At 34.6% G+C, this 72,089-nt stretch overlaps 1 protein-coding gene across 1 annotated transcript; it reads right to left on the bottom strand.

The window, feature by feature from the left end:
- Positions 1-15,392: 15,392 nt before the first annotated feature.
- On the bottom strand, positions 15,393-43,940 carry LOC125498200 (transcription factor PIL1-like). Its single transcript, XM_048645908.2, has 4 exons — positions 43,611-43,940; positions 42,499-42,591; positions 17,949-18,014; positions 15,393-15,844 (listed from the first exon to the last, which is right to left on the bottom strand). Exons 1-4 carry the CDS (start codon positions 43,854-43,856, stop codon positions 15,674-15,676), a joined length of 576 nt encoding a protein of 191 aa, XP_048501865.1. The 5' UTR covers positions 43,857-43,940; the 3' UTR covers positions 15,393-15,673.
- Positions 43,941-72,089: the final 28,149 nt, after the last annotated feature.

Below are 72,089 nucleotides of genomic sequence, written 5' to 3'. Positions count from 1 at the left end.
TGTCAGCAACAGCTAGTGAACTAGTGTGGATTCAAGGTTTACTTGCTGATCTTCAGATTTCAGTTCCTTTGCCTATTACTCTCTATTGTGACAACACCTCAGCAGAACACTTGGCTAAAAATCCAATGTTCCATGAAAAGACTAAGCACCTAAAGAGATATATGCACTATATTCGTGAGCAAGTTGCTGCTGGCTTCATTTAAACAGCTCATGTATCAAGTGCCAATTAACTCGCTAACATTCTCACTAAGTCTCTCAATTCTTTTCAGCATCATGTTCTATCTGCCAAGCTTGGACTCATCTCTAAGGTCCAGCTTGAAGGGGGAGTATAGGATTTATTTAAATATAAATTATATTGCTTGTAATAAAGAAAGTGGAAGTTAGTTACAAAGTTAGTTACAAGTTGTTTTCTCTTGTTACATCTTGTATATAAGCTGGTGTTTAGCTCATCTTGTCATTAAGAGTGAATAATACAATCTCTGATTTTCTTCTTCTCTCTGAAATCAGTATGATTACTATTGATTTCTTCACACATTCTGTATTTAATGACAGGATCTGTATTTGTCTCCCTAATGACATAATCTGTATAATGACAGAATCTGTATTCAATCATTGTTCATCACTAAATTTTTTTTTCCTTTCAGTGGCTTTACAAAGTGAATCAAGATCTGTATAATGACAGAATCTATAATGACATGATTGGAATGAATCAAGATCTCATTTGTGAATTTGTTCAAGCTTTACAAAGTGTGTTTTGTGAGACTTTGCAACTTTTGTGCTCTTGTTAACTTGAGAGTCGAGACTTGTAAAATTGTAATTTATTATGTATTGTGGATTTAGTTGTTTAATTTATGATGTTTGTAGTGTATTAACTTTGAATGTTTGTTGTGAAAATGGCATTTAGGCCCATTTAACTTGTAATACTTTCTAGTTAGTAGGCCTTTAGGTCCTTTTTTTTTTTAATTTTATAGTTCAATTGGCCCATTTTAGTATATTGTTAAATTACAACTGAGTACCCAGTTCTGGAACTGGTACCCAACGGTTCCGGGTCTGGGTCCAAAAATTTAGGACCCTGTTAGACCAATTCCAGAAAATTTAGGTTCCCAGTCCATGAAATTCTACCGGGTACCCGGTTGTGCTCACCCCTAGTCACCATGATATGGAAATAGTAAATATTTTTTTTTTTCTTGACTAATTTCTTTAAACATGTGATAGATGGGTTATTATGATATAACACATGGTCACTATGATATTTTCTCATAGTTTTGGAGGCTTATTTGCTCCATGTCGTTTTCTTGATTCTCTTGGTAACCTACGGATGAGATTCATTCTCACATAAAGAAGTGTTCTCACATAGAGACCTATTCTCACCGGATCCCAACCCTATATATATATATATATATATATATATATGTATATATATTATATATATATATGTATATATATATATATATGTGTGTATATATATATATATGTGTGTATATATATATATATGTGTATATTATATATATATGTGTGTATATATATATATATATATATATATATATATATATATATATATATGTGTGTGTTTATATATATATATATATATATATATATATATATATATATATATATATATATATATATATGTATATGTATGTATATGTATATGTATATGTATATGTATATATGTGTGTATATATATGTGTATGTATATGTATATGTATATATGTGTGTATATATATATGTGTATGTATATATATATCTGTGTGTGTGTGTGTGTGTGTGTGTGTGTGTGTGTGTGTGTGTGTGTGTGTGTGTGTGTGTGTGTGTGTGTGTGTATATATATATATATTATATTGTCTTGGTGATTAGTCCAATTTTTCTTAAGAACCACAACGAAATTAGGGTTCAACACATGACCTTGCATCTAAACTAGAAGTATGTACATCCGCGTGCAATGAGGAGGGATCATTGATCACAACTTCTCTTTATTAATTTGTTATATATGCTTGTGGGATGCCTCAAGCGGATATACAAAGAATAACAACAACTTCAGGTTTTACACAACAAACCCTTCCATTAAGGTACTTAGGAGTACCAATATGTGCTAAGAGAATTACTACTACACAATGTGGGGTGCTTATAGAAAAATCACAGCTAGGATCAGGGTATGGATCGGAGTTTAAGGAATTTGTCCTACACTATAAGAGTTCAGCTTATTAACTTAGTCTTATTGAGTTTGCATATATACTGGGCTCAGGTATTCATCCTTCCTAAGTCAGTATTGATTGACATAGGTAAGATTTGCAGAGCTTTCTTGTGGAGTGGCTATCATTTTATAAATAAGTCTGGTGATGTTTCCTGAGAATAAGTGTGTACTCATAAAGCAGCAGGGGGAATTGGTTTCAGGAATATCTTTTTGTGGAATGTGGCTAGTTTGGCTAAATATGTATGGGTAATAGAACCTAAACAAGATATTCTTTGGATAAAATGGGTGGATGCAGTGTATTTGAGAGGGGCTGATTGGTGGACTTATGCTCCTAAGGCTACTTCAAGCTAGTATTGGAGGAGAATTTGTGCTATTAAAGAACAGATTAAGCAAGTGTATACACAGTGTGAATTTAGTAGCATGAGTAGATATTCTATTAAAACTATTTATAACAATCTCATGGGAGAACCAAACAAGGTCACATGGGACAAAGTTGTTTGGAACAAATTAAATGTTCAAAAGCATCGCTTTATACTTTGATTAGCTACAAGCTAAGCTTCAAACTATAGCCAGGTTAGCTCAGTATGGAATAAGTTAAACAGATTTATGCTTAATTTGTGACAGCAGCAGATCGGATCACATACATCTCTTCTTTGAATGTCAATTCAGCAAACAATGTTTGTAGCAGTTTAAGGATTGGTTGCATATCAGGATAGCTACAGATGATCTTAGTCAACTAATCATAAGAATTCAGGGAGGAAATAGATCAAAGTTTCAGAAACAGCCTATATTAGCTAGTATAGCTGCACTAGTTTATTTAGTTTGGCACAGTAGGAATTTAGTGTATTGGGAACAACATGTTCCGAGCATCAGTAGAGTTGTTATACAAGTCAAGAGTCCGTTTAAGGCTAGAATATATGATGTGTTGCCTAAGAAGATAGTTGTGAGAGGTTGATGCTTGGTTTTTAAATCTGTAAGAGATGGAACGTAATTAGTTCCACGTTGGCTCATTTACCTACCTAAAGGTGAGGGGGTCCAACCTAGTTGGTTTGTCTCCCTTTAGGTTTGGTTAGGTTGTGTAGGCGTGTTTTTATTTTGCCTACGTGGTGTGAGCACGTATTAGATTTGACTACCCCGCTGTAAAGGTTTTATTGAAAATTGTTTTGAAAGAAGTCGCCAACTTCTTTTTAGGAAGAATCATAAACCTAATTGAATATGGGAAAACCGTAGGGACAAATTATCCAATAATGTGGATTTCTCCATCATTACTCCATAGATGGTCAAAATGAACCAGAGATCGAGTTCGGGGGTGAGCATACAATACAGTCCGGAACCATATTGTCCATTGATGGCCTCTACTAAATATCGATTCATTACACATTATAGGGAACCTAACAGGTTGTTCAAATTTATCTGATTAATGTTAGAATAGTTCTTTAGGTCTTTGATTAGCAAAAATAACATGTGGGTGATAAAGGCAATAAAGCAGGACAATCATATAATATGCATAATTAGGAAAACACTAATAATATATAAAAAGAAGAAAAAGGTTTAGAATATATACAGTAGAACGATTTTACATTAAAGATCTATTTCCTCTGTTTTTTTATGGTTCTCACTTAGAATCTTGACACTATTCATATTTAGAGAGAATCTTCTAAATTTTTTTTCAATTTATAAGAAAAAATATAGTCATGTGGAGTCTTGTTTGATTCGTCTCAATTAGTATACATTATTACTATTCAATCGTTATAATTTTTACTGATATATAATGAAAGATATTTAAGTTCAAAGATAGTTTTACGTTAGTTTGAACCATAAACACCTCAAATATGATATATATACTTAGTTTAATGTGTTAGATTGTATTTTTGATTGAAATTACCAAATATAGGCAAGTTAGAACCAAATGTAGGTCATTTAGCTCATTTTAGGCCATATTTCTTGAAAATGCATGAATACGAGTAGTTTTAAGTTAGTGAAATCACAAACACTTCAATTATGATATATATACTTAGTATAATGTGTTAGATTGTAGTTTATATTGAAATTACAAAATATAGGCAAGTTAGAACAAAATGTAGGTCATTTAGCTCATTTTACGCTATATTTCTTAAAAATGCATGAATACGAGTAGTTTTAAGTTAGTTTGAATCACAAACACTTCAAATATGATATACTAGTCTTTTGTGCACGCGATGCGTGCGAATATTTTTAGGCCTAATACTATTTAAGTTCCATGTTCTTCCATGTTGGTATTTAAGTTCACCTCCTTTTTATGAATAAGATTATTTCATGTTCTTTTTATGTTGTTTTTCATTTTTGTGATTTTGAATAGTTTTTTGTTTCTCAAGTCTTACATGCGCATGTTCTTTTATAATCAGTATAATGTTCTTTACTAAATATCGTCATATTCTTTTTTTTGGTTTTATTCATTTTTGTAATTTATAATATATAGTTTTTAATATGGATTTCAGTAATTTCTCTATGATCCCAAAATTGTAACCGAAAAGTATAATACAATTTAAGTTTTTTTTTCCTTGTCTAACTTCTAAATTCTGATTTCACAAATTGATATTTAAGAATTCTCATCATTTTAATTTTTCTCCTTTGCTAAATGTTCACACTTTGAGTTTCAATTATATTTGAAAGAAATTTTTAGTTTTTCATACACAATCCGATTTCGCATGAAATGGTCATTTTTAATTTTTCTCCTTTTCTAAATTTGAACACTTTGAGTTTCAATTATAGGTGAAATGAAATTTCAAAATTTTCATACACAATATGATTTCGCAAATTTATGTAATTTTTTTAACTTTGAAAATGGATTTTTGCAAAAGTTGTTCGCAAAAAAGTTTGATATTGTTTTTTTTTCAAAATTTATTTCTGAACATGGATATTCTGCAAAAGTTTTGGGCAAAAAATTTATATTGGAATTAAAAAAAAAAGAACTAAATTTATAACTTTTTTCATCAGTGTCATAAATGAATCAAATTTCATTCACATCTTGTTTTCTGATTTTATATGAAAATGAATCAATTTAAGTTTAATAATATAAAAGCCCTTTTCAACTAATTGTTATTATCTCCGTTTTTTCAACTACATAACAGTCGACTAATGTGAAATAACTTTGAAGATTAAAAGAATTATGTAACTATTTGAAAGTTCCCAAATTGTCGATGGACGAATGTGTGATATCACTATCAAAATCTTATGTTTTTCTCAAATTTGTGTTTATAGGTAATTATTGTGAGTATATCACTGTCAAAATCTTATGTTTTTCTCAAATTTGTGTTTATAGGTAATTTTTGTGAGTATATCATTGTCAAAATCTTATGTTTTTCTCAAATTTGTGTTTATAGGTAATTTTTGTGAGTATGTAATTGTGAATGTTTATTAATAAAAATGATTTGTAAGTGAATTTTGTGAATGTTTTTGTTTGTATTGACGTCCTAGTATATTAGTTTTAGTTTGTAAGTTAATTTTTAGTTTTTGTAAAGTATCCTGATCATTATTTGAGTGGTTTGCGTGATTTTTATAACGTGATTTTCTCAGTTCTATGAGTGGTTTGTAAAGTTTCCTCATATAAGTGATTTCTGAGTGATTGTTGAAAATTAATTTCCGGTGGCTTTGTTTGACCCCCATTTTGCTATTGAGATTCCTTTTGTAATTTAGAAAGGGAAGGGGGCAAAATAGTCAGTTCAAAAGAGGACATCGTTGCTCCCTCTTCCCTTATGTAATAGAGATATACTTAGTATAATGTGTTAGATTGTAGTTTAGATTGAAATTATAAAATATAGGAAAGTTAGAACCAAATGTAGGTCATTTAGCTCATTTTAGGCTATAATTCTTGAAAATGCATGAATACGAGTAGTTTTAAGTTAGTTTGAACCATAGTTACCTCAAATATGATATATATACTTAGTTTAATGTGTTAGATTGTAGTTTATATTGAAATTACCAAATATAGGCAAGTTAGAACCAAATGTAGGTCATTTAGATCATTTTAGGCCATATTTCTTGAAAATGCATGAATACGAGTAGTTTTAAGTTAGTTTGAATCACAAACACTTCAAATATGATATATATACTTAGTATAATGTTTTAGATTGTAGTTTATATTAAAATTACAAAATATAGGCAAGTTAGAACAAAATGTAGGTCATTTAGCTCATTTTACGCTATATTTCTTGAAAATGCATGAATACGAGTAGTTTTAAGTTAGTTTGAATCAAAAACACTTCAAATATGATATATATACTTAGTATAATGTGTTAGATTGTAGTTTAGATTGAAATTACAAAATATAGGCAAGTTAGAACCAAATGTAGGTCATTTAGCTCATTTTAGGCTATATTTCTTGAAAATGCATGAATATGAGTAGTTTTAAGTTAGTTTGAATCATAAACACCTCAAATATGATATATATACTTAGTTTAATGTGTTAGATTGTAGTTTTGATTGAAATTACCAAATATAGGCAAGTTAGAACGAAATATAGGTCATTTAGCTCGTTTTAGGCCATATTTCTTGAAAATGCATGAATATGAGTAATTTTAAGTTAGTTTGAGTTATAAACAACTCAAACATCCTATATATGCTTAGTTGAATGTGTTAGATTGTATTTTTGATAGAAATTATAAAATATAGCCAAGTTAGAACCAAATATAGGTCATTTAGCTCGTTTTTAGGCCATATTGCTTTAAAATGCGTGAATATGAGTACATTATTTAACCAAATGCGGGAGACATACAACAAGAAGGTGGATGATTGTACCACTCAGGGGTCACAGCTGAACCCGGATTTGTTGTATTGGGAGACAGTTGGTGGGAGGTACAGAGGTAAAGTGCAGGGGTTGGGTCAGGGAGATCATTTGTACTACAACTCTGCATCGGGGCGAGGAGATGGCTCTTCACAACCATATGAGCCGTCCATTTTTTCTCAGCTTGAGGCGCAAGTGGAGGCAAAGGTCGCTGCACGGATGGAAGAAGTGGAGGCAAGGTTCGCAGCACGGCTGGAAGAGTCAAATCGGGCCCTCGTGCAGGAAATGATGCGGAACATGTCTAATTTCGGCCACTTGTTCTCAGGTTGCAACACAGGACCCTCTCCACAACGAAGACCAGACGATGACCCACGATCTGGTGGTGGCACTGGTGCTACAGAGACATTCGCGACAGTGTACTTTATTTGGTTTTGACAACTAGATTACTAACTTATAGTTTCTACATACTTATTCTAATTATATATATGCATTTAGTGTCTATATTTATTGGCATATATCTAACTTTGATTTTAGATGTGTTGGTATATTTTTTTGGAACTCGACTTTGACTTGATCTCTCGACACCGGGATCTATTTTGCTTACATATAACTAATCTACGTAGTTTGTCTATTTATAGACATTTACAACTTATTCCCCGACATCGGGATGTATTTTGTGTACATAAATCTAATCGATTTCATATTTAAATTGCATATTTTTTTAGTTTAACGTATAGAATGCGAAGGAGGCGATGCGGGCCCAGGTTTAATGTAGTATATTTCGGGGCTGCCGTCCAGCAGGTACAGGTTTAATTATAATATGTAATATTATAATACTATTAAACGTAATAAAAAACAATAACGACGGCCAAACTTCAGACAACGACGGCTAAACGGTCGTTGGACAAAGAAAGTACTGATGATGGCTAAACATACAACAACGACAGCTTAAACTTTTAGCTACGGGTCGAAGCCATCGCTGAATCACCGTCTATATTGAGCTGTCGTTGATTTAACGACGGCTTTCCACCGTCGTTAAACCAGCGACGACTTGCAACCGTCGGTGTTCCTAGTGCAACGACAGCTTAAAGAAGCCGACGGTAAATTGGTCAAGCACAGTCGTTGATAGAGCACCGACGGCCAGGCCGTCGTTAATTTCCAAAATACCGACAATATCTGCAACGTCCGGTTATCAACGACGGTTGGCCGTCGTTGATCATTTTACCGACCGCTTGTTTCTGATCAGCGACTGCTTAATGCCGTCGTTAATAACGTTTATTCTTGTAGTGGATGTGCATAGGAAAGTGAGAAAGATAAAAAAACAAAGGGAGTACATCGGGAAAGAAAAAAGTTAGTAATAACTTCAATATAAAAATAGAGAATTTATTTTAGGGATCCTTAGGATAATACCATGGCTTGGGTCCGCGAGATTGACAACCTTCGGGATGAGCAATCGTGAAGCCTGAAAATCTGACTGTTTGAAAGTGTAGATTTGAAAGTGTTTCAAAATAAGAGCTTTTTGTCGGGAGATTGTATAAATCGTAGAAAGGTTCGTAATATGTTCGTCGAGTTCAAAGTGTGTTAATCTGAAAATTTGTTTTTCAATTTGTATAAAAATCGATCCTATTTCTAGGGAAAACGACATTGCACCGCATGATGGTGTGTCAAGCGCATGACACGACATGCCCAGTTAAAAGCGTACACGTGGCACGTCATGTTCCTCACCACTCTCCTTGAATTAAGGAGTCAGTCAGCAAGTTAGTGGGAAAATACTAAAAGAAATCGTGAGCAGAAATTGTAAGAAGGAGGTAATGAGTTTCTCTCTCTAGACTTCCTCTCAACACAATAGTGTTGTGGCCATGGCAAGGAAAAATGGCGGGAAAACTCAGAATCAAATAGCTGGAAAATCAATGGCGAAACCTCGTGGACCTTCATCTGATTCACAGGCATTGAAAACGAGATCGATGGATGAATTGCTTGGAATAGAAGCTCTTGATTTTGGATTAGGAACTGTTCTTACTCCAAAATCATCAATCCAAAATTTGCAGCAACAGTCAGAGATTAGACACACTTTTAATGAGTGGCTCCAATCTATTCACTCAAAATCTTCAAAGAAGAATGAAGGTATGAATTCAATCCCCATCTTGCAACAATTTAATGAAGTTGCTGATGAAAATGAGAAGGAAATGGAGGTTGATATGGATCGATGTAATCTTGAACTGGATAAACAACATATTAATCTGGAACATAATCAAGAACCTGATCCTATTAGAATTGAATTAGAGGATATTGAGGATGAGATCAATTACTGGAATTCGTCAATCATTTGCTACGTAGTTGGTGCGAATCCACCAATACATGTAATGGAAGGATTTGTGAGGCGAATTTGGAAGAACTATAAGATTGATAAGGTTGCGGCTGTGAAAAAGGGGATATTCTTGGTGAGATTTGCTGCAATGGATTCTAGGGATCAGGTGATGACTGGACATTATTTTTTTGACAGTAAGCCTGTAATTGTGAAGAAATGGCATGCTGAAATGGATTTTGAACGGGAGGAGCTTAAAACTATACCAATCTGGGTACAGTTAAAGCTTGGTTTGAAGTATTGGGGTGAGAAATCTCTTCACAAGATAGTTGCTCAATTGGGAGACCCTATTAAAAGAGATGAAGCCACAAGGAATCGTGATAAGTTGCAATATGCAAGGGTTTTGATAGAAGTAAAGATGAATCAGAACCTACCTGATAATATTGATTTTGTGAATGAGCATGGAGAACTCACTACAGTCCCTGTGCACTATGAATGGAGGCCATTGCATTGCATTAATTGTAATGGTATGGGTCATGCTGCATCAGACTGTAGATTCAATAAACCTCAGAAGAAATGGGTTAAGAAACCAATACAGCAACAAAAGGAGATTGTGCAGGAAGTTGAGAAGGATCAAGTTGAGCTTCAACCTGTGGGGGGAACAAGCTGTACAGAGGAGACCTATAGAGCTTGATCCAGAAGGTTTTCAGAAGACTTTGAGACCTATCAAAGTTAGAGTCCAGAAGACAAAGGAGACTAGTGTAACTAATTCCTTTAGTCTATTGCCTGAAGGAGACATTGGTGAGGCAGAATTGTCTCAGGAGGAAATGAATGAGGCTACAGTAGTAATTGAGAGAGGGGACTCTCTCCATCCTAATGGATAGGATCCTATGTTGGAATATAAGGGGAATTAACATGGCAAAGAAGCAAGAGGATGTTAGATCATATATTAACAAAGTCTCTGCTGGCCTTGTTAGTCTCCTGTAGACTAAGGTGAAGGTTCCCAATCTAGGAAATCTTTACCAAAGAATGTTTTCTGGCTGGTGCTTTACCACAAATTCAGCACATCATGCTAATGGCAGAATAATCATAGCATGGAAGGCAGGTAGCTTTCATATAAACATAGTATCTGCATCTAGTCAATATATACACTGTTTTGTTCAACCTGTGAGTGGTAGAACAGGGTTTTATTGTACATTTATCTATGCTTTTAATGAAAGTAAAAGCAGGGAGATATTATGGGATGATTTAAGGAACTTGTACACTCAGGAGCCTTGGATTATATGTGGTGACTTGAATTGTGTGATGAATCCAGAGGAGAGGATTGGGTCTTTGATCAGAGACACTGAGATAAGGGATATCAGAATATGTATGAATGCTTGTGAATTGTCTGATATAAAGAGTGTGGGCAACATGTACACTTGGAATAATAAGCAAGAAGGCAACAGGAGAGTCTTTTCCAAACTGGATAGAGTAATGGCTAATTCCAGATGGCAAGAAATTTATGATTCAGCTGAAGCTTGCTTTCAAAATGAGGGTGAATTTGATCATTCACCTGCTTTAATAACAGTGTATCCAAGAGATAACACTAGAGTGAAGCCTTTTAGGTATTTCACAATGTGGAAGAGTTCTCCATTATTCATAGATATTGTGAAGAGAGGTTGGAGCTTGAGTGTTCATGGCACTAAGATGTATGTAGTTTTGCAGAAATTAAAAGAAGTGAAAAAAGGATTAAAAGAGTTGAACAAGACAGGGTTTGTAGAAATTCAGGTAGCAGAGGTTGCAGCTTATCATAGGATGATGGATGCTCAAAAATTGATGCACCAACATCCTGGAAATACAAGGTATGATGATGCTGAACTTATAGCAGTGAAAGAATATATTTGTAAACATAAAACATATATTGAATTTTTGAAACAAAAAGCTAAGATAGAATGGATTAAGAGTGGGGATGAGAATACCACCCTTTTCCATCAAAGTATCAAAGCTAGAAAAATTCAAAACCATGTTTACAGTATATATGATGCTGATGGGAGATGGGTGGATGATGCTAAGGAGGTCACAAAAGCTTTCTTGGCTTATTATAAGGATCTTCTTGGTACAACAGAACCTAGAAATTCAGTATCACCCATGGTTATGGAATGTGGTCCTGTACTCACTGATGCTCACAAGGATTTATTAGAAGCTCCTTATACAATTGAAGAAGTAAAACATGCCCTATTATCAATACCAGGGAGTAAAGCTCCTGGTCCTGATGGCTTCAGCTCATCCTTTTATAGGGATTCATGGGATGTTGTGGGTGAAGAAGTGGTCCTGGCTGTTCTTGATGTCTTACAAAGTGGAAAATTATTGAAGGAACTCAATACTACCACTATCACTCTCATACCTAAGGTCAAGTGCCCTAAGAGTGTGAAAGAATTCAGGCCCATCTCCTGTTGCAACACAATATACAAATGTGTTACAAAGGTTCTATGTGGGAGGCTGAGACAGATTTTACCTGATATAATAATGGAGAATCAGGGGGGCTTTGTACATGGAAGATACATAACTCATAACATCATGGTGGTACAGGATTTAGTGAAAAGTTATGGGAGGAAGAAGGCTTCACCAAGCTGCATCTTAAAGATAGACATCCAGAAAGCCTATGATACAGTGAATTGGGAGTTTTTGAAAGAAATTCTTATTCATCTGCAATTCCCAGCTAGATTTATTCAACTAGTAATGCAATGCATAAGTACACCTATGTTTTCTCTGATGATTAATGGTTCTATGGAGGGATTTTTCAAATCATCAAGGGGGTTGAGACAAGGAGATCCATTGTTCCCTACTCTTTGTGATTTGCATGGAATACTATCAAGGGTATTATGCAAATGAGCAGAATAGATAAGTTTCAGTATCATCCTAAGTGCAAAGCAATGAGGTTGACTCACTTGTGTTTGCAGATGATCTTATACTTTGCTGAAAGGTGATTATCCTTCATTGTATCTGTTATTGGGGGCATTTAAATTGTTATCTAACACATCTGGGTTGAGAGCAAATGTACAAAAATCTGCTATGTATACATGTGGAATGAAGGAACAGGAAGTCCAAAGGATCATAGATGCATCAGGATTTGAAAGGAGTTCATTACCTTTCAAATATCTTGGAGTCCCCATCTGCTCTAAGAAAATCACTACTGCATAGTGTGAAGTTTTGACAGCTAAGATAACCACAAGAATAAGAGTGTGGAGCTCCAGGCACCTTTCTTATATGGCTAGATGTCAACTGATCAATTCAGTTCTGCTCAGTATTCATGTTTACTGGGCACAGGTATTCCATCTCCCACAGAGAACACTTAATGATGTTATTAAAGCTTGCAGAGCCTTTCTTTGGAGTGGGCAGTATTTCAGTAGCAAACCTGGGCTAATAGCATGGGAACAGCTTTGTACCAAGAAGGAAGCAGGTGGCTTAGGCTTCAAAGATGTGAAGTTATGGAATATAGCTTGTTTGGGAAAGTATGTATGGGCAATTTCTACCAAACAAGACAACCTATGGATAAAATGGGTTAATGCTGTGTATATTAAAGATGATGATTGGTGGGATTATGTCCCAGGACCTACAACTAGCTGGTACTGGAGATCTATTTGTGGAATCAAGGAAAAATTGAAAAGATTCTACACTCAAGCTGATTTACAAGCCATGATGCAATACTCAGTTAAAGAAGTGTATGGAAAAATGAAAGGGGAACAACAAAAGCAAGTGTGGGCTAAGAGTATCTGGAATAGACTTAGCATTCCTAAACATCGATTCATATATTTGTTGGCAATTCAGCAGAAGTTAAATACTACAGCAAAACTGGCTCAAATAGGCATCAGTGGATCAGCATTATGCCTATTATGTGGTACTCAAGATGAAACTCATCATCATCTCTTCTTTCAATGTGTATATAGCAAGACATGCTTGATTCAGCTCAAGCAATGGATGGGGATTAAATGTGATACACAGGATCTGTTGCACTTATGCAGATGGACCAGAAGAAGCAGATTGTCTATGTTTAAGAAACAAGTGTTTAATGCTGGAATTGCAGCTATATTGTATCAGATATGGAAGAGTAGGAACTCCAGCTACTGGAATCATTGTATACCTATAATTAGTAGCACCATGAAAATTGTAAAAGCTGAACTGAAAATGCGTATTACTAATGTTATACCTAGTAAAGTGTCTAGAGCAGATCAAACTTGGTTTAGGAGTTTAAATTAGATTGTACTTGGTGATGTAATATGGCTTTCCCCTTGGGTAAAGGGTCCAACCTAGTTGGTTTGTTTGCCCTTGGGGAAATTGGGTGTTTGGTTTGAAAATCAATAATATTACCTTAATTAGCAAAAAAAAAAAGTACACGTGGCACGTCGTTATGAAAAAGAAAAGAAACTCTTCACGCAGGACTATGAATAAGTCACAAATCCACGTGTCAGGTGTAGATTAGTGCACCTAGAACAGGTGGACAGAGCTACGACATGCGCAAGTCCCTGAGCTACGCGCAAGTTGGTATGCTAGGCGCACCAGCCTGGCTTTAGAGGTGCCTTTGCCAGCTTTATTTTTAACGCTTTTTAAAAGATATCTTTTATCCTTAATTACGAATATCTGATTTTACAGGATAAAATCTGTTTTTAACTATAAAAAATACATTTTGAAAATATTTATTTGTTAAAATAAATCAATTCAATATTGAATTAATTGGACTTTTTAAGGAATTACACTCAAAATACAATTAATTATCATGAATAATTATTTGGGCTTTAAAATAGGACTTTAACACCTTTCAGAATGGTTTTGAATGACTTTTTAGACTGGTGTTCCCTTCGGTCGGACCAATTAAGACCACGGTATGTTTCATCATCGGATCCTTAAATGAAGAGACACGATTATGTGATTATAGGTTGTAAAATGTGGTTTGTGTTAATCTAATTTACTTACTTAGCAAAAAAAGGGAGGGGGAGCACACAAATTTTCTGAAAGAGGGTATGAAGTAATTATTAGGAAATTTCCATTAAAAAACACGTAACAATGATAAATGAATGAAGAAAGTACAAGTCAATAACTTGAATTGGCACTTGTTAATGGGTAACCCATTTAGAGGTGATCGGGTAAGGGAAAGCTTCATCTTGATGTGTCCCTTGAAGAATTGAGGTTTGTTTTCACACATTTGAGGTTATGATGATCGAGATACAAACATTAACAGTAGACCAAACTACTTTGTCATACATAGTATAATGTACATCTTCCATCATTCACAAATAAGTGTAAGATTGTTGTTTTATAGTTACTATTATCAATTACGTATTTACTTTTAATATTTTTAACAATGTCAAAGTTAAAATCATGAAAATTTTGAGTACTTGAAATACACGTCGAACAAATTCATTAATATCCTACATAACCCTTTAATACATCTGCTTTTTCTCTAATCGCTATATTTTGACTTTTTTACTATACATTTGAGACCTTTCACCAATAATTTTAAACTAATATATGTACTTCCTTCTAAATACATCCTAGACTTTTTTACTATACTTCCTTCTAAATACATACAATATTTTCTGTTTATATGTTATCTAATTCACTACTTTGTTCATTAATATCTTTAATTATGTATAAATAAAAATTATAGAAAGTTGATTCTATGAAAGTACGCATTCAATCGAACAAGTAAGACAACACTTAACTATATTATTTCTTATACATTTGTAAGAGAATATAGGATAAGTCGTTGAAGGATGGATAACGAATACTATACAAATGTTGCAAGTATCAAGAAACGGAAAAAGTAAGCAGCAGGTGATAGCCTATTGGTGTTGGCATCACCTCCGATTACAGAAATCATGAGACCGAGTCTCACCCCTTACAAGGAAAGGATCTCCAATTATCTGTCCTCCTTGCAAGGGACTTCATCTTACCTTAAAAAAATTAGGAAACGGAGGAAGTCCAACAAAAGTTAACGTATAAGATGCTTGATTCATCACAATGCAAGGGATTTCATCTTACCTTAAAAATAATAATTAAGAAACGGAGGAAGTACAACAAAAGTTAACGTATAAGATGTTTGATTCATCACAATAAATATTATCATAACATAACCTTTTTATAAAAATATATTAAGTGAAAATTAGATATATTAATAATAAAAAATGTGCATTAGCAATCGGAAAAGACTAGCGAACTAGCGATTAAAAAAAGGCAAAGTGTATAGAGCATGAAATGAAATAACGAAAATACAAACATGGGACTGCCCCGCGCGCAGCACGGAGTGTATCACTTTAGCTACACAATCCATTATTCATCTTCGTAGTGTTTCAAAACTTGTCCGCGATACTACGAATTCGCTTCTTATCCTTCCAAACTCACCCGCATGTTGCACTTGCACTCAATATCATTGTCAGATGTGAAAATTGTTGGTTACTTGAGGGTTTGATTGAACTCCACCAAATACATTAATATTCATTGCACCTACGTACATCATATCAGGCCTCATCATAACGGGTATATATGTTGGAGTTACGTATGGAGCCTGCTGGGGTTGGCTTTGTCCATTCCATCTTGACATCATCTGTCGTATATATTTTCAAGGATAGAAGGATTTAATTAACATACGTAATTATTTCGCTCGTTAAGAGTCATGAATACTTATGTATGTCTTGACATCATCTGATCTAGATTGCATTTTTATCTATCAAGTTTCATCGCGGCTCATTACCTCCTCTAGATAGGTAAAACACTAAACATGAACAATACAAATTTATGAAGAAACACACAGATTAGGTGTCTATTTCTATCAACTTAATTTTGCTAAACTTTAATCGATCAGTTTTTTTGAATTTACTTGTTTAATTGAATTAGACTTACTTTTGCTTAACTAGTATATTTTGATATAAAAAGTGTAACTCAAATATTGTGTGTTAAAATGCATATAACTTCCTCTCCATCTTGTAATATAAAAAAATACCATGAGCATGGCTGTAAACAAATATTAATAGATGTGTTCACCCTCTTGTTTTGATTTTTGCTAAAGTTATGAAGGTTGACTATTTTCCTAGACGTAACATGATTATTCTTATTAAACTTATTCTGAAAAGTTGAGGACCGAGGAGAATATATACTCTTAAGAGTACTTTAAGATAGAGTTGCATAATAATCATGAATGTTTTGCAAAAATACATGGTACTTGCTCTAGCTATTAAAGCTATTTAGTGTGATTGTAGCAACATCATGCTGCATGCATGAGAGAAGTAATGAAAAGTTGGTAAGTTTAGCTTTTTGGGTAGTGGAGAGAGAATAAATACGTAAAAAGACGTTTAATCGGCAAATTGTTAATTGATTAAATACTCCCTCCGTCCCATAATATAGTGCTTATTTCATTTTTGGTGGTCAAATTTTAAAATCTTTGACCGAATATTCTCATTTGTATATATAAAAAAACATATTCATGTAGGATCTAGTTAGATTCGTCTCAATGTGTAGTTTCATAATATCAACTTTTTATATTTTTTATTAATAAGGAATTGAAGATATTAAAGGTCAAAGTTACGTTTTGGAGACCGTGAAAAAAGAAACAAGCACTATATTATGGGACGGAGGGAGTAAAACGAAATAAGATTTTACAAAGAATTGGTAAATTTTGAATTATTGTTGTCATACAATAGTTTAAAAGTTAGACTTGTAACTTAAAAAATACTCAAAAATTAAGAGAAAAGTACATAAAATATTAAGTGATTTGAGAAAAAATTGTTTAAAAAGATTAATTAGTATAATAAATGAACCAAGCGCTTTCAAAGTAGGGGAAGAGAAGAAAAAAGAGAGGTCTACCAATTATGAGATAAAATAATGTAAAGCATAGCTTTTTTATTTTCAGGGAAAAATAGATTAAAAAATAAGAGAGTTCATTACCATACGACTACTTGATGGCCACTGGTGCGGGCTGGGCGAGCCGGACCGTGGGCCGTAGTGAGCTGGGCTAAGATTTCATGGCCCAGGACCAGATCGTGAAATTCATGGGTTGGGCGGGCTCCGCGGGATGAAAAATCTTGGCCCACACCGGTGTATTACCGGTTTTCACGGTTCGTAGGTCTGGTAAGCTGGACTGGGCTAACGGGCCGGCATGAGAATTTTTTTCAAAATTATTTAATCATTTATTATTGTTACATAAAATCTTTAAAATGAACTAAAAATATATACAAATATTAATATTAATGAATAATTTCATTATTTTTAAATTTGATTGAATTATAATATATGCAATTTGATTAAAATATATACAATCTAATTAAAATATACACAATTTTCTTCAATATTTACTTGGATTGGGTTGGTTTGGCTCATGGGTCGGATTGGACCGATTTCATAGTCCGGGCTGGGAGATTTTAGTAGTGGGCTGGGCTCAAAAAATCTGGCCCATGGCCCACCCACCAATTTCACAGTTCGAACTGGGTTGAACCGGACTTTTTGCTAGCCCGATCCACACAACCCATAAGGGGGGCTGGGCTGATTAAGCCCACACTGTTAGCCATCTCTACCACTACTCACTTAAAGCATACAACCCTAGTCGGTAGAGAAACTCTCCTATGCTGAAAAATGAAAGTGCCAACACAGAATCAAGGAATTTGGAGTTTGTAAAATGTATAGATTATCTTTTCGTTTTTTCACTTATAACTTACCTCAATTTGAAGCTGTAAGGATTTAATGTACTTGGCCGTGTCATCAAGGATCGCGACATCGTCTTTCTGCAAGATGTAGTACACAAACAATACGATTTAAACGGGGTTATTAAACGCAACTCTATTTTACTAATGCAACCCAAAAAATTCTCATTATCATATTCTTCTTAAAAAAACACTTTCCTCTCTTAAAATATACTCTCCTCCTTTTTACTTCATCCTACTTGAATGAAACAATAACAACCATTTCATCCAATTTATATGAAACATAAGGAAGTATTTCATCACGGTTACATGAAATAGGACCAATTATTTTGTTCAATATACATGGAATAGTGATTGCTATTTCATTTAATTTATATGAAATTCTAACAAACCAAATAACACCAAACTAATTCCCAGACCCCTAAATGAAAGAGCCTCTTGAGTCTTGACACCCTTCTTTGAAACAATGTGAGTTCATTAAGATTTTTCAGTTGAGAATCAATTCTTCCCAAATTTTGAAAGGCAAGCACTGCAATTGAATTTGTGCGTATCTTCAAAAACACAACTGAATGAAGGAGACTCAATATTATGGTATACCACTATGGCCAAAAATCAAATGCACTGCTTCCTCTCTACCAACTTGAAATTACACTTGAAATCAAACAAGTCAACGCAAACAACATAACATACCACACTTGTTTAATGCATCGTATTGTAAGCAGTACCATTGAAAGTACATACATTTTTGCCAAGAAAAGTAAAAAAAAAATCTTAATTGCAACAATTTCACATAAACAAAGCAATTTCGCAGAATAAAGCACGAATTTGGGACCATTTATCACCGATTTCGCAACAAAGGAGAACCCAAATATGGAATTTCGCAGTTTCTTTCAAAATCGTAACTCGCAATTTGCATCAATAACTGAGCAATTGATTTCGACCACCCGCAAGTTTCATCCTTTTGAAAATGGAGAAAGGAGGAACATGAAGAGGGAGAAATCACGAAAATTGAGAAAGGCGGAAGATGAAAATGGAGAAATCACTTAATTTATTGTTTGTTATGAAAAAATCACGCTGAAAATGGAGATATTGATAGAAATTTATTAGATATTAATCTAGAAAATTCTCCATAGTATTAGAATGATCCTGTAATTATAATATCTAGAGTAATCTAGGAAAATATCCATGAAAATATCTATGTTAGAAAAATCTAGATATCTTTCTAGAATGATGTATAATAATATCTAGCCTAGGGAAAATCCTAGAAAAGTCCTAAGAAACATCTAGATGTAAAAATCCTAGAAAATCTAGAAGATGCACAAGTTTTCTTACCAAACCTATAAATAGGTGATGGTGTAAGCATTGAGGATGTCTGAAAAACAACATCACAAAGTTAATGAAAAAGTCTACCATTTTCCACAAACAATCTCTCCCTTTACCATCAAACAACAACATTCCTTGATCAAAAACATCTATTAAACATAAAAGTTAACTACTACTTTTGCTAAACATTTCCAACATTTGGTATCAAGAGCCACTATAATCCAAAGCCTTCAACAATTAAACACAAAATAATCCAACTCCCTTAAAAAAAAAAAAACACCACATAAATTAAAATGACTTCCCCAAACACTTCAACCTCAAACACATTTAACTACCCTCAAGTTAATTGGGTACCCACATTTAAGGGAGAAAAATATCAACAATGGTCTATCCAAATGAAATCCATATTTATCTCACAAGATTTGTGGGAGTTAGTACAAAATGGTTATGATCAACCAAATGACTTTACCCAAGAAGCTACTTGGGATGAAGCACGTCGCAAGCAATATAAACAAAATCGGATAAGGGATAATTATGCCCCATCCTTGATCTATCGGGGAGTACATGAAACTATTCTCCCTAGCATCATGGCTGCTACAACGGCCAAGGAGGCTTGGAGTATCCTGGAGACAAAATATAGGGGCTCCGAAAAGGTAATACTCTTCAAACTCTAATCTTTATGGAGAGACTTTGATAATTTATTAATGGTGGAAAATGAAACAATTCAAGAATTTTTTAGTCGAGTAACAAATATTATAAATCAAATCCGAACTAATGGAGATAAAATTGAAGATGTCCAAGTTGTTCGGAAAATATTAAGAAGTCTCCAATAAAGATTTATCTAAATTAAGTTTAACTGAATTAATGGGCTCCCTTCTAGCACATGAAGATAGAATGCGGAGATTTATAGAGCAGCCACTAGAACAAGCTTTTCAAGCAAAATTAAAATTCTCTAATAATGGAGAAAATAAAAGTAGAAATGGCTACGGTAAAGGAGGTACTTCATATAACCGTAGCAGGGGGAGAGGAAGTTATAAAAATCAAGGAATCGAGAAAATAATCAATCTGGCTCCTATTGCAATTTATGTAAGAAAAATGGCCATAATACACAAGATTGTCGGTATAAGTGTAAAAGATGCAAAAAGCACACTCATTTTGAAAAAGATTGTTGGTTCCGGCAAAAGGAGGAGGCCAATTTTACGGAAAATAAGGAGCCTAGAGATCAATTATTTTATACATGTTTAAATGCTCACCAAGAGTCAAATGATATATGGTATATTGATAGTGGTTGTTCAAACCACATGACTAGCAATAAAATTCATTTGTCAGTCTGGACGAAAACATAAAAACACAAATTACTCTTGGTGATGGAAGCAACCAAGAGGTTGCAGGCAATGGGACAATAGCCGTTAGAACAAAAAACGGCTCGTCTAAATTTATTTATGATGTTTTCTATGTCCCCGGACTTGCACAAAATTTATTAAGTGTAGGCCAACTAATTCAAAGAGGCTATATGGTGAAATTTGATGCTAATAAATGCCTCATATTTGATAAGAAAAAGGCAATTAATTACCATTACTCAAATGGCTCCTAATAAAATATTTCCATTAAGAATGCAATTGGAGCATGATGTTGCCCTAAGTTCTATGGTGGATGAGTCCACATTGTGGCATTTGAGATTCGGGCATCTAAATTTTAACAGTTTAAAACTGTTAAAACAAAAAGAAATGGTGATTGGGCTTCCACCTATAACTAATGAAAGAAAAATATGTGAGGGCTGTATATATGGCAAAATGCATAGATTGCCATTCCCTACTTCATCCTGGAGGGCCAGAGCTCCATTAGAGCTTGTTCATGCAGATATATGGGCCCTACCAGAAATCCGTCTCTTGGCGGAAAAAGATATTTTCTATTATTTGTCGATGATTTCACTCGCATGATGTGGGTTTATATCTTGGAGAAAAAGTCGGAAGCATTTTCCCACTTCATGCAATTTAAAGCCCTCACAGAAAAACAAAGTGGGCATTCAATAAAAATTCTAAGAACAGATCGAGGGGGAGAATTTACAAGTAAAGAATTCAACAGCTTCTGTAAGGAGCATGGTATAAAAGAGAATTAACTGTCAGACGCACACCTCAGCAAAATGGTGTTGCGGAGAGAAGAAATCGGACCATTGCTGAGATGGCCCGAAGCATGATGTAAGGCAAAAACTTGCCCAAATGTTTTTGGGCCGAAGCCGTACATACGACTATCTACATTCTCAATCGATCTCCCACGAAGGTCGTCATGGGTATGACACCCTATGAAGCTTGGCATAAAAGAAAGCCAAGAGTGGAGCACCTCAAATTATTCGGGTGCATCGCATATGCCCACATCCCGAAAGAAAATCAGGAAAAACTCGATGGAAAAGGAGAAAAATGTATCTTCATTGGATACAGTGACCAATCTAAAGGATATCGTCTCTATCAACCCGAATCTAAGAGCCTAATAATCTCAAGAGATGTCATATTCGATGAAGGAGCTCATTGGACGTGGATGGAGAATGAATCTCAACCACGTGAAGGAGATTTTCTTCCACCAAGCCCAAGAGAGGATGAAGGCCCAAATCATCCAGCAACACAATCATCCTCCAGTCCATCATCACCGAGATCTCCAACAACATTCTCGAGATCGGTGAGTCCAACATCAGATCAAGCTCTCAAAGCTCAGCTCCAGTAGTACGGACGTTCACAAAGAGAGCGGCGACCACCAAGCTACTTGGAGGATTTCATGCAATCAAGCTATCATGGCTCTCTTCGCTAGCGAACCACAAAGCTTTCAAAAAGCATCACGAGAAGAGAAATGGATCGAGGCCATGAATGAAGAAACCAAGGTGATTGAGAAAAACAACACATGGGAGCTTGTTGAGAAACTTGGAGACAAAGAAGTCATCGGTCTCAAATGGGTCTACAAGGTCAAGTATAACGAAGATGGCTCCATCCAGAAATACAAGGCTTGTCTCGTCGCAAAAGGTTACTCCCAACAACCAGGGATTGACTTTAACGAGACATATGCTCCTGTTGTCCGCATGGAGACTATCAGGCCAGTCCTTGCTCTTGCTGCTCAACTTAAATTACCAGTCTTTCAATCAGATGTCAAGTCGGCATTTCTAAACGGTGAGTTCGAAGAAGAAGTAAATGTTGAGCAACCGCAAGGATATCTCATCGAAGGCAAAGAAGACATAGTATACCGCCTTCGTAAAGCTCTTTATGGGCTTAAACAAGCACCCAGGGCCTGGAATAGCAAAATAGATGGCTACCTACTTCAAAATGGGTTTATAAAAAGCCCAAGTGAGCCATCACTATATATCAAGACCCTAGGATCACAAGATTTTCTCATATTGTGCCTTTATGTAGATGATCTAATCTACACAGGCACTAATCCGAAAATGATCAAAGAATTTAAGAAGACAATGATGTCGAAATATGAAATGACCGAACTTGGAGCCATGAAGTACTTCCTTGGCATGCAAGTCAAGCAAAGCCCATGAAGAATATTTCTCTCACAGGAGAAATATGCAGACGACCTACTTAAAAAGTTCAACATGAGTGAATGCAAGCCATTGGCTACACCAATGGCACTTAATGAAAAGCTATCCAAGAATGATGGCAAAGAGAAGGTCGATGCATCAATATATCGAAGTCTGGTCGGCTCTCTCATATATCTCACACACACGAGACCAGACATAGTACATTCTGTAAGCATTGTGTCAAGGTTCATGAGTGAGCCAAGTAAAGCTCACCTGGCAGCAGCAAAAAGGATTCTAAGGTATGTCAAGGGAACAAAAAGTTATGGAATTCTGTACGAGACAGAGGAAAATCACAAGCTTACAGGATATAAGACAGCGATTGGGCCGGAAGCATTGACGATCGGAAGAGTACAAGTGGCTACGTCTTCCAGCTGGGAACCAAGGCTATTTCTTGGTCAACAAAGAAACAAGCTACAGTAGCTCTGTCATCAGCAGAAGCAGAGTACGTAGCAGCAACAAGTGCAGCATGTGAAGCAGTATGGCTTAGAAGAATTCTCGATGATCTACAACAGACATCAGAAGAACCAACAACTATCTACTGCGACAACATGTCTGCAATAGCCATGACAAAGAATCCAGTCTTTCACAGTCGCACGAAGCACATCGAGATACGATATCATTTCATCCGAAAGTTGGTCGACAAATAAGAGATCGAGGTTCAATTCTGCAAAACAGGGGAGCAGCTTGCAGACATATTCACAAAAGCAATTCCAACTGAGAAGTTTATCCAATTCAGAAGACAACTAGGAGTACAAGAATTTTCAGATTAAGGGGGAGTATTAGATATTAATCTAGAAAATTCTCCATAGTAGAATGATCATGTAATTATAATATCTAGAGTAATCTAGGAAAATATCCATGAAAATATCTATGTTAGAAAAATCTAGATATCTTTCTAGAATGATGTATAATAATATCTAGCCTAGAAAAAATCCTAGAAAAGTCCTAAGAAACATCTAGATGTAAAAATCCTAGAAAAGTCCTAAGAAACATCTAGATGTAAAAATCCTAGAAAAATCTAGAAGATGCACAAGTTTTCTTACCACACCTATAAATAGGTGATGATGTAAGCATTGAGGATGTATGAAAAACAACATCACAAAGTTAATGAAAAAGCCTACCATTTTCCACAAACAATCTCTCCATTTACCATCAAACAACAACACTCCTTGATCAAAAACATCTCTTAAACATAAAAGTTCACTACTACTTTCGCTAAACATTTTCAACAAAATTATGGTGGTATAGTCCTAACAAAACCCCCCAGATCAGAAATGGTAGAGGGAGAAAGTAGAGAGAAACTGGTAGATAGTGAAGTGGTGAATGGAGTTGTGATGGGTATTTCGGATATTTTACTGGGTTGTATAAAGTAAAGTGAGGTTGCATTTAGCAACCATGTTTAAACGACGGCTGAAAGTTATTGAGATAGATAAAATCCAAAATCCAATCCAATCCATCCGAATTAGTAATTCGGATCAGATTCGAACTGGATTCGGATTGAGATTTTTTGAAAAATTGGATTTTTCGGATCGGATTGGATTGAGGGTAATTTGATCCGAAAATCCAATATAATCGAATAGTAATATGCCTTGTATTATGTATTTGGATTGGTCTCAAGTGCTTAACTAATTTTTTTTATCAAAAAAACTTACTCCATAGCCCAATACACATAGCACTTTAATCCTTCCTCTAAAACAATAATTGCGCTTAATTCCTCATTTCCAAAATATACTAGGTTGTTGTTGTGCTAAACTTATTTCATCGAAAAACTAGAATTAAAAAAAAAAAAACGAATTTTCGGATCGGATCCAATCTAGAGTATGAAAATTCGGATTGGATCGGATCGGATTCAAACACTAATGGTTTGGATTCGGATTGAAAATTTGAAATCCTAATTTTATTCGGATCGGATTGGATTCGGCCCTAATCCAAACCGCACACTGAACTTTCACCCCTAGAAACGGGATTACCAAACTATCAACTTTTTTTTTTGGTAAACTATATCATTCGACAATTATTGGCTATGTACGATATTCATATTATATCGCAAAAGTATATATTTCCTATATTGCTAACATCTCATACACTCACCAAGCAAGACTTGGTCTAGCGATAAACGTTTGGCCTCATGACTTTAAGGTCGTGGGATCAAATCCCACTAGGGACACTTTGGAGTGAGGTTTCCTTTACCATCGATCACCCCTCCCTCCAAAGAGTCTGACTTGCAAACCTGGCTAATTATACCTTTGCGAGGTGCCAAGTCAGTAGGGTCCTTCTTCTTACCAACTTTTAAAAAAAATCGCACACCCAACAACATACAATATATATTAATAATTTGCTAATAACTACCAACTATTTGTTAATTGTCAAACACGATCATTGATTAGTCTAAAGGTTGTATCCATGAAATAAAACATTCACTAGTATTTAGGCCTTGTGTGATGTCCCGGGTCAGTTATAATTATCAAATGTATCATTATTCATAAATTTCGTAATTGATACTATTAGCTTTTCATAATATTTTGTTTAGTGCGAGATTAGAAAATAGACGTTATGGCATGATAAGTTATTTAAAAAAAAAAACTTCTGTCGGAATTGGGGGATAAAAATACTAATTTCAATGAAATTTAGATAAGAGAAAGTTATTACTTAATAAAAGGGCTAAAGTTCAAACGATTCGTTCACATGTTTTTAAAATTACATATAGTTATAAAACTTTATCATGTTTTACTTTGAAACATTATTAAGCATTGATATTGTAGTGGATTAGTTGTTAAACTCTCACATTTCATTTCAACGGTATTGTGTATGAATCCTAGTAACTAAGTATTATTTATTTATTCAGATTATAAACATATTTATTAGAAGTTTGACAAGAGTGTCATACATCGTTCCTCTAATAGGAACGTCTTTTAATATATTTTTATAGATGTTCCACAAAGGCACCGACCACCGGTCAAGATCTTGATCTATCTTGCTAGGATAGATTTAGGTATTTCCTAAATCTATCTAGAAGAGTTTACTTAGATGAATTAGGAATAAAAGAGAGAACATTTGGGAAGTATTATATTAATTTAAGCCTTTAAGGAATGTCTCCTTATCTCCTAATGCTAGTCTAGTTAGGTTTATTGGTTTTACTATAGATATTTTCTCACCATCAATAATCTTTTATAGCCTCAATTCAATCTTAATGTGGTTCAGATCAGAGCTATCCAAAATTTTGGACTAATCCAAAAGCTTCCTACTATTACGATCGGTGGTGGGTATTCATGTAAACCCAATGGCCGTAATTACATATCGATTTCTAAATACATAATTTTTTTTCTCCCGATGCATTGCGATCCATTGCTGCTTCTAGGTGTAAACTGCTTCTATGTTGGCTTCTTGGCTCACTGCTGCATAGTTCCGTTGCTGGTTATAAGCTCGTGTTTGTCTGTTTGTGCGGGTTACATACCAATACAAGATCATTATAGCAATACGTCTTCGGCAAACGATTTGGTTGACATGGGTTTTATCCGGTTAACCAATAGTAGTATAACTTAAATTATGTTATTTAAAGACAAAGATTGCAAGGGGGTGTACTGTTAGAATAGTTTGGTGTTGGTCCAAATTTGAAAGTTGTTAAACTTCTTTGTTGTTGTCCCACATTTGTGATGAAGGAAGTTGTACCTCAATATATATAGAAGTGTTTTCTATTACATTAAACATGTTATAGAGGAGATAGTGGACAATCTCTTGCACGTCGCCATCGCTTCCCTTTAGCCGTAGTACACGCCCAGCGCCCCGCCTGGCATGGTATGTGTGTGTAATTGCTATCTTTGGGGCCCAGTTGGTTTAATTTTTGTTCCACTTCAAATCTCTTGGTTGTTACACTTTTGTAACGATTTTATTAATCGTCATTATTTGCTGACTTAATCCTTTATGAGTGTTGGAGATTCTCTCATTAGTTCATCGGTTATATTTGTCCATTTCTGCTCTTATAAATAGCTCATTTTCTTTTCAGAAAATATACAACTTAAAATCTTCTTTCTCTCTTCTCACGAAATACATATTCCATCATATTCCTTCAGTTCAAATTCGATTCCCACTCCATCTACCAGATTGTGTTTATTCGTGGAGGAGACGTTAATCGTGGTCACTAGAGTCGGTGTTTGCTATCCAATCGCGCCTATAGTGGAGGTCTATCGACTTAGAGTAGTGATCGATTTTTCCTATACTAGTACCAACAATCTAAGTCGATATTATGTTTAGTTCTAGTATATTAATCCGAAAATATTTCTATTGCTCAACCTAATAATACTCTTATTACCATGTCCCAAAAGATTGTCCTTGATCTGTCCAAATCTGAACCTTTGGATGGAAATAACTTCAAATGTTGGTCTGAAAAAATATCCTTCTTTTCCAACGGTATGATATTGATTATGTGTTACATGAAGAAATTGTTCTTGATAAATCTACCACCAATTATGGTATTAAGATTTGTAAGGACAATCGTTCTGTTAGAGCAATTATGTTGCATTACATGGATAACTTTAGGTTTAATATTTATTGTGAATGCAACAGTGCTAAAAAAATGAACTGCTCTTGATAATGCTAAGTATGGTTACTAAGAAATATGTTGCTAAGTCGCTTAAGTTTGAGATCGTAGATGACAATTCCATTATGGAACAAATTCATGAATATGAAAGTCTTGTTTCTTTAATCATTATTAAAGGCATGTCAATCTGTGATTACTTTCAAGCCAATGCACTCATCGAGAAGTTACCTTTTCTTGGAGAGAAAGAATATAAGAAGAACCTGAGGCATAAGAAAAATGATATGAAGTTGCAAGAATTGGTTACTCATATCAAAATTGAGGATGTTAACAGGAGCCAGGAACCTATTAAGACTAATGCTTCCAACTCTATTGTTATTGCTGAATATAAGAATGCATGTACATACAAGAGTGGTGACCAGGACAACAAGTGCAAAAGGTTTGATGGAGAATGATTCTACTGCCACAAGAAAGTTCATTGTCATGCTAGGATTATAATTGAGAAGAATGGAAACAAAGGCAACCAGAAAAGTTACAACAAAAACTACAAGGCTCATAAAAACAATTCTAGTCAAGGAAAGCCTCAAGCCAATAGGATGTTGTTGTTGTTGTTGTTCTATCTGAAGTCAACTTGGCTAATTATCAAGTTGAGTGGATCGTTGATACTCGACTACACGTTACATCAGTGCCAATAAGGATTTCTTAAGGAGCTCAAAGATTCTAGTGATGGTGAGAAAGTATAAATGGGAAACTCCAGCAAAGCTCGGGTCCACAACAAAGGAAAGGTCACTCTGAAACTCACTTCTAAAAAGACTTTAGCTCTTGAAAATGTGTTATATGTCCCTGATGTGCGTAGGAACATTATTTCTGGGTCTTTACTTAATAATGTTAGTGTTAAGCTTTCTTTTGATTCTGGTAAATTAGTGCTGTTTAAGTTTGGTCAGTTTGTTGGCAAAGGATTTTGTAATGGTCGTATGTTTGTTTTGGACGTTAAAACGAATGCATCATATTCTTCTGCTTATATTGTTGAATTTGTTGATACTTGGCATTCTAGACTTTAACATGTTAATGTTAGGTCCATTAAGCGCATGCATAGCTTGAATTTAATTCCAAAGATGTCCATGTCTAAAGTGCGAAAGTGTCAAGTGCGTGTTGAGGCCAAGCACCATAAGAAACCTTTTAAAGAAGTAACCAAGAGGCAAAATCAGTTGTTAGGGTTGATCCATTTTTATCTTGCGGCTATAAGAATGTTGTGAGCAAATCTGGCCATAAGTAAAAATATAAGTTTTATTGATAATTGTTCAAGGTTCATTAGAATTTATTTGTTATTTGCTCAAAAGCAAAGATGATGACGGGGGCATGTTTTTTATTAATGAAATCGAGGTTGAAAACTAGCTAGATAGAAAAAATCAAGAGACTTAGGTTTTATTGTGGTGGTGAATATGATTCTGACTTTCTTGCTGATTTTTGTCAAAAGAACTGCTATTGGTAATGAGATTTTTTCCCTTATACTCCTCAACAGAATGGGATAGTTGAGAGGAAAAATAGAACTTTAAAAGACATGATGAATGCAATGTTGATTTCCTCGAGTTTATCTGACTTTTATGTGAGGGGAAGCCATTTTATCTGCTTCTTATTTTTTAAATAGAGTACCTCCTAGGAAAGTAGACCAAACCCCTTGTGAATTGTGGAAAGTTTATCATCCCAACCTAAATTTTGTGAAGGTTTAGGGGTGCTGACTAAGATTCAAGAGGGATAAAATTATACCTAAGACGATACTATTTTTGTTGGTTATGCCTTGAATAGTGCAGCTTATCGATTCATGGCTAAGGATGCCAAATCTGGTTTTTATGGTCATATTTTTGTGTCTAGAGAAGCTGAATTTTTTGAAGATATATTTCTTTTGAAGTCTTTTAGACCTGTTGATGTTTCTTTGGAGTCTTTACCTTCTTCATCTTCTCCACCTGATGATGGCTTGATGTTCCTGAAATTGTTGTTGAAGCCTCTTTTGAACCTAGGAGAAGCAAGAGACCTAGAGTTGAGACCAGTTTTGGGCCTGATTTTATTACTACTTTTATGATAGAGTATGGTAATGATTTAGATGAGTCTTTTCTACCTGCTTTTATTGTTGGGGATGATCCTAAGACCTATGATGAAGCCATGAGATATGTTAATGTTGTGTTATAGAAGAAAGCCATTGATAGCGAAATCGAGTTTATTATGTCTCACTAGTAGAATAAATGCTATTTGCTGCGGTGATATTGCTGCGGTTTTACCCATACGCAGCAATATATCACGTTAAAAAAAAGAAAAAATATAAAAAACTATATTGTTGCGGTTTCTATCGAAAACCGCAGCAATATGGTTTCAACGAAATTTTTTTGAAATTTTTTGACTATTGGACCAAATATATTGTTGCGGTCTCTGGCCAAAACCGCAGCAATATATTACAATAATATAAAAAATTATTATTTCAACCTATTGCTGCGGTTCCTAAAATAAACCGCAGCAATAGACTTTTTTAAATAAAAAATACGCGCGGCCCATTAGGGTTTTGTTCCTTCTCCTCAACCGTTTAACAAAAAATTTCTCTCTCTCTCTCATTTCCTCCTCATCAGCCGTTTAGGGCAAACTCTCTCTTCTCTCTCTCTCCTCTCTCCTCTCTCTCCTCTCTCCTCTCTCTCCTCTCTTTCCTCTCTCTCTCCTCCTTCATTTCCGGCTCTCTCCTCCTTCATTTCTGGCTTTCTTCGCTTATTCAGTATACATACGCTTACCATACGCTTACCATAAATAAGCGAACGATTTAGCCCTTAGAGCCTCTCAACAACAAAGTCGTTTCTCTTCATCTCCTCTCTCTCCCATCCTTGTTCGCCGGCGTTCATTCGTCACCAACAACGTCGTTCGCCCCTTCGTCGCCCTTAACGTCTCGAGTTCGTTAGTTTGTTCGTCATTGGTTCGTTAGTTCTTCGCTCTGTCGCCGGTCGCCGTTGTACCCACCACCGTTTTTGCTCCCAGTCGGTCGCCGTCGTTCGTCTCCACCACCGTTTTTGCTCCCAGTCGGTCGCCATCGACCGTCATGTTCGTCATTGGTTCGTCGAGCTCGTTCGCTGTCCGCGCCAAGTGTCTCTAATGTTTAGGGTTTCAAGATCTAATCAATTTTCCTTTAATCTTATTGATTCAATGTATATCTTGTATTCTTTATTAATTCCATTTTCGTATCTTAGAATCCTTCTGTATCTCAATTTTTTTTTTCTTTTTCGTTGTTTTAAATTTTTGCTTATTCCTTTAATTTTTAATATTCTTTATTAATTCAATGTAAATTTTGTATTTTGTTAATTCCATTTTCTTATCTCAGAAGTATTATGTATCTCTTATTTTTTTTCTTTTTCGTTTTTTTAAATTTTTGCTTATTAGTTCTGTTTTATTTTTTTATATATATTTTTGTAATTAGGGTTTGTTAAATATTATTTTTATTGAATATGTAGTGATTTGGTTTAGTTACTTTTGTGGTATGGTACTTCAGTGCTAGTCTCTTGAAGGAATGATATTCTTTGAAATTTAATTGCAATATGCAAAAAAATTAATTGCAAAAAAAAAAAAAATTTTTGCACGTGTTAGGACCTATTGTTGCGGTTTTTACCAAAAATCGCAGCAATAGATCAAGATATTGCTGCGGTTTCTAGCCAAAACCGCAGCAATACGTTGTATTTTTTTAATAAGAAACAAACATATTGTTGCGGTTTGGCCTAAAAAACCGCAGCAATATTGGTATATATTGCTGCGGTTTAAAACCGCAGCAATATTATTAATACCTATTGCTACCCCCTTAATTGTTGCGCGCCCAAAACCGCAGCAATAGGGCACTTTTTAACCGCAGCAAGTAGCGTTTATTCTACTAGTGCCTAACTATACTTGGGAGGTTGTGGATCTACCTAACTTAAGTCTGATGGATCCATTCATAAGTTTAAGGCTAGACTCGTTGCTAAGGGTTTTACTCAAAAGAAAGATTTTGATTACTTTGATACCTATTTCCCGATTACTAAGATTGCATGTATTAGGGTGTTGTTTGCTATTGCTTCCATTTATGGTCTTTATGTGCATCAAATGGATGTGAAAACTGCAATTATGAATGGTGATTTAATGAGGAAATTTATATAGAGCAACCTCATAGTTTTAGAGGATTGTTGGTCAAGAACATAAGGTATGTAGAACTATAAAGTCTTTGTATGGCCTAAAACAAGCTCCTAAGCAGTAACATGATAAGTTTGATAGTGTTGTTTTATCTCTTGATTTCAGAACTTGTGATACTGATTCATAGATTTATGTGAGATATGATTCTTTTGATTATGTGATTATTGCTCTCTATGTGATGATATGCTCAATTTTGGTACTATTATGTGCGTTGTTAACTCAACCAAGTCCTTGCTCATATCTTCCTTCGACATGAAAGATATGGGTGAGGAAGATGTGATTTCAGGAGTAACATTAAGAAGACTACTTCTGGTTCCAAACTTAGTCAAGTTCACTATGTTGAAAAGGTTCATAAAAAAATTGGTTATTTTGATTTGGAGCCTGTTCGAGCTCCCTATGATGCTAGTATGTCTTTGAAGAAGAATACTTCGTTCAGGTTAAGTATGCTAAGATTATTAAAAGTCTTATGTTTTTGAAGAATTATTATCATCCCAGTATAGCTAATGCAATGAGCATATTGAGCAGGTATACTCATAACTCCAGTCATAATCATTGGAATGGTCTGGTTCATAACTTCGTATGTTCAAGTATCTTAAAGGGTTTGTGAGTCTTGAATTGTGTTATAGTGGTCATCCTCTTATTTTGGAGGGATATTATGATGTTAACTGGATCTCGGAGAGTGATGACATACACTCTACCAATGATTTTTTGTTTACTTTAGCAGGAGAAGTATTATCTTGGAAATCCTCCAAACAGACATGCATTGCAAAATCTACAATAGGATTTGAGTTTATTGCTTTGAAGATGGCTGGTCGGGAAGCAAAGTGGTTGAGAAATCTCGTGGCTGATTTTCCTTTGTAAGAAAAGTCAGTGCCATCTATTTTACTTCATTGTAACTCACAAGCGGTCATTCATATTGCCAAGAATAAGGCATACAATGGCAAGAGTAGGCATATACGCCTAAAACATCATGTTGTTTGTAGTTTGATCAAATTTGGTGCAATCTCTCTTAAGTATACAAGATTAGAGATAAATTTAGCGGATCCATTAGCTAAAGGCCTAGACAGGAAACTAGTTTCAGAAACTGCTAAAGGAATGGGATTGAACACGCCTATGTAGTAGCCCATGATGGATGCACAATCTGGTTTACCAGATTCAATGTGGTCTAACGAAATTGTGGAGCTATTGCTTGTAATCATGTTGATAATAAAAACCTTGAGGTATTATTCAAGTATCGTTGTATGTTGTACCCTTTAGTATGTTTATACAGCATGGTTGAAGATGATCATATTCATACTTCATAGCCCTTGTTGGGGTGTGCGAGCAGTTTACACTTGATGAACTCACCTACGTGATTGTGGGGACTAGTTAGACGCGGGCTATTCTCTAAAGCAATCATGAGACATAGTTGTTATGGCATAATGTATATGCGGGAACTGGTACTCGAAATCGGTTAGTTGGAGAGTTCAAGATTTTCTTCACCTAGCAATGTTTTTCCTGATCTTCTTTTTCCTTGAAATTGGCACAAGTTTGAACCAAGTGGGAGATTGTTAGAATAGTTGGTGTTGATCCTTGGAAGTTGTTAAATTTCTTTATTGTTGTCCCACAGTGATGGTGAAGGAAGTTGTAACTTAATATATATAGAAGTGTTTTATAATGTGTGAAATATGTTATGGAGGAGATAGTGGACAATCTCCCGCACGCTGACGTCGTTCGTCAATTGTTGCACACGCGCCGGCCTGCCCGGCTCGGTACACGCATGTGTGTAACTGTTATTCTTAAGGCCCACTTGGTTTAATTTTTATCCTTTTTAAATTTCTTGGTTGTTACACTTTTGTAACAGTTTTATTAATTTCCATTATTTACTGAGTTAATTCTTATGAATGTTGGAGATTCTCTCATTAATTCACCAGTTACATTTGTCCATTTTCTCTCCCATAAATAGCTCATTTTTTCTCTTCGAAAAATACACAATTTAAAATCTTCTTTCTATCTGCTCACAGAATACATATTCCATTACATTCCTTTTGTTCGAGTTCAGTTCCCATTCCATCTACCATAAACTCCCTCCATCAATTAAAGAACCTAGCTTACTTGGTTCCTCAATTATAAACTCCTTCCACCAATCAATAACCTAACTTACGTGGTTTTTCACCATAAACCCCCTCCACCAATTAAGAACTTAACTATATATGGTTCTTCAACCAAAAATTCCCTCACTCAAAAGTTTGGGCTCCTCCTGTGTCATGACTAGAGGTGTCAATTCAGTTCAACAGTTCAGTTATGGTTATAACCAAACAGTTCAGTTGATATCAGTTCAGTTTGTATCAGTTGAAATAATTAACAGTTCAGTTCAGTTAACAAACTTTTCAGTTCAGTTTAATTCAGTTTTTTCCTTTCCATTTTCAGTTCAGTTCAGTTGCAGTTTAAATCAGTTTTAACCAAACAGTTAAACAAACCAACGGTTGAATCCATAGCAGTTAAAATTTGTTGCGGTTATTTTCAGTTTCGTTTCGGTTTATTTCAATTATTGACGAAAATCACATAACTTCGACGATAATCGCATCGGTTCGGGTAGAAGTTAATCACACTCTTGTATTTGTTCGGGAAAAATTGAGCTTCATGTCGATTTTGGCCAAGTGTTTTTTCGGGTCCGGTTAAAAATTAATGCAACAAATAAGTGTTGTCGATACTTCCACAATTGCCTCAAAAAAACAGTTGTACTTCATAAAAACGTGAATGAAAGTGACATCGGTAAAAGTGTACTTTATTACTAATATATATGATTTGGAATAAGACAAATTTATGTAAGTCTATTCAAACTTTTAGTTGTATGCAAATCATATCATATTTGGTTTAAAAAGGACGTCTCATATCAATATAAATTATTATAAACTTTCTCAAAAGACGATTATACGTTTTAAAAAAGTTGTTATATTAATGTCTTACTCTTAGTGTATTAGTTCAATGGATTAATATATCTATATTAGTCATTAAGCTCTATGCATTTGAAAATTGAAAGCCTATAATCGACGTAAAATAAGTTGATTATGGATTAGCTCAAGTATCTATGTGAATCGATAAGTGAAATCAAGATAACAATACTCCATTTAAGTTAATCGTTAACGAGTTATATTCAATTTGAAACTCACGTATCTTAGCCAAACTAAAAGAAATTACAATTGATATTAGATTAGATGAATGTATCAACGTAAGTCGATAAAGTAATTGAAACTCAAAACGTTCACTTAAATTGAAACTGTTGTTATTGGAATGAGTGTATCAATGTAAGTCGATAAACTAATTCAATAATAACAATACTCTACTTAAGTTAATTATCTTTAAGTTGAGTTCATTTTGGAACGAAAGCATCTAATTCAGTTGCAACAAATGTAGAATGAGTAACTCAGTAGATTGGTTAATATAACATACTCCATTTAAGTTAATCTTCATACGTTAAATTCATATTGAAACTCAAAACATCTATTTAAACAGTACCCTAAGTTTATTTCAAGATAATAATAGTATTCTACTTAAATTAATCATCTTTAAGTTGAATTCATTTCGGAACCGAAAGCATCTAATTCAAGCAGATGTAGAACAGTATAACTCAATAGATTGGTTCAATATAACAATGCTTCATTTAAGTTAATCGTCTCTAAGTTAAATTCATATCGAAACTCAAAACATCTAATTTGAATTGAAACAAGTTAATATTGGATTAGATCGATGTATCGATGTAAGTCGATTAGCTAATTCAAGATGGCGTAAGTTCGTTTAAGATAATGGTATTGGATAATATCAACAAATGTATCAATGTAAGTTAATTAATTAACTTAATAGAAGTAACAATATCTTAAGGTAATCGTCTTTAAGTTAAGTTCATTTGAAACCCAAATCATCTAATTGAATTGAAACAAGTAGTTAATTATTGTTACTATGTCGTAGTAAACCTTATGCTTTTAGTAAGATATGAATGAAAAGGAAAATTCTATATGTAGTATACTATAAGCTAAGGTCTAGTACTGATTAAGGCTTGTTATAACGTACATAAGTTCACTTAACTGAATACAACCAAATTATAGCTGAGTAATAATAAATAATTGTATAATTAAGGTTATAAGAAATATACCTTAATAACCTTGGATTAATATAAGTTTATAACCAATAACTTAAGTATTAATGTAAGACCTATACAGGTAGTAGTAGTAGGTTAACTGTTATTATGTTACATCTTACATGTTAGTATTAAATTAATCCTAATCACCGCATGTAACATGTTCACATATTTCTAATTTATAAATTTAGAAAATAATTTCTTAAAAATCAATAATGCTAATTTAATTTTGAAAGTTTATAATTTCTATTAAGTTATAATAACATTACTAATTTTTAAAGTTACTAAACTAATAATATTAGAATTAGAAATTTACAATACTCAAATTAAAATAATCTCTATTCTATATGGGAAGAGAGGTAGGACACCAAAATATTAGAAATCTCATTTTACCCTCATTACATCTCTATTCTAAGTACTTACTTTAATTAAAAAAATTAAAATAAAAAAAGAATCTACCTAATTAATTTAAAAAATAAAAAAAAGACATTACAAAAAGAAAACCATCAACAATTGAAACATCCCTAATTTATTAGATATAATTAATAATTAATTTAATTTTCTACATCTTCTAAAAAAAAAAAATTTCTACGTATTTTCACACGCATCGCGTGCATATAAAAACTAGTATCAAAATACAATAATAGTTTATTAGTAGTTTAGGCCATTAATTTTAGAAAGATGAAAATCCAACCATTGATTAAGTTAGCAATCCATGTAATTGGACATTCTCAATTCTCATTGGTCAAAAAAAAATGTCATGGATTATGAACTAAGACCATTGATTTGAAAAAGATCAAAATCCAACCATTGGATCCCTCCCTATCCCAAAACCCTCCCTCTTTTGTCTTTTCTCTCATACTAGTTCCTCACAGCCTCCCTCTTCATCTTCCTCATTCCTCTCCCATCTTCACGTACACCATTGAATCTCAGCATTCTCTTACGCGTCGTTGTCCGCTGCTGGTCTTCGCAGTTTCACCGGCGCCGTTCGAGTGGAAAGCAGAGGAAAACGAAAGAGTGAGTTCACTTTTTTGATGTTGCCACTAATCTTCCATTTTGGACTTGATTTTGGTGGTGAAGATTTGATATTTTACACTATAATTTTATCACATCCACTTTCTCAATTGCTCTAGAAGATATTTGCTGCGTTTTCATCAGCCGAAATCACCACCGACGACCACCCAAAACACTACTAATCCACCGAAAATACCACCAACACCATTTTTAGATTTCGATTTTAAATTTCTTATTTTATAGGTTTGATTTTCGATCTTCTTATTCAGCGGGCTTGATTTTCGAGTTTGTTTGTTTTTGTGGATCCTAAATTTGATTGATTTTATAGGTTTGATTTGGTTTGATTTTGTGGGTTTTCGTTTGATTTGGTTTGATTTTATGGGTTTTCGTTTGAATTTCGAGGCTGGGTTTTCTTGTGATTGTGGCTAAGTTTTCGGTTGAGTTTCGTGGAGGTTGATGGGTTTCGAGTTGGTTTTGGTTGTGGTTTTCGGTGGTATACTGGTGGATTTGGTGGTTTTAGACTTTCAGTTCTGAATTTTGGTGGTGTTTGGGTGGTCTGGTAGTTTTAGTGGTTTGTGGTTGGGGGTGGTTCGTAGGTGGATGGTGGGTGGGGAAGGGGCGGCTAAGGTACCGGTGATGGAGGTGGGTAAGGTTGCTGGTGGGGGTTGGTGATTGAGTTCAGTGGTGGCGATGTTGTAGCGGTTGTGGAGGCGGGGCAGTGGGTGGGTGGGTCAAGGTGGGTGGGTGGTGAAAATTGGATGGGGTTCAATCCGGGGTTAATTAGGGGCTAAATTAATTAGGGGGTTGAGTTAAGAGGTTAATTAGAGGGTTGAGTTAAGAGGTTAATTAGGGGTTTAAGTAGCTGTTAACAAAAGTTAGAATTAAAACACTTATTAAGGGCATCACGTGTAGATTACAAGTACTTAAAGGGTATAGTGTGTAAGTCCCAAAACGAAAGGGTACAACGTGTAAAACGCAAAAATTCGGGGGTACAGCATAGAATTTCCCTTTCATTTTCTATATCTGATTTGCTTGCTTTTCCATTTTCATTTTTTGTTTTAATTTCTTATCTGAATGTTAGTTTTTTCATTTTTCGTGCAACTGAAAATAATATCATTTTGTTTTTTTTATATCAGATTTTTTGTTTATTTTTATGGCATTTGTCCTAGTCTAGGGTTTATTTTTCCGATCTAGTATTTTCTTTAAATTTTAAGTTCTGAAATTCTTTTTGTTTGTTTTCAGATCCGGATTTGCTTCTTCTCGAAGCCTTCTTCCTATTCAAGCTCATTGCAAACGTCGACAGTCGTCGTCTGCCCAGTTTATTTCTCATTGTTCTAGATTCAGTTTGGTTTTACATTTTCTTTTACTTATGCAAAAATGTAATTTATTTGTATCTATTTTACATATTTTTTTTTCTGTCATTCGAAATCGAATAGTGGTTTGTAATACATTTTTGATAGTAAAACTAATAAATTATGTGCAGAATCAAACATAAGTGTTATTTACATTGATAAACTAATAAATTCTATATAAATTTGTAACTTTATATTTTTTTTAATAAAATAACCGTGATTTGCGTTGGATGTTGGACATAGTCCGACGCAACCTATTTTGAGATGTACAAGCATATGTGTCGCACATTGGTTATTGTCCGACGCCCTTTGTGATGTTGCTGGTGGGCTCAAGGTGTCATGTGCGTCACTAATAGAGCGACAAACCTAGCGTCAAAAGATAATTTATCTCCCAATTTTGAGCGTTGAAAATTAAAGCATGGGCGACGCTTTATTTTGACGCTCAACTATATTAAAGGCTGGCACAGTGTGAGTTCATTTTATGTGTTTCTATGTGAGTTGGAGGTACTATCATAAATTCAGCTAATATGTGAATTCGGTTCGTGAACAATTAAAAACCAGTTTTAAAAAGTTCAGTTTGAATCAGTTTTAGTTCAGTTAAATTTCAGTTTGAATCAGTTCAATTCAGTTTCAGTTTAGTTTTGTTTGAATTAGTTCAGTTCAGTTTCAATTTCAGTTTGAATCAGTTCAGTTAATTCAGTTAAATATTCAGTTCAGTTCAGTTCAGTTGATCGATCAACTTTTCAGTTTTTCGCAGTTATTTTCAGTTACAGTTTGTTTCAGTTCAGTTGCAGTTCAGTTCTGGTTTTTCATTTACAGTTTATTTCAGTTTCAGTTTAGCATTTTTCAGTTGATTTCAGTTACAGTTACTCCCAGTTCAGTTAAATTTCAGTTTGTTCAGTTCAACCAGCAGTTCATTAACCAAACTGATCGACAGGTCTAGTCATGACATAGGATTTATTGGTTCTCCTTATGTCATGATGAGACAAGGTTTTAATATAATAATGAGTATGGTTTTGCTTTAAAAAAAAACATATTACCTGATATGAGCTTGATTTTACTCTAGAAACACTGTTACCCAATGTGACCTAGTTATGAGAAAGGCTTGGTAACCAACGGTTAGAGTCCAAAAAAGACTCAAACACCCAAAATAAAACACAATGGTACCATTATAACTTGACATTGCTATCAAATTGTTATCAGGACTGGTACCAAGGTATCAATATTTTCGAAGAATGGTACCATTATAACCTAGCATTGGTACCAAGCAAATGTCATCTACACGCGCGTGAAATCTTCCAACGCATAAAATGACCAAATTACCCCCGTTTGAGTCCCCTAAAAGACTCAAACGGTTGGTTGCCAAGACAAGCTCCCTAATTATGCTCCAAAAAAAACCTTAAAAATTTTCGCAACCGACATCATTGGTTTGTGGATCAACCTCAATGAAGACAAGTTCCAGTTCATATGATTGATGTGCAACTATGACTCATAATAAAAAATTTACTTTATTGTATTTATCTTTTATCTCCAACCGCATTTTGCGTATTACCGCCATATATTACAATTGCGGGGGTGTTAGGATAGATTTAGGTATTTCCTATATCCTAAATTTATAGATTTAGGTATTCCCTAGGTCTATCTAGAAGAATTTACTTAGATAGAGTAGCTAGGAAATAAATATTCAGAGATAATATTTGGAAAGTACTCCCTCTGTCTTTTTTTATTTGCTACAAGCACTTTTTCACAAAGACCAAGGAGGGAGTGGGGACCATTGACATAAATGGAATTAACAAAAAAACAAATAGGTAAATTGTGGGACCTATGTATTATATATGGAAACATTTACAAAATCAAGAAGGGAGTGATGACAAATTTGTAAATAAAGTGTGGGACCTATGTACTATATATGGAAATATTTGCAAATGTAGCAAATAAATTGAGACACCCCTAAATGGCAAAATGTAGCAAATAAAAAAAGACGGAGGGAGTATTATATTGTTTTAAGGAATGTTTCATTATCTCCTCCTGCTACTCTAGTTAGGTTTATCAATTATTTTACTATAAATATTTTTAATTCCACGATCAATAATATTCCTTACTTCCTCTGTTTCAAAATATAAGGCATGCACGATTTTTGAGGTCAAACCAGGGCCATCTCGTATCATCTAGGGGCCCTGTGCTAAAAAAAATGAGGCCCCAAACGGTAAAAAAGACAATTTATATTTATATCAAAAAGTAAAAAAAAAAAAAAACGATGTAAAACCGAACCTACCAACTTGATTACCTGAATCTTAAAGGAGAAGATGATGATTTCATTTTACAGTTCATGTATTTAAACTTTTAAAGTAAAACCTATATAGTATTACTGTAAAGTGTAAACTAGGAGTAGTTACAACAAACTAAAAGGATAAAAAAGAGATTACAACGAGATATATGTACAACTAACAAATAGAAGATATTAACTTACATAAATTTGATAAAAATGACAGCCTGCACACACCAGATTAATATAACAAACTAAGGAAGCTACATAAACCATTATCAAGAAGTGTCCAATTAGTAAATGAAATATCAAAATTTCAAATTTGATAACTGAATAATTCAAAGCCCCAAGAAATAACCAGAAAATATTAACCCAAAATGTCAGATTATCAAAATAAAAAACAATTAAATAACAAAATTTTCATAATTTAGAAATTACCTTCAAGTGCCAGATGTGAATATCAGAATATGAGAGTTTGTTTGAAGAACATGGTGATGGTTGAATAACTGGAATTACTAAGGTGTGAAACATCAACTAAACTCACAATTCACAAACGATTTTCTTTTTTTCTTTAGAAATTGGGGATTAGGTTGTTGAATTAGAACGTTGATTGAAGGGTAATTTAGAAGGAAAAAAAACACAGAGATTTTGGTTCTTTTAGATGAAAGAACACAAGGTTTAATTGCTTAAGATTTCCTGGCTTGAAATTGGAAAAGATGGAGTCATTAATGGAGTTTTGGAGGGAGCGCCATTAATGAAATTTTGGAGAATTGAAAAAGGTGGAGTAAATTAATGGGGGAGAATAGGGAATTGCACTGTGCGTGGATTTTCAAGATGCCTAAATTAATGAGGGCCCAAGAATTGCCTAGTAATTTTTTTTCTCTCGACTGTCAACACCAAAAAAAAAAAAAAAAAAAATTGGGCCCTTATATTTTTTGGGACCCTGTGCAGTTGCTCACCCTGCACAGGGCCTTAGCCGGGCCTGGGTCAAACTTTGACCGTTAATTACTTATAATTTATGTGGATAAAAGAATTTAAAAAATTAATGTTATTATAGTATTTTTCATGAAGAATCCAATAATATAATTTTATAATTTTTATTTATCATATTATGAGAGATATTTGTGATCAAAGCAAATTTTCGTAAGCGTGAATACCTTGTGGCTTGTACCATGTATCTCCTCCATAACATGTTTTGAAACGGATCTTAACATATTAAAATTTTGAAACAGAGGGAGTAAAATTTTACATGGTTGCTAAACGCAGCCTCACTTTACTAACGCAACTTTAAAAAAAACCCAAAAAACCCTTATTATCATATTCTTTCTAAAAACCCCTTTCTCTCTCTAAAAATATTCTCTCCTCCTCTCAACTGTTAGATATAAAAAACTTCATCGAAGATCTATAAATTTTAATTTGATATTCAATGGACCATAATTTTGACCCAATCGAATTTAATTTGATGTAAGTTGTGAATTTTTTTTCGTAATTATGATGCAGGTTGTGAATTTTTTTTCGCAGATTCAAGTTGTAATTTTTTTTTTCAAAATGTCTGTTTCGTGTAGACTACATGAAACAGATGATTCCGTTTCGTGTAGATTACACGAAACAATTGATTCTGTTTCGTGTGGACTACACGAAATAGATGATTCTGTTTCGTGCAATCTGCACGAAACAATTGGATCTGTTTCGTGCACCTTGCACGAAATACCAATATTCCCTTCGAAATTCTGAAAGAAAGTTGGACGAAATTCAAAAAACTTATTCGCTTGATGTTGAACCCGAAATGTGTATAATATCTAGTAATTTATCAATTTTCCAACATTTTCGAAAAGATTGAAGAGCTTGGAAACGAATTTGGGGTATGATGGTGGACGAATTTGTGAAATTTCGTGAACCATAAATCTTCGAAGAGGAAGAGGGTGATGAGAGAGGAGAGGAAGAGGGAGAAATGAGTTGTGAGTGAATAAGAGTAATTTTGGAATTTAGATGGGTTGTACATGGTAAAGAAAGTTGCATTTAGCAACCCCCAAATTTTAGCCCAATTCAATCTTAACATATCTTGTACCATGTAGTTAATTTTAGAGGGATAAGCAATCTATTATATAATATTATCCAATACAATCGTCAAATTTAAAAGAAAGTGGAACACAAAATTGTGAAATCAAGAGCGCTTGTTAATAGCAAGAATTTACTTCACCTTGTAACAATGAGGAATAAGATTCCGTAACGTCTGTAACTTGCCACTAATCCGCTTATTCTTCTTCTGTCTTCTTCGTTTGTCCTTTTGCTTCTGTTCATACCAATATGCAACCAAAAAATGATATTCCTTGGCTTAAGAATATTAGTGGGCACATAATCTGGTACAAACTAACTACGGACGCATTCACTTTACACTAAGGTGTACCGTAACGTGTATATGTTGTTTTTAATACTATCAATCTACCATAAAAATTACTCCTTTTAATTCATATTAATTACAACGGTTGCAACCTTGTGCACAAATCTTTAAATTAAAGTAGAAAAAATGGAATATGATCATTTTTTTTTATCTTCGGTACAAAGTACAAAGAAAGGGAGGGGGAATCGAACCTGTAACCTATCGTTCACAACACCTCAATCTTAACCACTCGGCCAAGACATTCTTCGTAGAGTGGATGTATATATAGTAGCCTAGTAGGTAGTATTTTATTATTGTTTCATCTTTTTCGATAAAGGTGTGAAGTATAGTTGTTAAGTGAGAACTGACATAAAATTAGTACGTCTATGTTTTAAGTAACAGTGTTGCAATTATAATAGGAAGACCAAATACGAAAAATGTTGTAATTAATATGAAATAAATAGAGTATAAACTAGACAAACTTGTATTATACTTTCTCTATTCTTTTTCTATTATAAATTTGCAACAATTAAGTTTGCAATATTTCAACGGACATATTCAATTATTAATATCTTTAATTAATTTTTTAGTAAAAATTACACAAATTTAATATTTTAAAAGCCTATATCAAGCCAAATCTAAGGAGACTCCTTCTCATAGCTATGTTTTTCCTTTTGTAAATATCACAATTGATAGTTAAAGTACTTATTAGACCTTAAGTATTTTTCATTATGTATTCGTAAAAATTATAATCATTGAATTAATAAAGTCTGAATTCAGTAAGACGAATCAAACAAGACCTCCTATAAATATATCATTTCTTATATATTGAAAAATATTATAAGATTTCTTTTTAATTGCATATAGTGTCAATATTCCAAATAAAAAAATAAAGAAATACATAAGATAACTACAAAAGAAAATAAAGATACCTCATCTAGCAAATAAATGTCATCGTTAGGATCGCCACGGTCACTATCAGCTGCTAACATTTTATGATAATTCTGAATGAGTTCCGGGACAACTCGAAAAGGATTATCATTAGGCAATGATAATTGATGATTAGCAATAAGATGAAAATTATCATCAACGTCCTCATCACCAGTAGAAGAAGACGAACTTCTAATATTAATGCTTCTAAAACCACAATCAATGCACGCCTCTTTTTGGTTTCTCATGCTTCCTTTTCCTTTGTTGATAGAAATGATAAAATCGTAACTGAAGAAATTAGAAATAGGAGTATTGGAAAACAATTTACACTCTCTGTCGTGTATTGTGTATACAGTAACAGTATGTAAAGTCGGTCCTTGCTTGACACTTGGAAGGTCTACTCATGTTGATTGTTGGGACTTTAAGTGTCCCTTCTGTTCTAGGAAGTAGCTTAAGCCAATTGGCTAATTGTAAAAGTAAAACCCTTCCCGAAGGAAAATTTTAAGAGGCCATTAAATTGAATATAAAGGTGGTCCAGATTAGGCGTACTTTATATTACTCCTCTATTTTTTATTACACCATTTACTTTTTCACATTTATCAAGATGAGATTATTTTTTGAACGTTAATATTTCTTATTAGATGTAAGTATAAATTATTAAAATTTGATATTTGGAAAAAATCTAATAAGACCCTACTTGACTATGTTTTTTTCTTATATAATAATGCGAGATAACTTAACAAAATTGGTTAATGAATATTGTCACAAAAACAAATGGTGCAACTACAAAAGTAGAGAGGTAATATCAAAAAACTACTTCAGCAACCAGCAAGCATAAGTAATGTGCATGATAATAATAGAATATGAAACTATTTCTAGAGTTCTTTGATATGATATCAAAGTCCATGTGGCATATATAAAGGTCATAGATTCAAATTTCATCCACACGTTATGTATGACAGTACGAAGGATGTGTTGCATCCACATATATTATGAGAGGGTGTAATACAATATAAACTTATTTATGAGCCTCAAGCCCTCAACTATCAACTTAAGTTTTTATGTTGAGTTGATCTTTTGACAGCTAAGCATGTGTTTAGTTGTTTTTTTTCTTCTTCTTGTTTTATGATTCATACTCCTGTAATATATACTTATTTTTTCTAATTTCATATCATGAAATAATAAATAAAGAACAAGTTATTAAGTAACTTCTCATGGTCCTAGGTCAGGATATTAAGTAATTGGCTCACACTTCCTTTTTTTAGTTGTATCTAAGGAATTTGAAGTGTTTGCCAATATCCAATTCTAAGCATTAATATCTTTAATTATGTATAACAGCCCGCACTTCCGAGCTACTAACTAATCACACTTAAGATACACAAAACACAATCAACACTTAACAAATCTCGAATTTACATTTATTCACAGAGGAAACAAAACTTATAAAAACGATCCTGAATCTGTGAGTCAGGGGCCCACAACATAACAACTTGAAAATCAAATAACAGATTACGAATACTTCCAAACAAAGAATCTAACTTTAACCTCAATCCACCATTTCCTAACATAAAAATCTTCTTCTTGATCAATAATCATATTCCAAGTCCTCGACATAAACCCTGCAAAATCACTAACAATGAACCCTGCCCCCACCAGGACAGGTTCCAAGAACAAAATCAGAAAAAATGATTACACACACTGTCCAACAAAAATTCATTTTAGTGGCTTAAAATATAGTTGTGCGGTTTATTACTCATCAAGTCGAACAATCCCAAACTTCAAAAAAGACTTAAAATCAAATAGTTAGAAATGTTTTTATTACGACACCAGCAACCCTTAACTAGAAAGTCCGATAAAGAGTACTCATACATATACTACAGATAATAAGTTCCTTGCCATAAGGACAAATTTCAACAACAGTTGAATACATAAGCTCATCCCAAAACCTCATTTTTGGTGGCTTAAGACCATTCATATACAATTCATGCTAGAATTCAGCATGCTTCACAAGTAAGGTGCTTGCTTAAAAATTTCAGGATTACTATCCTTGCACAATCGCATAAAAGTAAGAATTTTTATCATGAAGATCACCACTTAGATCATTTAAAACCCTTTGGGTCTATAGCATTTAATTTATTTGGGTAAAGCGAACACGAATAGAGAGGGGCTCCTTACACAAGGAGCCGACTGTCTCTAAGCTAATGGAGATCGTCACCCCATCGTTTAAATATTTATGCTTGCAAGCCTTACACAGGACAAGTCCCATTTTTATTATTTGCTGGACTTCACCCACCCAGCGAGGGTTTGGAAGGAGATCACCCATCCTCCAAGGGTTGTTGTTCATGCCGTACCTTATTTGGTATCGGCCTTTACCCACTTGTATCCATAGTTTATTTACATAAATAGTTTAAATGCACAATTTATCAATACCACACGTGTTCCAAAGAACACATATTCATCCATGGAGAGGAAAAAGAATCACAACTACTATTGTGTTGCTAATCATTGCAAGACTTCAATCTTCTTTTGAAATCTTTTGTTTTACGTCAACAATTTCACATATTAGTTACGTGTAAAGATATAAGGAAATAATCAATTCTTGACTGCTTGTAAAAGTCGTATAGGCACTTAGTGTGCTCATTTAAACTTTACCAAAAGGGTTGAGTTAACTTGAACATTTGGAACTTTTGTCAAAATAATTGCAGCAAAAACACTGAACTTAAAATGAACATAACTTCCTGCTCGGTACTTCGAATTAGGAATTTCCAAAAATTAACCTCAATAACTTTTAGATCATGACTACTCAAAGGAACAATACCCGCTCCATAACACATATTGAGCATCTCGCTCCATAAATGTTGTTCACTTTCCAATAAAACAATAACTAAACACTAGTAGAATAAATGCTTATTGCTGCGGTCATTAAATGGCCTATTGCGGCGGTTTTGGCCGCGCAGCAATAGGTAATTAATATATTGCTGCGGTTTCTAGGTAAAACCGCAGCAATATATATTTCTTATATCAGTTTCATAAAGTATATTGCTGCGGTTTCTTGAGAAAACCGCGGCAATATGCAGTATTTAATAATAAAAAAATAGGCATATTGCTGCGGTGTCTAGCCAAAACCGCAACAATATGTACAGGTGTAAGCAAAAAAAAAAAATCGTTTTGCCATTAAATTCAAAAGATAAAAAAAATTCATAAAAATAGCAAAAAATCAGAAACTTGCAACAACAAAACGATACGAAAACTGAACAAAGAGAAAAACGAGATATAGAAAATGAAATGAAACTAACAAAGAAAAAACAACAATAAGAAAAAGAAAACTGAACAAAGAAAAGAACAAAAAATGAACAAAAAGTTACATTACCGTAAACAAAAAATCTAAAATAAGAAGATTACATTACAGTGAACAAAAATGAACAAAGAAAATAAGAAAAATGAACAAAAATGAAAAAAAATAATTCTGAGATACATTACAGATTTACAGTGAACAAAAAATCTGGATTAATTAAAACAAAAATAAAAATCTGCAATAAAAAATCTGCCCTAAAAAATCCTTGCGAGTTCTCAGCCGCCGTTGACAAAGGCCGACGAGTTCACGAGGAACAAGACCCTTGCGCGTTACGAGCCACACTCGACGAGGATCAAGGCCTTACGCGTCACGAGCCACCCTCGACGAGGGTCGAGGCCTTGCGCGTCACGAGCCACCATCGACGAGAGTCGAGGCCTTGTGCGTCACGAGCCACGAGCGACATGCGACGAAGGCTGGCGAGTCACGAGCCACGAGCGATGAAGAGCGGCGAGCCACAAGCCATAGAGGATGGCGAGCCACGAGGACGGCGAGCGACAACCATGAAAGACGGTTAATGAAAGAGAAATTATGCGCCGAAGAAGAGAGAGGAGAGAGAGAGGATAGTGAGGAGAGAGAGGGGAGAGGACAGTTAATGGGGATAAAATTAAGAACGCCGAAGAGGAGAGAGGGGAGAGAGAGGAGAGTGAGGAGAGTGTTAGTCGAGTATAAACACTTAAGCAACTACAAGAGGGGGGGTGAATTGTAGTTGGGGAGATTTTCTAACTTTTTGCGGAAATAAAAGAATGTTTATCTAAGAAAGAGATAAATGCATAAACTAGAAAGAAATAAGAACACGGGAATTTCTACAAGGAAAACTTCCTAGGCCCAATAGGAAGGAAAACCTTGACCACTAGGGATTTTGACTCAATTCTCTTTAATAACTTTAGGCCAAAAGACTCTCTTTTGTTCAACCTAAACTCGGACCTACTCTATTTCTCTAGGAACTGGTTCCCTGTCAACTTGTTCCCCCTGAACAGTTGACTTTCTCTCTTGATGTCACTCGAAGTCTTTTCTCTTTCTCTTTTCTCTTTCTCTTTCTCTTTTACTCTCGAAATGATTACAGACTTAGATTCACTCAACCCAATCTATAATACACTAAGCAATAATGAAAGAAGAGTAAAATCGAATATACTTTCACAAAAATATTACACTAAAATTCTGAAAGTATTATCTCTAAGATTGCTACACAAAACTATTTGTAGAAGACAATCTTCTCGTGATCTCCACGAACATAGTGGAGCTGATTTTCAGCCACACTCCTTCCACGATCTAGCCGTTGCAAGATACCGTTGGGAGTTATGCGGTTGGTTTCCACAACTTCCGCCATTTTCACACGCGCATCCGTTATCCCACGCCTCATAAGTAGGTGGGTTGTTGTGGTTCCTAAAATCTAGGAACTACCTCAACTTCTCCTCTTTAGGCGCTGTTAGTTTTGCTTTTGACGGCTCTTCATCAAGTAACTTATCTAAATAGCCGCGCACAAACTAACTTCAAAGCATATTATGGAATCACATAATTTCACATTCTTTATATCCATAATATAAACGGCTTGTAACAAACACGAATAAAGTTTAACAACTTAATTTTTGATTAACCTCTTAATCAATTATCCATAAGTTTAACATATTATTTGTGATATCTAAAATATAATAAAGCTAAGATAAAAGATAAATCTAGATTATAAACTAAAATATAAAACAAGAACGACTAAATCTAATAACATAAAATTAAACTAATAGCACACGAGTATAAAGAAACTAAAATAACCAAAGTTAATTATTTGTCATTATCAAAATAGTGAAACAACAGAGAGAGAGGAGAGTGAAACGACTAATGAAACTCTGAGTTCTATAGAGGAACAAAACCCTAGTTGGGCCACTCTTTTTTTTATACTTAAAACTGCATATTGCTGCGGTTTTTTTTTTAAAAACGCAGCAATAGGTTAATATTTTAATATTATATGTTTTTTTACATGGTTTAATATTTTTTTATATTATTTTAATATATTGCTGCGGTTTTATCGAGAAACCGCAGCAATATGTTTGGTCAAATAGTCAAAAGAATTTCAAAAAATTTCCGTTGAAACCATATTGTTGCGGTTTTCAACCGAAACCGCGGCAATATGGTTATTTTATATTTTTCCTTTTCTTTTTAGGTGATATATTGCTGCGTATGGGTAAAACCGCAGCAATAAGCAATTATTCTACTAGTGAAATCATAATGCTTATTTTCTCAATAACACAAACTTATATCTTTCAAAACTTATACTCTTGTTCTTAATTCGTATCGCATACTCAATTCCAAAGTGTATCAACGACTTAAACTTTCGTCCGTAAATTAATAAAAAACAAAACAAAGTTGAAATGTAATTAACATATCCAAAATACTTGAACCTCAATAATCTTATTATCAAGGAAAAGTTCAATTCAAAAAAAATAAGTTTCAGATCGATGGATATTTCGGATATCTGGCAGTGAAAACATATATTTCAGATCAGATATTTGAAAATTTTTCATGTTTTTGATATTTTCGGATATCTGAATATGAAGATCCATGAACTGTATTCGATCTGAAAAATTTTCGGATATATGATCCGAAATATCTGAAAAACCGGATCGCATCGACAGGATCACGAAACGGATCAACCAGATCGGATATTTATGAGCACCCCTAATAAATTGGTTGTATATGAATATGATAGAACTTTTTTCGTATAATCTTGTCGAATATAAGAATATGATGAATAAGTTTCCATTCGAATACGGAAAGAAAAGGACAATATACAAGACGGGTAGACAGAATTGGTATACTTGACTTGATATCCACAATCATAGTCCAAACACATGGAATATGTATAAGAATCTACCAATCCTAGGATTATGGATTAATGATGGATCCAAGATAATAATAGAAAGTTTGAGTTGTTTAGTATTCAATTTTGTATTTAAGATATTGTCGGTAATTGGTATATTTAAATATGTCTACATAAATAGAGAGATAAGATGTATGTATACAATAATTGAATTTGGCTCAATCCTTATAGGAAAAGATTGAGTCGAGTTTAATAACAATTCAACTGAATATTAATTACTTAGCCTAGACTGTATCTATTGTACGTTGGGAATTCAAAATTTATTTCCTTTCATACCTCACAAACAACATCTAGTTTGGGAAACCATTCGTTAGCCTTGTGAATAGTTGCATTACCCTAAATAGCAAGACCATATCCCTCATTACGAGCTTTTACACATGCTTCTTGAACTACTCGATCTGGTACAACACATGGTGTGAAAACCCAATGAGTGAAATAAATATTGTGACTTCTGTCTTTTCAGTATAATCATCACGTAGAAATAACAAAACCTAAAGTAATATTTTTGCCCCTTCAAGCTTGCCTACTACGGTACCAGAATGAATATGATCTCCACGAGCCAGACGTAACGCTTTATCTAGTATACAGAAGAGCATACCATGATTCTTTTGTCTATCAGCTGCGTGCATTGCACGGTGGATGTGAAGAATTAGATCATTATCTCGGCAATAATGAGCCAAGTTAGTATTTGTAGTGAATCCCCCTATTAAAATCCCTCTTTTTCCATACTTTCACCTAATTTATTATCCAACATTCCTAACTGTTATAAATCAAACAAAAAAATCCTATTATTAGAACATAAGAGTTGAATCCTTCTTTTATTTTGATATATATTTATTCCATTTTGAATCGTCGGGGTACATAAAATACTGGAACAAATGGACGAGTGAAAATATTTTTGTCAATCTACGATACATGAATTAATGGGATAAAGAAATGGACCCAATTGTCGGAACTCTTTGCTTTATATTTTGTTTAGAGCTAAGTATGACGAGAATTATATTCTACTACTAGCAATTCATATATTTTCAAACCGACCCAATAATAATAATAATAATAATAATAATAATAATAATAATAATAATAAATGAACTAAAAATAATTAAGTTCAAAATAACAGGACCTAGGTGTTTAAGTGAGCCACTGAGTCATGCCAGAGCCAGAGCCAGAGCCAGAGTCAAACAACCTGAGAGCAGAGTGCCATGTGTTTGTGCGAGACACATCCACCGCACATGGCAGCATCCAGCAAGCGTACATACATGGCAGCATCCAGCATCCAGCAAGCTTCAATTTGTGGACTTAAGGACGTGGTTCAGCTGCTGCTGAGAGTCTTAGATTAATTCAAATTTCAACCGTTCAAGCAATCCATATGCATGCGATGGCAACAGCAATTTGCTTCATACATGGACGACAGCAGCAATATGAGGCCACGTAGACCCTTTGTTTTCCTTTGTGGGTCAACAGCAGTTTGTTTGGGGATGAAGTATAGGTGACATGAACCAGGCCGGGTTTTGTGTCGGATTATGTTTTTAAAAAATTGCTCATTGGTCGGGTCGGGTCAATATTTTGTGCCAAAACCCCACTATTTCGTGTCAAAAAGAGCAAGTTTTTTGAGCCAAAATCGAACTGGGTCAAAAATTAGACTAAAAAGTCATTTGTGACTTGCCAAATCTTATTTGAACACCAAAATCTCTAATTGCGTATAAATAAAAATTATTAAAAGTTGACATTTGGAGCCCTCGCATGGAGCCGAATTTAAGAAGGTCCTACTTGTCTATGTTCTCTCTTACATGCGATGAGAGGAAAACTTTGCATGAATTGTAAAACAGATATACCATGTTGCAACATGCATTGCAAAATGAATGTATTATAGACACTCATATAGGTGTACAAGTTGTTTGATTGACAAAGTAGTATAAAAATAGCTTTGTTGTTAATTAGGGATACTTTTTTTAATTCATTTTGATTTGTTTAAGATAAAAACAAATAAAATATTCGATAAGTTTAGATACAATAAACTCGTATTCCAAAATCTTCAATAGTAGCAAATAAGTCGAATTTAATTAAAAAGGAATTCATCAAAGAAAGTATTCAACATCTTCAAATCAAAAGCGATGACCTCTTTGTTATTAATGTCGTAAAAAGTGTCGGGACTCTTCTTGACAAATGCATACAGAGTATGTCTTGTAAGAGACCACCTACTTTCAAATTAAAATTAGGCAATGGTAAGTCCAATATTAAAAGAGAATTAGCTCAATAATGACTATGTTAATTTCTTTTGGAAACTAGTTTAATCCATTTAGTGACTAGGTCTACTTTTATATTAAAATTAGACCGTCTCTTTTAATAACTTTTGTAGCATGCATAATCAAACACATTAAGGGCATGTTCGGCAAAAGTAGCTGTTGAAGTAGCTGTTAGCTGTTGGAGTAGCTGTTAGCTGTTGGAGTAGCTGTTAGCTGTTGGAGTAGCTGTTAACTGTCTGCCCGTAGCTGTCAGCTTTTAGCTGTGAAAGTAGCTATTGAAAATATAAGTGTTCGGTAAAAGTAGTTGTAGAGACTATATAAGATAAAAATGACATATTATTTAATTATAATATTAATTTCAATAACATGATTAGTTATTTTATGGTCAAATTCAATGTTTATATCGTGAACGCAATGCATTACTTTTTTAATAATTTATAAAATTTAGTTGAATTTTGGGACTCTTAAAGATGGCATTCAAATATATACACTTCATACTTCCCGTGTTTCTCAATTGATGCAACATATTTCTTTTATGGATGTTTCTCGGTACATCCATCATTTCTCTTTTGGGTAAATTTTTTACGTAAATTTACTTCATTGTCCTATATATCTTTTCTAAATTACACGTCATTAATGTCAAATTCATCGATGCCTATTTACCTAAGGAAAAAAAATTGTTCATCCCCATTAGGCATGCCCTAACACCACTCACCAAAATTAAATACATTCAGATTAACTCCACCTATGTTTCTCAATCATTCTACAACTAACCAAGCAAAGCTTTGAAATACGAGTACTAATAAACTAAATTCATATAGAAGATCAACGCAATAAAGAACTATTATTACTAATCTAATACTACAAAATAAAAGCCCACTTCTACAAGTAAGCTCTAGAACCCACTGAATGTAATACCCCATATTTTCAAGTATTTATTTATTAATTAAAATATTTATTTTCTAAAATAAATATTTTAAGCAAAGGGTATTTTAGCAATTTCACTCGTTTTAAATTATTTTGGCGGAAGATGGCGCCAAAATTAGATTTGTTAAACTTTTGGTTTTAAATCCTAGTCAAAATTATTCAAAAAACCCAAAAAAAAAAAAAAAATTTTTTTTAGGCCATTATTTTTGACGGGATTGTGAAGTAAATGGGGGAGTTCTGTTTTCCAAATTATGATGAAGGTTACAAATTTTGGTTTAATCTTCTAATTTATGGTGAAGGTTACAAACTCTTTAATTTTAAAATTAAGTACTCTACCTATTCTACTCCTATAAATACCCACACCTTTAGCCATCTTTTCCACACAAAAAACTTTGGAGAATCCATACTTCAAGGTTCTTCTTTCTCTTCTTATCTATTCTAGTTTTATATTTCTTATTCAAGTTCTAATTCTCTTTGGGTTAAGAAAAAAAAGATTTTCCATGTTTCTACTCAAAAATATTATGCTCATGATAGGTTATTCATGTTTACATTCATGATTAAGTTCATGTGATAAGTTACTTATTAGATTTTTATTATTGGTTTGTTAGGAGATCGTTCAAGATTAAGACTAAGTGGAGATACTAGTATACTTTTGTGCAAGATCAAGGTACGTTATGTAGCTAGATCTTTTAAAATGTGGTTTATATGATAAAATTGTTTATTGATTTTATTGGTTGGATTGGTTTAGAAATTTAGTTTAAAATGGTTACAATGTTTTATTATTCACTCTTGAAAGTGAAAAGAAGGAATGATATTATCAATCATTTTATATAGAAGTTTTGTTATCCTTTTTGGAAAATTAAATTATTTTTACAAGGAAAGGTTGATTGGTTTTTATGAACTTTGAATGTTCAAAAAGTTGTTTATGAGGAAAGGAGGTTTATTCATGACTTACAAGTCATATTATTATTTCCGCTTGATTAATATCAAGAGATTTAAAATCCACTTGTTGGCAATTATAGTTACCCCTTGATATAGCTCCGTGATGGGATGACTAGCTTGGGGTGTGCACACTTAGCAAAATAGAAGGGGAGATAAGAAGAGGAATTGTTTTCAGGATTATTTTTAATCCAAGTTGTTTGGAAAGGGTTTATTCTTAAAAAGGTTATTCTTGAATTACTATTCAAGTGTTTGGAATTTGTTCTTGTTGTTCTTAATTATTATTCAAGTGTTTGGTAAGAGTTTGTTCTTAAAATGTTATTCTTGAATTAATAAGTGTTTGAAAATAGTTTATTCTTAAAGAGTTATTCTTGAATTTTTGGTTATGGAGTTTTCGAAATGAAAAATTATGACGAACTAACAAATGTGTTACTTATCTAGTACATTTCGTACTCAGTTTTATACTGACGCGTATTTTCTTTTTCCTATTTGGCTTTGCCCTGTTTACCTTTTTGGTAAGCAGATTTCAGGTGAATTTTGGATGTGCATGGGAGCATACTAGGAAGGGGATCTTCACCTAGATTAGAATGTTTCATTTATTTTGAGTTTTGAGACAATATTTACTTTTATTAATAAAGAAGTATTATTATTTTGGTTAAAGTCTTCCGCTGCAAGTTATTTTGGTTAGTTAGTAGTTGGTTGCCGAAAGCGTGTTAGTCACGTGGCGGTAATACTCCTAAATTACTCAAATATTATTTATTAAATTATTTATTTAAAAGTGAGTAATTAGGGGGTGTTACAAAGTGGTATCAGTTTTTCAGGTTTTGAAAAGATAAAAGTTGAACATTAAAATTGATGGGTAGACATAAGATGGGCATATAGAGTTTCGCATTTGCATTCTAAATTGTTTTTGTTAAGTTTAGTTATTTTATTTTTGACGATTTGTATAGATGCATCTTGCTAGTGCCAAAAGGAGTATATACATATTTATATTTATAATTTTATTTGGAAAGATGAAGGGTGTAGAATGTTGGGGTGACAAGCTCTGTCTAGGATTAGGAAGGCTCTCCCCGACGCTGTGGGTAACTTCCTTACCTGGGAGCTATAATCACCTTGGCTATTCTATATTTGAAATCAAGTACACTTTAAAAAAAAATTATGATTTTTTTAAAAATAAATATTTTAAGCCAAAGTGGTGCATCTAGTACAAATCTTGAACTATATTTAGTTATCATATATTAGTATTACTCTTATGATATTCTTGTAATATCTCAATTCTTTTTACTTTTATATGATTGTTCTTGGAAATAGAGGAAAAAATTTATGTTATTCCCTATGTATGGGATAAACAAAGAGTCATGCTGCATTGGCCAGCAAAAGTAGTATTATGTGTATTATATTTCTTTTAATGAGTAATTTTGTTAACAGATGATTAACCATATGAGGGACATGTATTACTCTGAAGAACTTCTTTTGGAAGGAAAAAGGTCCCTGATTTTATAGATGATATTGTTGAGGCCAGTGGTATTAATGCATTTGACTGGGAGCCATGGGTCAGTGAGGAACCCTACCAAATTCTGTTAGCCTTAATTCACCTTCCTCAGACACCCAAATACCAAATCCTCCATGATAAGTACGCTAATGTAGTCCTACCAACTGGGGAGTGGAACAAAGATAATCATGAGTTCCAGGGAGTTTGGTTAGCCACTATTCTTCATTTTGGCACCGAGTTAATGTATATAGAAATAGATGGAGCCCAAAGGGGTGGGGATGCCATTGATATTGACCTACCTAGCCCAGTATCCACAATTTCTTAGTTGATAGCATGGGATATGAAGGTTCATCTGAGCCTGATAGCCCAGAATATACCCTCGAGAATACCAGGCCAATATGATTATATGGCTATTGACGAGTTGGAGAATGTTATTGAGGCGGGCTACCCAGAGTTTGAAGTCTCCAGTAACCAGAGGAATATATAGTTTTGTTTCGGCCATGAAACGGCCTAGTTGTCTTAAGAATATTTTGATACACTCAAATGTTCTAGTAGTTGTTATGAATAAGGCCTCATATTTGGCCGTGATGTACGAAATATGTGATTGCTATATTTTGAACTAGTTATATTGACATGGTTATTTATTGAATTGTTTGGTAGATAGACAGTATTCTCTGAATGTTTATATATGTATATTTACTCAAACACTTTCTCCTAGCAGAATGCCGAAAGAAGGAGAAGGAGTATGGGTTCTATGGTTAGAAGGCTAGCAAAGATCACTGAAAACATCACTCAAGTGATAGCTAATCAAGAAACCAAGCAGAGTGAGACTGATAGTTTTGGTGAGGTCTTTAAGAGGGTAGCAGCTGTCAAACCTCCGACTTACCATGGGAAAGAGGACCCAGCTAGCTTAGAAAACTGGATCCGAGAATTTGATAAGCTTTTTGATGCCATAGTGTGCCCTGAAAACCTTAGAGTTAATAATGCTGTTTATTATTTGAGAGATGAGGCAGACCTTTGGTGGAAACAACGAAAGATGATCTTTTAGAGGATCCGAACTTTGGGTGGGACGAGTTTAAAGAAGCCCTGAGGAGTAAGTTTTATCCTGCGTACTTAAGGAAGCAAAAGGCTATGGAGTTCACCAATCTGAGAATGGGGACTATGTCTGTTAATGAGTATTATAGCAAATTTTTGGAGTTGATGAGGTTCGCACCTGAGATAGTACCATCTGAGACTTTAAAGGCCCAAAGGTTTGAGCAAGGGTTAACCTTAACTCTCCAAAGTAAGCTAGGAGGAGTAACTTTTGAGACTCTTGATGAAATTTATGGTAGAGCTGCTCACTTATATGGGATTAAAGGAAGAGAGATTGAAGGGACTTCCTCTGGGGAAAAGAGGAAGTATAACAACAATGGGAACCAACAAATTGGAGATAAGAAGCCTAAGCCCAATGGTGGATTTAACCAAACTGAGAAAGATAATAGGTACCCTAGTCGGAAGCCTAATGGGAACCAAGGGAATGGGAAGAAAGCTGAGAGAACCTTTTTCTGCAAAAGGTGTGATAAGAACACCCTGGAAAAGATTGTCAAGGCAACTTGGTGACATGCCATTATTGTCAGAAATTGGGGCACCGTGAATATGAGTGCTTTAGAAAAGCTGGTGGAGAACCTGCAGTCAAACCTGACCCGAGTAGTAAGGCACCTCAGAATGATCAACAGAAGTTAGCTTCTTCCAATGCTGGTGTTAAACCAGGGATGGGAAATCAGTCTAAAGGCAGAGTTTTCGTCATGAACCGCCGTGAGGCTCAGAATGTTTCTGAGGTAGTAGTTGGAACCTTTTTCATTAATTCCTTGTCTGTCAAAGTGTTATTTGATTCAGGAGCATCTCATTCATTTATTTCTAGCACTTTAGTAGACAAGCTCCAGTTAAGCAGTCCATGTCTATTTCATTAGAAATTGCATTGCCATCAGGGGAAATGTTTAATTGTACTAGGTTGCATAGTCAAGTACCTTTAATTTAGTGATAGTTGGGGTGAACCTTCCATCCGACTTAGTTGAGTTTGATTTGTCAGACCTCGATGTGGTTTTGGGGATGGATTGGTTGGGAAGATTCAAGGCTCTATTGATTGTGAGGCCCAGAAGGTGTCCTTAGTCGGTCCAAGAAAGAAAGGGTGACTTATAGGAAGCTTGGGAAGGAGAAGGGAATGAAGATAGTGTCTGCGATGAGAATTCAATCTTATGTGAAGAAGGGGTGTCCTTATTCTTATGTGGGTTCAGAGGATTGAAAAGGAAGATGAGAATAGGGAGATTCCAGTCGTATCTGAGTTTCCTGATGTGTTTCCTGAAGAGATACCGGGTATGCCACCGATTAGGGATCTTGAGTTCACCGTAGACTTGATGCCAGGAACCGGACCTATTTCAAAGGCTCCGTATAGAATGGCTCCAGCTGAGATGAAGGAGTTAAAAGTTCAGTTGGAGGAGTTGTTGGAAAAAGGGTATATAAGACCTAGTTCTCTCCTTGGGGTGCACCTGTATTGTTCGTGAAAAAGAAGGATGGTAGTTTGAGGTTGTGCATTGATTATCGGGAGTTGAACAATGTGACGATCAAGAATAAGTATCCGCTTCCGAGAATTGATGATTTATTTGACCAGTTGAAAGGAGCGGGATTTTCTCGAAGATAGATTTAAGGTCAGGTTATCACCAATTGAGGATTGCTGAGGGTGATATTCCTAAGACTGCGTTTAGGACGCGGTATGGTCACTATGAGTTTACAGTGATGCCGTTTGGTCTGACAATGCACCTGCAGTGTTCATGGATTTGATGCATAGGGTTTTCAGGCCATACTTGGATAAATATGTGGTTGTGTTTATAGATGATATTTTGATATATTCAAAGGATAGGAGTTGTCATGAGCTGCATTTGAGGGAAGTTTTGTCCACCCTAAGAGAGCATAAGTTGTACGCCAAGCTCTCTAAGTGTGAGTTTTGGTTGGATGAGGTTGCATTTTTGGACATGTTATCTCAAAGGAAGGAGTTTCGGTGGATCCTACTAAGATTCAAGCGGTGCGCGAATGGCCAACACCGAAGACGGTGTCTGATATAAGGAGTTTCCTTGGGTTAGCTGGTTACTATCGAAGATTTGTAAAGGATTTCTCGAAAATGTCGAGACCAATGACTAGCATGATGAAGAAAGAATATAAGTTTGTCTAGATTACAGAGTGTAAGGAAGCTTTTTCGGCGTTGAAGGAAAGGTTGACTACAACACCAGTTTTGGCTCTACCGATGAAAGCCAGCAGTATGATGTTTATAGTGATGCTTCGAAATTTGGGTTAGGGTGTGTATTGATGCAGAACCGGAAGGTCATCGCTTATGCTTCTAGGCAGTTAAAACCATATGAGGTGAATTATCCAACCCATGATCTTGAATTAGCTGCAATAGTGTTTGCTTTGAAGATATGGCGACACTACTTGTATGGGGAAGTGTAAGTTGTACACGGATCATAAGAGCTTAAAGTATATTTTCACTCAGAAGGAGTTGAACATGAGGCAGAGGAGGTGGTTGGAGTTGATCAAGGATTATGATCTTGAGATCCAGTATCATGAAGGGAAAGCTAATGTTGTTGCTGATGCATTGAGTCGAAAGTCGAGTCATTCAGTTAATGCAATGGTGCTGCCAAGTCAGTTATGTGTCGAGTTTCAGAAAATGTCATTGGAGGTACTAGAAGAAGGCGGTGTGGAAGAATTATTGGGTTCTTTGTCGATTCAACCCTCAATCTATGATGAGATTAGGGAGGGTCAATCAAAGGATGAAAATTTAGAAAAGATTCGAGAGAAGATCCGGGATGGTCAGGTGTCGGATTTCCAGATAGCCGATGATGGAGTATTCGGTTCAAGGGGAGGTGGTGTATACCAAGTAATAGAGAAGAGTTGAAGCGGAAATTAATGGAAGAAGCTCATAGCTCACCTTATTCAGTACACCCAGGTGGTGATAAGTTGTATAAGGACATGAAGAAAATGTTCTGGTGGCCAAACATGAAGCGAGAGGTAGCAGAGTTCGTGGCTAAGTGTCTCACATGTCAAAAGGTCAAGTTTGAGCACAAGAGGCCGCAAGGGAAGGTTCAACCTCTGGATATTCCGAGTTGGAAATGGGATTCTATATCAATGGATTTTGTGTCTGCATTACCAAGAACTAAGGCTGGAAATGATACAATTTGGGTAGTGGTAGATCGTCTAACTAAATCTGCAACTTTCATACCTATGAAGAATACTTGGTCGATGGATCAATTGGCTAAAGCATATGTGAAGTGGGTGGTGAAATATCATGGTGTGCCTAAGGACATTGTTTCCGATCGTGATTCACGATTCTTGTCCAACTTTTGGCAGAGTTTGCAGAAGGCTTTGGGTACTAATTTGTTAATGAGTACAGCTTTTCATCCGGCTACAGATGGTCAAACAGAACGAACAATTCAGACTTTAGAAGATATGTTGCGATCTTGTGTTATGGAGTATCAGGGTTCGTGGGAGGATTTCTTGGATTTAATAGAATTTTCCTACAACAACAGTCATCATGCAAGTATTGGTATGGCTCCGTTTGAGGCTTTGTATGGTCGGAAGTGTAGAAGTCCAGTCTGCTGGAATGATATTAGTGAAACCGTGGTGCTTGGACCGGAGTTCCTCGAAGAGACGGTGAAGCAGGTGAAAGTGATTCAAGAAAAGATCAAAGCAGCTCAAGATCGGCAGAAGAGTTATGCTGATTTGAAGCGAAGGATGAAGAGTTTCAGGTTGGGGAGAAGGTATTGTTGAAAATATCTCCAATGAAAGGGGTGATGCGATTTGGGAAGAAGGGAAAGTTAAGCCCAAAGTATATCGGGCCATATGAGGTGTTAAAGAAGATCGGGAAAGTGGCATATAAGTTGAATTTGCCAAATGATTTAAGTCGAGTCCATGATGTTTTCCATATATCTCAGTTAAGGAAGTATATTCCGGATGTGTCTCATGTGCTGCAACCTGAGACCATTGAATTAGATGATAGTTTGACTTACGAGGAAAGACCTGTAAGAATCCTTGATAGTAAAGTTAGAAGTACTCGGACTAAGGATGTAAGATTAGTCAAAGTATTATGGTCAAACCATCAGACTGAGGAAGCAACATGGGAAGCAGAAGCGGATATGCGCAAGAAATATCCGGCGTTGTTTTCCGAGGTTAGTTGTCGAGTTACGGGGTCGTAACTCCTTTTAAGGGGGGTAGAATGCGATAGAGTTTGCGCTTTTACTATAGTTATTACATTTTAGCATATTTTTGAGTCATTATATGCATTTTAGACATGAGCATTTGAGTTAGAAACTACAATTTTAAATTTTAATCCATTTTTGGAAAGTGATTATGACTTTTTGTCTTGAGTTTCGAGGTCGAAACTTCTTTTAAGGGGGGTAGACTGTAATACCCCATATTTTCAAGTATTTATTTATTAATTAAAATATTTATTTTCTAAAATAAATATTTTAAGCAAAGGGTATTTTAGCAATTTCACTCGTTTTAAATTATTTTGGCGGAAGATGGCGCCAAAATTAGATTTGTTAAACTTTTGGTTTTAAATCCTAGTCAAAATTATTCAAAAAAACCAAAAAAAAAAAAAAAAAAAAAAATTTTTTTAGGCCATTATTTTTACGGGATTGTGAAGTAATGGGGAGTTTTGTTTTCCAAATTTATGATGAAGGTTACAAATCTTGGTTTAATCTCCTAATTTATGGTGAAGGTTACAAACTCTTTAATTTTCAAAATTAAGTACTTACCTATTCTACTCCTATAAATACCCACACCTTTAGCCATCTTTTCCACACAAAAACTTTGGAGAATCCATACTTCAAGGTTCTTCTTTCTCTTTATCTATTCTAGTTTTATATTTTCTTATTCAAGTTCTAATTCTTTGGGTTAAGAAAGAAAAAGATTTTCCACTTTCTTACTCAAAATATTATGCTCATGATAGGTTATTCATGTTACTTCATGATTAAGTTCATGTGATAAGTTATTATTAGATTTTTATTATTGGTTTGTTAGGAGATCGTTCAAGATTAAGATAAGTGGAGATACTAGTATCTTTTGTGCAAGATCAAGGTACATTATGTAGCTAGATCTTTTAAAATGTGGTTTATATGATAAAATTGTTTATTGATTTTATTGGTTGGATTGGTTTAGAAATTTAGTTTAAAATGGTTACAATGTTTATTATTCACTCTTGAAAGTGAAAGAAGGAATGATATTATCATCATTTTATATAGAGTTTTGTTATCCTTTTTGGAAAACTAAATTATTTTTACAAGGAAAGGTTGATTGGTTTTTATGAACTTTGAATGTTCAAAAAGTTGTTTATGAGGAAAGGAGGTTTATTCTATACAAGTCATATTATTATTTCCGCTTGATTAATATCAAGAGATTCAAAGTCCACTTGTTGCAATTATAGTTACCCTTGATATAGCTCCGTGATGGGATGACTAGCTTGGGTGTGTGCACACTTAGCAAAATAGAAGGGGAGATAAGAAGAGGAATTGTTTTCAGGATTATTTTTAATCAAGTTGTTTGGAAAGAGTTTATTCTTAAAAAGGTTATTCTTGAATTACTATTCAAGTGTTTGGAATTTGTTCTTGTTGTTCTTAAATTATTATTCAAGTGTTTGGTAAGAGTTTGTTCTTAAAATGTTATTCTTGAATTATTATTAAGTGTTTGAAAATAGTTTATTCTTAAAGAGTTATTCTTGAATTTTTTGTTATGGAGTTTTCGAAATGAAAAATTATGACGAACTAACAAATGTGTTACTTATCTAGTACATTTCGTACTCAGTTTTATCTGACGCGTATTTTCTTTTTCCTATTTGGCTTTGCCCTGTTTACCTATTTGGTAAGCAGATTTACAGGTGAATTTTGGATGTGCATGGGAGCATACTAGGAAGGGGATCTTCACCTAGATTAGAATGTTTCATTTATTTTGAGTTTTGAGACAATATTTACTTTTATTAATAAAGAAGTATTATTATTTTTGGTTAAAGTCTTCCGCTGCAAGTTATTTTGGTTAGTTAGTAGTTGGTTGCCGAAAGCGTGTTAGTCACGTGGCGGTAATACTCCTAAATTACTCAAATATTATTTATTAAATTATTTATTTTAAAAGTGAGTAATTTGCGAAACTCTATACTTGTTAACAGATGATTAACCATATGAGGGACATGTATTACTCTGAAGAACTTCTTTTGGAAGGAAAAACGGTCCCTGATTTTATAGATGATATTGTTGAGGCCAGTGGTATTAATGCATTTGACTGGGAGTCATGGGTCAGTGAGGAATCCTACCAGATTCTGTTAGCCTTAATTCACCTTCCTCAGACACCCAAATACCAAATCCTCCATGATAAGTACGCTAATGTAGCCCTACCAACTGGGGAGTGGAACAGAGTAATCATGAGTTCCAGGGAGTTTGGTTAGCCACTATTCTTCATTTTGGCACCGAGTTAATGTATATAGAAATAGTGGGCCAAAGGGGTGGAGTGCCATTGATATTGACCTACTTAGCCCAGTATCCACAATTTCTTTAATTGATAGCATGGGATATGAAGGTTCATCTGAGCCTGATAGCCCAGAATATACCCCTCGAGAATACCCAGGCTGTTATTTCACTAGGAACACTACAAGAGGGGGGGGTGAATTGTAGTGTGGAACTTATTGCCCAAATAATGCGGAATTTAAAACATAAGCATAAGGAACTGAAAGTGCAAGAGAGATTTTTACGTGGAAACTTCTTGTCTAATACAAGAAGAAAACCACGACCTACTCAGGATTTAAACTCTTCACTATAATAGGAAATCTCCTATGATTCAACCTATTACATACTCAAGTTCCACTCGGAACTAACTCTCTCGCAATCTCCACTCTATACTCTAGACTTACTCTAAGTCTTTCAAGAGTTCCCACAACTCTTTACAAAAGGTTTAGTCAAACCCTTCACCCCTAGATAGACTTCACCCTAAGTCTACGCGTACACAATAAGAACTTACTCAAGTTCCTAACTCGAACTTACTACAAGAATTCATTCAAACCCTTTACCAAGTTCCCTTTACAAGAGTTCACTCAAACCCTTTAACCCCAAACTCAAATACAGACGCTTGATAATTTGGTTTAACTCTAGTATATAGAAACTGAATAACTGTAAAGGAACATGGCACTCGTAGGAACTTGAAACTCAAAGGAACTGACTCAAATAAGGAATAGATTATATATTTCTATTGTAACGCTATTCCTTAAGCCAAACTTATGGAATGACATAAGTCTAACACTATGGAAAGACACCCGTCAGACACTATGGAATGACACCAGTCAGACGATTTGAAACTCAATTGAACTTGTATATATATAGTAGTCTTTTAGAATGAACGTGGGATTAATCATGTGTAAGTGGTTAAACCATTATCCCATGATGTTCCTTACACGAAGGAACACGTTCCTTATCATGTCCCATGATCCCATGATCTCAATATGAACGTGGATATATTTTAGCCACTACTCCTAAGTAATAGGAGTTCCTTGAGCTTTATTCGAAAATCAGTTAGTTTATAAAACAGATTTATCATTAAAACTTAATTTTAATCTTTAAGAAAATATTATCTTTTAAATAAATATTCATAAAAACCGGATAGATATTTTCTTATCTTTTTCAAAAAACAAAATCTTTTCCTTAAAAGATTTTCTATTAAAACTGATTTTCACTTGGGTAAAACTGATTTCTTATTATTTAGGCATGACTTACTCAACTTCATAATTGTACCGTTATATTACTGCACGCCTAAGTCTAGTTCCTTGTAATAGTTAGTTCCTTTAACTTAGATTAATAGACTACCACGTCTGTTCCTTTAGAGAGGAACAGACATACAAGTTTTTTAACAACACTCATTATACGTATTGTAAATCTAGCCTTTTTATTTTCCAAAAATTAAAAAGATAAAATTAAATTAAATAAAATCAGATTCCTAAAGATACCGATTTTATTAAAAACTTATCTTTTATTTTAAAACTAAACATATCTTTTATTTTAAACTAAAACTTATCCTAAACAACTAACACATATTATTTATAAATATTTAACCATGTAGAGATTTATTAAGAAATAACTCTTAATAATTCTTATAGATTAAGATAATAATATGCATCAGATGTATTGACTCTTAAATACTTTTGACTCTAAGTTCCACGAGTTCCTTTGACCTTACGAGTTCCTTTAGACCTTGTTCCATTACTTTCACGTTTCCACATACTTACATGAATCCTAGAAAATAAACTCATATTTTCTGCTTCATGCTCCATGCTGCTCCGACTCAAGAACGCATGTTGATGCTCCACCTTTGGAACTTCAGTGTGCTAGTTCCTTTAAGAAACTTCGCACTCATAGTTCCTGCTCAGGAACTTCTTGTTTCAACTCTGAAACGTATATTGCTGCTTCCCACTCAGGAACTGCTCCAGAATCTTCATATTCAATGTTCCTCATAGGATGTACCTAGGACCGCTCTAGTTGTGTTCCTTATCGGAACTCTTTTAGGAACTTCACTTGTGGGAAGACCTTCATGATGTGATATATTCAACCTTTGATGACTTGTTTCATGTTAATGTAATATGCACATCTCAAACACACATGTTAATAAGATAATCATCATTTGTTTATAATCATCAAAATACTACATGACTCAACACAGGCCAATATGATTATATGGCTATTGACGAGTTGGAGAATGTTATTGAGGCGGGCTACCCAGAGTTTGAAGTCTCCAGTAACCAGAGGAATATATAGTTTTGTTTCGGCCATGAAACGGCCTAGTTGTCTTAAGAATATTTTGATACACTCAAATGTTCTAGTAGTTGTTATGAATAAGGCCTCATATTTGGCCGTGATGTACGAAATATGTGATTGCTATATTTTGAACTAGTTATATGACATGGTTATTTATTGAATTGTTTGGTAGATAGACAGTATTCTCTGAATGTTTATATATGTATATTTACTCAAACACTTTACTCCTAGCAAATGGCAGAAAGAAGGAGAAGGAGTATGGTTCTATGGTTAGAAGGCTAGCAAAGATCACTGAAAACATCACTCAAGTGATAGCTAATCAAGAAACCAAGCAGAGTGAGACTGATAGTTTTGGTGAGGTCTTTAAGAGGGTAGCAGCTGTCAAACCTCCGACTTACCATGGGAAAGAGGACCCAGCTAGCTTAGAAAACTGGATCGAGAATTTGATAAGCTTTTTGATGCCATAGTGTGCCCTGAAAACCTTAGAGTTAATAATGTGTTTATTATTTGAGAGATGAGGCAGACCTTGGTGGAAACAACGAAAAGATGATCTTTTAGAGGATCCGAACTTTGGGTGGAACGAGTTTAAAGAGCCTGAGGATAAGTTTTATCCTGCGTACTTAAGGAAGCAAAAGGCTATGGAGTTCACCAATCTGAGAATGGGGACTATGTCTGTTAATGAGTATTATAGCAAATTTTTGGAGTTATGAGGTTCGCACCTGAGATAGTACCATCTGAGACTTTAAGGCCCAAAGGTTTGAGCAAGGGTTAACCTTAACTCTCCAAAGTAAGCTGGGAGGAGTAACTTTTGAGACTCTTGATGAAATTATGGTAGAGCTGCTCACTTATATGGGATTAAAGGAAGAGAGATTGAAGGGACTTCCTCTGGGGAAAGGAAGTATAACAACAATGGGAACCAACAAATTGGAGATAAGAAGCCTAAGCCAATGGTGGATTTAACCAAACTGAGAAAGATAATAGGTACCTAGTCGGAAGCCTAATGGGAACCAAGGAATGGGAAGAAAGCTGAGAGAACCTTTTTTTGCAAAAGGTGTGATAAGAAACCACTGGAAAGATTGTCAAGGCAACTTGGTGACATGCCATTATTGTCAGAAATTGGGGCACCGTGATATGAGTGCTTTAGAAAAGCTGGTGGAGAACCTGCAGTCAAACCTGACCCGAGTAGTAAGGCACCTCAGAATGATCAACAGAAGTTAGCTTCTTCCAATGCTGGTGTTAAACCAGGGATGGGAAATCAGTCTAAAGGCAGAGTTTTCGTCATGAACCGCCGTGAGGCTCAGAATGTTTCTGAGGTAGTAGTTGGAACCTTTTTATTAATTCCTTGTCTGTCAAAGTGTTATTTGATTCAGGAGCATCTCATTCATTTATTTCTAGCACTTTAGTATAAAGCTCCAGTTAAGCAGTCCAGTGTCTATTTCATTAGAAATTGCATTGCCATCAGGGGAAATGTTTAATTGTACTAGGTTGCATAGTCAAGTACCTTTAGTGATAGTTGGGGTGAACTTTCCATCCGACTTAGTTGAGTTTGATTTGTCAGACCTCGATGTGGTTTTGGGGATGGATTGGTTGGGAAGATTCAAGGCTCAACTTGATTGTGAGGCCTAGAAGGTGTCCTTAGTCGGTCCAAGAAAGAAAGGGTGACTTATAGGAAGCTTGGGAAGGAGAAGGGAATGAAGATAGTGTCTGCGATGAGAATTCAATCTTATGTGAAGAAGGGGTGTCCTTATTCTTATGTGGAGTTCAGAGGATTGAAAAGGAAGATGAGAATAGGGAGATCCAGTCGTATCTGAGTTTCCTGATGTGTTTCCTGAAGAGATACCGGGTTGCCACCGTTAGGGATCTTGAGTTCACGTAGACTTAATGCCAGGAATCGGACCTATTTCAAAGGCTCCGTATAGAATGGCTCCAACTAAGATGAAAGAGTTAAAACTTCAGTTGGAGGAGTTTTTTGGAAAAGGTATATAAGACCTAGTTCGTCTCCTTGGGGCACCTGTATTGTTCGTGAAAAAGAAGGATGGTAGTTTGAGGTTGTGCATTGATTATCGGGAGTTGAACAATGTGACGATCAAGAATAAGTATCGCTTCCGAGAATGATGATTTATTTGACAGTTGAAAGGAGCGGGATTTTCTCGAAGATAGATTTAGGTCAGGTTATCACCAATTGAGGATTGCTGAGGGTGATATTCTAAGACTGCGTTTAGGACGCGTATGGTCACTATGAGTTACAGTGATGCCGTTTGGTCTGACAATGCACCTGCAGTGTTCATGGATTTGATGCATAGGTTTTCAGGCCATACTTGGATAAATATGTGGTTGTGTTTATAGATGATATTTTGATATATTCAAGGATAGGAGTGTCATGAGCTGCATTTGAGGGAAGTTTTGTCCACCCTAAGAGAGCATAAGTTGTACGCCAAGCTCTCTAAGTGTGAGTTTTGGTTGGATGAGGTTGCATTTTTAGGACATGTTATCTCAAAGGAAGGAGTTTCGTGGATCCTACTAAGATTCAAGCGGTGCGCGATGGCCAACACCGAAGACGGTGTTGATATAAGGAGTTTCCTTGGGTTAGCTGGTTACTATCGAAGATTTGTAAAGGATTTCTCAAAGATATCGAGACCAATGACTAGCCTGATGAAGAAAGAATGTAAGTTTGTTTGGACTCCAGAGTGTGAGGAAGCTTTTTCGGCGTTGAAGGAAAGGTTGACTACAACACCGTTTTGGCTCTACCTGATGAAAGCCAGCAGTATGATGTTTATATGATGCTTCGAAATTTGGGTTAGGGTGTGTATTGATGCAGAACCGGAAGGTCATGCTTATGCTTCTAGGCAGTTAAAACCATATGAGGTGAATTATCAAACCATGATCTTGAATTAGCTGCAATAGTGTTTGCTTTGAAGATATGGCGACACTACTTGTATGGGGCAACGTGTAAGTTGTACACGGATCATAAGAGCTTAAAGTATATTTTCACTCAGAAGGAGTTGAACATGAGGCAGAGGAGGTGGTTGGAGTTGATCAAGGATTATGATCTGAGATCCAGTATCATGAAGGGAAAGCTAATGTTGTTGCTGATGCATTGAGTCGAAAGTCGAGTCATTCAGTTAATGCAATGGTGCTGCCCAGTCAGTTATGTGTCGAGTTTCAGAAAATGTCATTGGAGGTACTAGAAGAAGGGGTGTTGAAGAATTATTGGGTTCTTTGTCGATTCAACCCTCAATCTATGATGAGATTAGGGAGGTCAATCAAAGGATGAAAGTTAGAAAAGATTCGAGAGAAGATCCGGATGGTCAGGTGTCGGATTTCCAGATAGCCGATGATGGAAGTATTCGGTTCAAGGGGAGGTGGTGTATACCAAGTAATAGAGAAGAGTTGAAGCGGAAATTAATGGAAGAAGCTCATAGCTCACCTTATTCAGTACACCCAGGTGGTGATAAGTTGTATAATGTTCTGGTGGCCAAACATGAAGCGAGAGGTAGCAGAGTTCGTGGCTAAGTGTCTCACATGTCAAAAGGTCAAGTTTGAGCACAAGAGGCCGCAAGGGAAGGTTCAACCTCTGGATATTCCGAGTTGGAAATGGGATTCTATATCAATGGATTTTGTGTCTGCATTACCAAGAACTAAGGCTGGAAATGATACAATTTGGGTAGTGGTAGATCGTTAACTAAATCTGCAACTTTCATACCTATGAAGAATACTTGGTCGATGGATCAATTGGCTAAAGCATATGTGAAGTGGGTGGTGAAATATCATGGTGTGCCTAAGGACATTGTTTGGATCGTGATTCACGATTCTTGTCCAACTTTTGGCAGAGTTTGCAGAAGGCTTTGGGTACTAATTTGTTAATGAGTAACAGCTTTTCATCCGGCTACAGATGGCAAACAGAACGAACAATTCAGACTTTAGAAGATATGTTGCGATCTTGTGTTATGGAGTATCAGGGTTCGTGGGAGGATTTCTTGGATTTAATAGAATTTTCCTACAACAACAGTCATCATGCAAGTATTGGTATGGCTCCGTTTGAGGCTTTGTATGGTCGGAAGTGTAGAAGTCCAGTCTGCTGGAATGATATTAGTGAAACGTGGTGCTTGGACCGAGATTCCTCGAAGAGACGGTGAAGCAGGTGAAAGTGATTCAAGAAAAATCAAAGCAGCTCAAGATCGCAGAAGAGTTATGCTGATTTGAAGCGAAGGGATGAAGAGTTTCAGGTTGGGGAGAAGGTATTGTTGAAAATATCTCCAATGAAAGGGGTGATGCGATTTGGGAAGAAGGAAAGTTAAGCCAAAGTATATCGGGCCATATGAGGTGTTAAAGAAGATCGGAAAAGTGGCATATAAGTTGATTTGCCAAATGATTTAAGTCGAGTCCATGATGTTTTCCATATATCTCAGTTAAGGAAGTATATTCGGATGTGTCTCATGTGCTGCAACCTGAGACCATTGAATTAGATGATAGTTTGACTTACGAGGAAAGACCTGTAAGAATCCTTGATAGTAAAGTTAGAAGTACTCGACTAAGGATGTAAGATTAGTCAAAGTATTATGGTCAAACCATCAGACTGAGGAAGCAACATGGGAAGCAGAGGCGGATATGCGCAAGAAATATCCGGCGTTGTTTTTCGAGGTTAGTTGTCGAGTTACGGGGTCGTAACTCCTTTTAAGGGGGGTAGAATGCGATAGAGTTTGCGCTTTACTATAGTTATTCATTTTAGCATATTTTTGAGTCATTATATGCATTTTAGACATGAGCATTTGAGTTAGAAACTACAATTTTAATTTTAATCCTTTTTGGAAAGTGATTATGACTTTTTGTCTTGTTTCGAGGTCGAAACTTCTTTTAAGGGGGGTAGACTGTAATACCCCATATTTTAGTATTTATTTATTAATTAATAATTATATTTTCTAAAATAAATATTTTAAGCAAAGGGTATTTTAGCATTTCATGTTTTAAATTATTTTGGCGGAAGATGGCGCCAAAATTGATTTGTTAAACTTTTGGTTTAAATCCTAGTCAAATTATTCAAAAAACCAAAAAAAAAAAAAAAAAAAAATTTTTTTTAGGCCATTATTTTGACGGGATTGTGAAGTAATGGGGAGTTTTGTTTTCCAAATTTATGATGAAGGTTACAAATCTTGGTTTAATCTCCTAATTTATGGTGAAGGTTACAAACTCTTTAATTTTAAAATTAAGTACTACCTATTCTACTCCTATAAATACCCCACACCTTTAGCCATCTTTTCCACACAAAAACTTTGAGAATATCCATACTTCAAGTTCTTCTTTCTCTTCTTATCTATTCTAGTTTTATATTTCTTATTCAAGTTCAATTTCTCTTTGGTTAAGAAAAAAATTTTCATTTTCTTACTCAAAAATATTATGCTCATGATAGGTATTCATGTTTAATTCATGATTAAGTTCATGTGTAAGTTACTTATTAGATTTTATTATTGGTTTGTTAGGAGATCGTCAAGATTAAGAAAGTGAAGATACTAGTATACTTTTGTGCAAGATCAAGGTACGTTATGTAGCTAGATCTTTTAAAATGTGGTTTATATGATAAAGTTGTTTATTGATTTTATTGGTTGGATTGGTTTAGAAATTTGGTTTAAAATGGTTACAATGTTTTATTATTCACTCTTGAAAGTGAAAAGAAGGAATGATTTATCAATCATTTTATATAGAAGTTTTGTTATCCTTTTTGGAAAATTAAATTATTTTTACAAGGAAAGGTTGATTGGTTTTTATGAACTTTGAATGTTCAAAAAGTTGTTTATGAGGAAAGGAGGTTTATTCATGACTTACAAGTCATATTATTATTTCCGCTTGATTAATATCAAGAGATTCAAAGTCCACTTGTTGGCAATTATAGTTACCCCTTGATATAGCTCCGTGATGGGATGACTAGCTTGGGGGTGTGCACACTTAGCAAAATAGAAGGGGAGATAAGAAGAGGAATTGTTTTCAGGATTATTTTTAATCCAAGTTGTTTGGAAAGAGTTTATTCTTAAAAGGTTATTCTTGAATTACTATTCAAGTGTTTGGAAAGTTTGTTCTTGTTGTTCTTGAATTATTATTCAAGTGTTTGGAAGAGTTTGTTCTTAAAATGTTATTCTTGAATTATTATTAAGTGTTTGAAAATAGTTTATTCTTAAAGAGTTATTCTTGAATTTTGGTGATGGAGTTTTCGAAATGAAAAATTATGACGAACTAACAAATGTGTTACTTATCTAGTACATTTCGTACTCAGTTTTATACTGACGCGTATTTTTTTTCCTATTTGGCTTTGCCCTGTTTACCTTTTTGGTAAGCAGATTTGCAGGTGAATTTTGGATGTGCATGGGAGCATACTAGGAAGGGATCTTCACCTAGATTAGAATGTTTCATTCATCTTGAGTTTGAGACAATATTTACTTTTATTAATAAAGAAGTATTATTATTTTTGGTTAAAGTCTTCCGCTGCAAGTTATTTTGGTTAGTTAGTAGTTGGTTGCCGAAAGCGTGTTAGTCACGTGGCGGTAATACTCCTAAATTACTCAAATATTATTTATTAAATTATTTATTTAAAAGTGAGTAATTTGGGGGTGTTACACCGAATCAATCACTAAAGCACACGCGGTCATTCCTCCGTAGTCCCAGATCAATAAACTCATGAAATTCAGAGCAGAACGTAGTAAGTTCAAATGCATTTTACAAGCAAAATGTTCTCTACAATTTTCTAAATCTTAAATCAGCTCAATTCAAGGCTGATGAACTTGTAAATTCGAATTTCCGACTAAAGCGATACATTCTACATAGCACCAACATAAACAGCCAA

This window comes from Beta vulgaris, chromosome 6 (genome assembly GCF_026745355.1).
Source record: "Beta vulgaris subsp. vulgaris cultivar EL10 chromosome 6, EL10.2, whole genome shotgun sequence".
Classification (NCBI taxonomy): Eukaryota; Viridiplantae; Streptophyta; class Magnoliopsida; order Caryophyllales; family Amaranthaceae; genus Beta; species Beta vulgaris.
The sequence above is the reverse complement of the archived record's forward strand: the minus strand, read 5'-3'. Positions and strand labels throughout refer to the sequence as shown.

Coding starts and splice junctions, on each gene's coding strand:
- LOC125498200 (XM_048645908.2), bottom strand. CDS start 43,856: ATGAGAAACCAAAAAGAGGCGTGCATTGATTGTGGTTTTAGAAGCATT. Junction 18,015..42,498: donor TTATTCCTCATTGTTACAAG/GTGAAGTAAATT, acceptor TACATCTTGCAG/AAAGACGATGTCGCGATCCT. Junction 15,845..17,948: donor CCTTACAGCTTCAAATTGAG/GTAAGTTATAAG, acceptor TATATACGACAG/ATGATGTCAAGATGGAATGG.